The 71,642-nt window shown below is 36.8% G+C and overlaps 5 protein-coding genes across 11 annotated transcripts; 2 read left to right on the top strand and 3 right to left on the bottom strand.

Moving 5' to 3' along the window:
• Window positions 1–14,859: 14,859 nt before the first annotated feature.
• LOC121267649 (protein SCAR3-like) lies at window positions 14,860–27,497 on the top strand. 4 transcript variants are annotated; one of them, XM_041171614.1, is made up of 10 exons: window positions 14,975–15,107; window positions 16,200–16,388; window positions 16,870–17,033; window positions 21,201–21,324; window positions 21,466–21,598; window positions 22,034–22,101; window positions 22,191–25,029; window positions 25,142–25,246; window positions 26,995–27,099; window positions 27,194–27,497. In XM_041171614.1, the coding sequence occupies exons 3-10, from the start codon at window positions 16,910–16,912 to the stop codon at window positions 27,242–27,244; spliced, it is 3,549 nt and encodes a 1,182-aa protein (XP_041027548.1). In that variant the 5' UTR covers window positions 14,975–15,107; window positions 16,200–16,388; window positions 16,870–16,909; the 3' UTR covers window positions 27,245–27,497. The 4 variants fall into 4 exon arrangements, with proteins under 4 accessions (XP_041027546.1, XP_041027547.1, XP_041027548.1 ...); XM_041171612.1 differs by lacking the exon at window positions 16,200–16,388 and having other exon boundaries at window positions 14,860–15,107; XM_041171613.1 differs by lacking the exon at window positions 16,200–16,388 and having other exon boundaries at window positions 14,861–15,107; window positions 25,145–25,246.
• A 20,436-nt stretch (window positions 27,498–47,933) lies between these two features.
• Window positions 47,934–48,794, top strand: LOC121267791 (dof zinc finger protein DOF1.5-like). Its single transcript, XM_041171859.1, has one exon. It carries the CDS (start codon window positions 48,101–48,103, stop codon window positions 48,569–48,571), a length of 471 nt encoding a protein of 156 aa, XP_041027793.1. The 5' UTR covers window positions 47,934–48,100; the 3' UTR covers window positions 48,572–48,794.
• Window positions 48,795–50,193: 1,399 nt separating this feature from the next.
• Window positions 50,194–51,492, bottom strand: LOC121267790 (olee1-like protein). The gene is made up of 2 exons (XM_041171858.1): window positions 50,977–51,492; window positions 50,194–50,821 (listed from the first exon to the last, which is right to left on the bottom strand). The coding sequence occupies exons 1-2, from the start codon at window positions 51,131–51,133 to the stop codon at window positions 50,478–50,480; spliced, it is 501 nt and encodes a 166-aa protein (XP_041027792.1). The 5' UTR covers window positions 51,134–51,492; the 3' UTR covers window positions 50,194–50,477.
• A 926-nt stretch (window positions 51,493–52,418) lies between these two features.
• Window positions 52,419–56,305, bottom strand: LOC121267789 (14-3-3-like protein C). Of its 2 annotated transcripts, none has more exons than XM_041171856.1 (7): window positions 56,099–56,305; window positions 55,444–55,750; window positions 55,265–55,352; window positions 54,519–54,628; window positions 54,255–54,403; window positions 52,809–52,867; window positions 52,419–52,714 (listed from the first exon to the last, which is right to left on the bottom strand). In XM_041171856.1, the coding sequence occupies exons 1-7, from the start codon at window positions 56,169–56,171 to the stop codon at window positions 52,712–52,714; spliced, it is 789 nt and encodes a 262-aa protein (XP_041027790.1). In that variant the 5' UTR covers window positions 56,172–56,305; the 3' UTR covers window positions 52,419–52,711. The 2 variants fall into 2 exon arrangements, with proteins under 2 accessions (XP_041027790.1, XP_041027791.1); XM_041171857.1 differs by having other exon boundaries at window positions 55,444–55,768; window positions 56,099–56,228.
• A 6,362-nt stretch (window positions 56,306–62,667) lies between these two features.
• LOC121267012 (heavy metal-associated isoprenylated plant protein 28-like) lies at window positions 62,668–65,352 on the bottom strand. 3 transcript variants are annotated; one of them, XM_041170896.1, is made up of 3 exons: window positions 65,259–65,352; window positions 64,200–64,275; window positions 62,668–63,342 (listed from the first exon to the last, which is right to left on the bottom strand). In XM_041170896.1, the coding sequence occupies exons 1-3, from the start codon at window positions 65,262–65,264 to the stop codon at window positions 62,900–62,902; spliced, it is 525 nt and encodes a 174-aa protein (XP_041026830.1). In that variant the 5' UTR covers window positions 65,265–65,352; the 3' UTR covers window positions 62,668–62,899. The 3 variants fall into 3 exon arrangements, with proteins under 3 accessions (XP_041026830.1, XP_041026831.1, XP_041026829.1); XM_041170897.1 differs by lacking the exon at window positions 65,259–65,352 and having other exon boundaries at window positions 62,668–63,011; window positions 63,051–63,342; window positions 64,200–64,410; XM_041170895.1 differs by lacking the exon at window positions 65,259–65,352 and having other exon boundaries at window positions 64,200–64,410.
• Between the last annotated feature and the right edge of the window lie 6,290 nt (window positions 65,353–71,642).

The following is a 71,642-nucleotide window of genomic DNA, read 5'->3' as shown; positions in this document are numbered from 1 at the left end:
TTTTTAAATATACATATTTTCAGGATGTAGCTCACTGGATTGATCTTTCGTGGAGATTTCATAAAATGATTTATGCATTAAGGCCTGTCTGTTTGGGAATATAATTGTTATATATTAGATATTCTTAAACTATATTATTATTATATTAATTTTACAAGCAATTTATTATTATTTATAAATTATTTATCACTATTTTATTATTATTTAAAAATTATTTTATTATTATTTACAGATAATCTAAGATACTTTAACATAGAAAGGAGCCTATATCCCCCTCTAGCAAACAAATTAGGAGCGTGCATGGTGGGGCAGCATTAGGGTTGGGTTAGGGCTAGCTAGATTATAATTTTAAAAAGAATTAAGATAGCCAAATCCAATAATTGGCTGCGCGCTCGCCTTATTCTGTAGCTAGCATCGTTCAATTGATCTAATATACGTTATCGATCGATAACTATATACTACGTACGTACATGCATGTTTGAACTTTTGAGACGATTTTATGACCTTTTTGAGTCAAAATGCGTACGTTGCAACTCATTCCTACGCAGCCCATAAAAGCCGTCTATACTGCAGCATTATAGGGTTGGCTAGCTAGCTCTACACCAAAAGTTCACGTAAATGCAATAGCATTTGTTTGGTCAAAGTAATTATATTTTATATCATGTCTCTCATGATGTTTAATTAGTGAGGATAGCCGTTTCTTTTCAGTAAAGTATAGGAGCGTTTGGTTGAAATAGTACTAGTACTGATCATCTCGGCCATATAATATTCATGTGGTGGATGACCAAACAGCATCAACTAATGATTTAAAACTCATTAATATTGTTTTAATAATATTTACTAGTACTACACTTTAATCACGTTTGATCGGCCATTTACATGGCTTATTTATCAACAATATGATACGATTAATAAATAAATAAAGTGAGTAAAAATATACGAAAGAAAAATAAATAAATTTTGAGATTTCATTCAGCTTATAATAATTTTGAAAATTTTAGGTATAAGGTTTTCATATGTTCCAATTAAAAGAAGAGAATATCTTCAAACCGGTCGGTCTGCTATTCCTCTAATAACAGCCTTCCAACGAGTATTAGCCACGTAGCTCTTTTATTTTACATCTCATATGCCTACCTAGAGCTGATAATGTTGTGAAAAAAACTCTCTCGTTTCTCTCTGCTCTGCCCTCCAATGAAAAAATTCCCTTCCCTCTCTCAACTATAATTCCTCGATCAGTTATGAGGAGGGCAAATGAGTTGGTCATTTGAAACTGACGGATCGCTGCAAACATTAACTTTGTGGAGTGAAGTTATAAATCAATAACATAGCTAGCTAGCGTATGCAAGATATCAGGGCTTGACATGGCAGAAAAATGGAAAGTGATGTGATTCATGGCAGTGGTCCTATTCCTTGGGATTGCTCTCACTCGTAGAAGGATAACAATGTTTCCTATTGGGCCATGAAGCATAAATCTTACTCATTCCCAAAAATTCAAAAAAACAAAATCTATTAGCAAAAGACTACGATTAATTTTTTGAACTGTGATCTCTCCGAAGGGAAGAAGGAAGAAAATCTGCTTTAAAATAGATCCTTAATTTGTGCAGTGCTAACTTTCACTTCTTAATATTGGCTATTCGGAGAATTGGGTTAGACCGATCTGCATGATTCTTAATTTGTCTAAAATTTTAGGATTTAAAATGTAATCTAGTGACTCGTCTGAAAAAAGTTGTGGATGGGCGACGGAACAAACTGGGGAGAAAGAGCTTCATGGGGGCGACGAAACTTGGTGGGTGCGAAGACGTTGTCTAGCTGTGGTGGCGACTAATCTGGTTTCGTGCAGCGGTGGTCTGGGTTTCGTGCGGTAGCGATCTGGTTCCTCCCGAAATAAAAGAGATAAAGTTCGAATGAGATTAGATTAATTTCGTTGTTTCTCTCAGAATTTGCTTCCGTTGGTTTTATCAAGTGAGATCAAGTTTATTGAGTCTAGTGTAAAACTTCATATGTGTCTTGTTTTGATTGGGGGCCGTTAAACGACCAACACCAGCCCGACCGTTCCAAATAGGAACTCTTAAAAGAATAAACAAGCTAAACTTTGGAAATAAGTTATATATGAAATTTTATGGTATAAATGCCAAGTCAGCAATTGAAAACTTGACTTTTATATAATTAAATAGATTATTACAACACAGATTATGCTGGCCAAAAGGTTTCATTTAATTGGTTAATTATGCTAGTTTCCGTGTGTATATATACTCAGTCTTGCCTTCATGATCAATACTACTACTCATGAAATCCCAAGATCTGGAAGAGAGTGAATCATTAATTCATTAACTCAGTCGTCCCAATCTGTGGATTTTTTTTTTTTTTTTCCTGAATATATAATTGGCGACCGACGAGACTTGAAAAGGTCTAGATTAGACTAGAAAAGAAAAAAAGAGGGTGACTGAATCAAATTTTGTTTACAAGATTATAGGGAACACTCGATGAATGGTTTAGAGATCTTTTACGTTGTTATTTTGGTCTTCAGCTATTATATTAAATGGGATTAGTTTGAATGACTCTTTTGCTGTTTTTCATAGCATATCATTTGTAATTAGATTTTTCTTTTATATAATTTCTGTGTATTTAGATTTTGCCTAGCTAATTATATGGATTGATAAATTATTCTTAAATTAGGGCTGTAAATTGGTTTGGTCTGGTCCAGTGATGGACCGAACTGATAGTTATCGGATCAGACCAGACCGATAGCTACCGGTCCGATCTGTTCCGGCCTAATTATTTTTATCTTCTTTTTTTTCAAATAAATTAATAAAAAAATTATTTAAATTACTAAATTAAAATTAAGTGAATTATTAATGTGGATTATGTAACTAACTCATTAAAAAAATATTTTACTATAATTATATTTATGATGTTGATAGTTATTATTTACTAACTTAGACTTTACTCTTCAATATGCATAATTATTAGTAATATCATACATTTTATATATGGTTAATGAATATCAAATAATTTCATTGTATATAGATTATTCATGCTTGCTTGCAACTTAGGTATTTAAAAAAAATTACCTAATTATTTTAATTAAGTGTAAATAGTAGGATATGTGTGAATGTATGATGCATTAACTATTTACATATAATGACATAAATTATCACATGATTTATGATTTATTATTAATTGATAGCATATATTATTTTATATTTTATATGGTCAATATTGATACTAATTAGATGAAAATTATATCATTAACTTATATAATTACTATATAAAAATAATATATTAAATTATTAAAAATATTTTAAAAATATATATATAAGGGTTTGGTCTGATTCGGTCTGATCCGGTTCAAAATTTGTAGACCTCCAAACCAGACCAAATGTCATGGGTCCACATATTTTAAAATTAAGACCGACCGGTCCAAAATTTGATCTGATCCGATCCGATCCGATCAATTTTGTCGGTTTGAACCGAATTATTTACGTCCTTAAATATAATATAACATGATTTAATTAAAAAAGTAAATTTTATAAATTAAATATTATTCTTAAAAGTTACGCAGAAACGTCAATATTGTTTCGCAAAATCCGTATTAATAATGAGGGTTAGTACGTACGTGAATATACTGTACATGGATGGACCCATATATGAGTACCTTTGCTTAATGAAGATTGATTAGCAATTTACCAGTACCGGGTCAAATCTTTTCTTGCCTCCAGCCACTTGTAAATCTCCAAATAATTCAATTATATATTCAGACAAATCCTTTTCACGAACCAACAATCCCACGAATCAAACGCACATTTTCTCCAATACATTGAATTCCTCCCGGGTAAGTACATTGAATTCCAAATATTATTTTGTGTGCCAAATAATATAGAAAACCTGCAACCCCACATTCCGTGTATCGCATCAAAGGATTATCTTTTATTGAAAATGTGAAAAGAATCATTTGTTTAGTAAGAGTATAACAAGTATTTATATGATATTAACATTATTGATTTTGGATAAGCATTGTAACAAGTAAAATGAAAGGGAAGTATAGTTAAGGATATATATATATATATATATATATGACATTACGTGCATGAGTAAAATTATCATTTCTTTCTTAATCATAGGTTATCTAATAGTGTGTTATGATCCTGAAGATTAAAGATTTCACTAAATTAGTATCCATTAATAGTTCTAAAATTGTTAGATACTAATTTCAGAGACATGTTTTAGTCACAGAGAGATTCCACAAAAGAAAACTCACAAACTGACGTAATTTGATATGGTATGTTTGATTGTAAAGTAAATCTAACATATCTGTTGAGATAAAATTGACCGGATCCAACCCATCGCTAAAAATTAGGAATAGATAAAGTCAATAATCTAACTCAGAAATAAAGCCAATAAGAGATGAGGTAAGTTGACTTAGACTCCTGCAAAAAAATAGACTCAGACTCCTAAAAGAAAAAGGGTTTCACAAGGAAAGTTGTACTTAATCTGTCCAAGGAAATAGATCTCTATATAAAGAGAAGATCTCCGCAAATCTAAAGAGGCTCCCATCATACATACTCCACTACACACAATGACTCTAAATAATCTTCTCTCAAGGGAGATATCGTCTTCAACTTTCCGAAACCTTAAATTCTTTATTGTATTGTGAGATATGTGAAGTTATGAGAGTTTATAAAATTATCCATTATAGTGAATTTCACCCTCAAACAACTTGTAGATGTAGGCATTACATCGAACCACATAAATATTTATGTTTCTCCTTATTTATTTTTATTTATTTATTTATTATTTACTTTCATGGATCAAAGCGAATAGCACCGCATTGGAGCCTAAAATCACCATCTTGGGCTGGGGATAATTTTTTCCTCATTCTAGTCCGTCGTGTAATTTTTGACATTAATAATATCATATGAAACCATGTCAATTTGTAAATATTTTTTTTTATAGTTTTAACAGTTTTCCTAATTTAATTAGGCTTTTAATTAACGCTCGTATCATAACATAATTACTGTTTAAAACTCATATAAATATAAGAATATGGTAAGAAAAAATCCACCTATAAACAGTTTTTTGTACTTTATGGTGGCAGTTTCTTTTTGTGAATTCCAATGCTTCAACCACCCTACTTGTTTTCTTTTCTTCCTAATGTAAAAATGGTTGCTTCATATTTATGCTACTTTGTGAAGAAAGATGCTTGTTTCTTTGGCCCCAACATTGTTTGCAGAGTATATCTGGTCTTGCCCTATATCATATAAGTAGGTATGAGGAGGAGGTCCTACCAAATGATTCCCTTCAAGTGGACAAAGTTGGTCCGTGATGCCTTCCTCCACGCTCATGTCTATGTTATCCTAAACAATTCTACAAGCATTTGTCCTTGCTTTCAAACCATAATGATTTCTTAAAAAGAATTCCTTACTTTTATGAACCATATTTTCTACCATTCTTACCAACATTAAAAAAAACAAAACAAAAGATGAAAAAGAAGTTATTATATGATCAATTTGATCTCTAGCTCGTATTTTTAGTACAACAAAAAAATCTCATATTTGAGACTTATAAAAAAAACATGGTTTCGAATCATTTGAAATATATTAAAATTAATCTAAATCAACAATCAAGAAAATACTTTAGCTATAAAGTAATTATATAAAAATAAACTCATATAATGACGTGACTTGATGCAAGGTTGTACACCGATGGGTTAAGCGGCGGTTTCGGCACAAAACCGAGACACCACCGACGTTTGCCATGAGTCTATTAAACCTATCGAAACCGTTGGTTTGGGGAGAAAAACGATCATATCGGTCTCGACGTGTGTCAGTGCGGTCTTCGGTCTACCGTTGGCGTCTTCTGTAAAGGAGGAAGAAGAAAGAAGCGTCACGCCGTCGTCTGCCATGGAAGAAGAAGAAAGTTGCAGAGAGAAAGAAGACAACACAGGGAAGAAGAATAGGGGTGGAGGGGTTATTAATTCATTTTGAAATGGTGCCGTTTGGCTTAAATGATGCCATTTCACTCATTTAAGTGAAACATCGCCGTTTTATATACATATATTAAATATATATATATATATAAATAGACCGGATCGACTGGTTCAACGGCTTTTTAGGAGTTCAAATCGGCGTTGAACCATCGATATCAATTTTCCCTCGCCCGCAAATCAGTTCTTTGCTGGTTCCGTGCTTCGAAGGTCGGTCTGATAGGTTCACGGTTGGTTTCGACGATTTCTGTACACTCCTAACTTGATGTAATATATTAAATTATAAAATTATTTTTATTATAAAATAAATCACAAAAGATTACATCAATTTACAATTTTATTTTTATATAATTTCTTTTATACATGTAACACTTCTCTTTTTCAGATCTTTGGTCATAATATCGCTCCCGACCTTATCAGCAATGAAAATGGGGCAGTGTTTATTACAGCATAGTGCAATGAATTTCGGTATTGCTTTCTGGTTTCTAAGGTGCTCCAATCTTTCAAGTGGCACGCTATTCTAGGCAACATCGGCTTGGGTCTAATTTTATGACGGATGGACCCATTAAAGCCTTCCTACTTCTCATTTTTTTATAATCAGATTTGAAAAATGAGATATCAAACAGCCATGGGTGGACCCGAATTGAATCATGAATGCATGCTACGTATCCCATAAAAGAAGCTAGATACACACACCTGTCAAACATCTAACGGAATGGACACTCGACCCAAACTAGACCCATGGTGAATGAAAAGTTTTAGGGTCGTTTAGATATTAAATTTAATTGAGTTGATTTGATAAAATATTATTAAAATATTATTTTTTAATATTAATATTATTTTAAAATTTAAAAAAGTTAAATTGTTTATTATATTTTGTGTTAAAATTTAAAAAATTATAATAATAAATTAAGATGAGTTGATATAAGTTTGGTAATTAAACGTATCTTTACTCATTGTTATTACCACATACGTATTTTTATTTTTTATATATATTATTTTTAGTAAGTGTGTAGTGTAAAGATAATGAATAGAAAAATTTATAAATAATAATTAAAACTATACGTAGTCGTAGCTAACTAACTCAAAAACTGAAGTTGCTCTTTGTAGTACATCATATTTAATTCAAGTAAAAATAATTTTATAATCTAACTTATCATATTTAATTAAATCAATGTATAAAATTATTTTTATAAGATCTTTTTACAGATGAAGCTCTTTTTCTGCAATAATAGAATTCGTAGTTCTACAACATTACAGAAATCATCAATTGATTTGCAAAGCTTTTGTGGATAACACATTTGGGTTTCTTGTCCCTTGAAGCCAGAAAATGGGGTGCAAAACTTTTTTTTGATAAGCAAAGATCATTCATTAAATCAAGTCCTTACAAGAAATTGCCCATCAAGTCAAACAACTTTAGATACAAAAGAATGACAAAAATTTCACCACATAACTATATCATTTACATGACATGCATATCTTGCTAAAAGATGAGCAACCTTGTTACCTTGCCTATTTATATGCAAAACTTTCACCTCCTGAAAATTCTGAGTCAATCTTCTAATATCATTAAGAATGTAAGCAAAATCAGCTAAGACTTCTGAAGAAGAGTTCAAAGCTTTCACAAGAAGAAGACAATCATCTTCCACCATAAGCTTGGAAATTCCCCATTGAGAGCAAATTTGTAATCCTTTTAACATAGTCGTCGCTTCTATAAATTTTGAGGAAGAGACTGCATTTTCCAGCTTACTATAAGCAGCAATAAGATTACCCTCATGGTCCCTTAAAAGTTAAAACAATTCCAATACCTACATTTTCTATTTAACCAAAAGTAGCACCATCCACATTTATTTTCACAACACCATTAGGAGGTGGATTCCAACATAACACTCTTGGTGCATCCCGACTAAAACCATAAAAAACCTGCACTTTTTTAAATTCAGATTGCATAGATAAACTTGTAGTAATCACAGAAGAAACTTGAAGAACAACATCCTCATAAATAAATTTGTTCCTCCTATACCACAACCCCCCAAGTAATAGCAATAAAAGTCATAAAATCTTCTTCTATACCCTTTTCCTTCACTGCCAGTGCTAACTCCCAAAAGGACCTCTCATGTCCTAAATCCCTCATCGAAGGCAAATACTGTAGGCATAAACTATTTACATTTGAACAATAAAATAAAGCATGTGCATCATCCTCATTTTTGTTATGACAGAAAACACATACATCCTCCCTCATCAAATTTTGGTAAGTTGACAGATTTTCTTGACATGCCCTCCAAGCAAATATCTTCATCTTTTTTGAGATTTTCAGTTGCCATGGACACTTCCAAAATGAGGAAAACTGATTTGCTCTTGACCCTTCACCTTCCATCTGAGAAGTAGCAAGCTGAAACATTTTATATCCACTAATACTGCCCATTCTTTTCGGATGCCCAGTACCAAGAATCAACTTGAGTAGTTGACACATTAATCTTCAAAATCTGAGACAACTCTTGGTTTGAAGAGAGCTCTCAAGGTTTCTACATTCCACCAACATGTATCAGTATCAAGTAAATCATTTACTCTCAGGCTTTCTTGATTAGCGATCCGGCTCGCCTCTTGATAATCTTCCTTTTGGATTCCTGGAATCCAAGAGTCTTGAAAAGCCCTTAATAGTTCCCTATTTCCCACTCTCCACAAGCAGCCAGATTTTAATAAATTAAGAGCACTATAAATACCTTTCCAAACAAAGAACACTTTGGAAAGTATCATGCTTTAAACATTTTGTGGAGAAGAGAACCTTCATTAGTAAGTAATCGCCAACCCTGTTTTGCTGGGAGAGCCAAATTAAAATCCTTTAAATTTTTGAAACACATCCCACCTCTAAATTTTGAATTACAAAGCTTCTCTCATCCAACCCAATGAATCTTTTTCCCTTGAGACTGATTCCCCCACCATAATTGAGTCATCATCATTTCCATTTCATGACATAAAACCTTTGGGAACAAAAAATAGCTCATAGCATATGTCGGGATTGACATAGCTATAGTTTTTAGGAGCACTTCCCTACCCCTTTGTGAAAACATATTTCCTTTCCACATTTGAAGTTTTTGCTACAATTGTTGCTTGATTCCAGAAAAGGCTCTCTGTTTTGATCTTCCAACCATTGGAGGAAGAGCCCAAATACTTCTCAAACTGTTGTGTATTACTACCACCCCATATTTGCAAAATATCCGCTTTCAAATCCTCTGTTACATTCCTACTAAAAACCATTGAAGTCTTCTTTTTATTTATACACTGGCCAGAAGCTTTCTCATATGTCTTCAAGAGAGATAGGATTTTTGTATTTGTGGAGACCTCAGCTATACAAAATATGACACCATCATCGGCAAATAACAAGTGATTTACTCATGAAGCTCCTTTACATATTTTAACCCCATCAAGTTAAAACTGGTTTAATTTGAACAAGTTAAAACCGAGCAAAGACAAATTAATTAGGGCATGTTTGGACAATGAGAATTCTTAGAATTCTCAAAATTTTCAAGATTTCTTATAATTTTATTCTCAAATATCATTCAAATACAAAACATTTTCTATTTTCAAATTTTTGATTTAATCATTACCTAATCATTATTCAAACACAAAAATCAGTACAACTTTACAAAATTGTAAATAAAAGTTATATTACTAAATTATATTCAAACGATTTTTTAAATTTATAATATTTTTATTCAAATTTTTATTTTTATTTTTCAAAACTCAATAAAATATTTTCACTCAATCTATTTCCTTACTTTTTACAAAATTCTGAAATATTTCAAGTGTCCAAATATGACATAAATCTGAATAATTACTAAAAATCAAGGTTAAAGCAACAACTTGATGGGATGCAAATGCATGCTTATCATGCAAATTAAGTTGAAGATCCTATATATTCAAATTGGTTTTATTTTTCTTAATTAAGCATACTGTAAGCAACTGGGGCCGCTTTAAAGGCAAATTGGCAGGGATCGGCTCAAATGGAAGTAAAGGTATTCGCTAGTGATTGTGCTGCTGCATTTGTCTCGGTCACAATGTCAAACAAATTTCTACAAAAGGCTTTAGTGACTGAACTCAACCTCTTTTTATCGACAGTGCTTTTAAACCCGCTCTTTTTATTACTCTTTTCATAGTAAATAATCATTTTTATAGTAAAAAAAAATCATAAATATTTATTTTTTTTTGTAGTGACGCTAAGCTTCCATCTTCTCGTCAAAGATTCTGGATATTAATTCATGAGTAATATTACATACATTTTTAAAGTGTGTGAGTATCGTTATTATAAAAAACTATTTATTTATAATTAATTATTTCTAACGAAAATAATTATTTCTTATCAAAATAAGTTAATTTTTAACGTAAATAATCATTATCGTCGTAAATAATCCGACACAATTGAGAGTGTGAAATTTTTTATTAAAAATTTAATTTTTTTATGTAAATTACATATTTACCTACTTTTTAAAAAGAAAATGCACGAAAATTACTGCAAATATAATCTATCTTAATTTTTAAGCATGTCATTCCCTCCTCAATGTCGTGGGGCGCGAGCAGGTCCGGACTGAAAAGTGAAAACTCCGATTTGGATTTATAGGGAAAGTGCACTACTAGTGATTGGGTCTAGCCCACTTTTAGTTATTAACAACTGTTTTATATTTTACAAAGGGCCCAATTTTGTCTCAATGGGACCTTCTCTTCGTTGTTCTCTCTGCAGATTTGGGCTTTCTGAACAAAATACTTGCAGAAATGGGCTTGACACTCGCTATAATATTATTTTAGGTTAAATATAAAATTAAGTTAGTTGGTTTGGTTAAAGCTGTGTTTGGCTGTTGAGATCATTTCAAACTATTTTATTACTATTTATAAACAATTCACTATTATTTATAATCAGTTTCCTATTATTTATAAACATTTCATTATTATTCATAAATTATTTCATTAATATTCACAGATAATTTAAAATATTGATGAGAATTTTTAGTTATAGAAGAAAGTTTAAAATATTATTTTTTAATATTATTATTATTTTGAGATTTCAAAAAATTGAATTGAAATTTAAAAAAATTGAATTATTTATTTTATTTTATGTAAAAATTTCAAGAAGTCGTAATGATAAAATAAAATTAAATTGCAAACATATCATCCAAACCTACCCTAAACTTTTAAAAGATCACATTGACCTCTAGTTAGACTGTCACTTGATAGGTCATAAGTGTTCCAAAAATAATTTAAAAATCAGATTTTTTTTTTGGTTAAATTGAACAAAAACAACTGGTTGCAGTCTCTGCTGAGAGTAGACAAACCATATGGTTTCAGTCTCCATCGTAATTTATATCCAGAAAAATAAAAGAAACAAATAAAGTAACCCAATCCAGAATCTGAAGTAGATATGCAGTTTTGCACCTCATTGGCTGGATATCAAGTCGTCCAACATGTGGAGATCATGTGAATGAATCCCTTTCGTTATTCATTCTGTGTCTTTTATTGTGCTGTGATTTGTGATTAATGTAGGGACGGACTTCCTTTTCCTGAGAAACTGTCCCACATGCAGCAGCTCTTAACTGGACATTGGGATCACATTATTATTCATTGTACTCTGTCCCAATCAGGCAATGCTTGTTTTTGTTGTTCGTGCATTGCCACTCGATCTCGAACCTATCCATGGTCAAAATACAGCATCCACAAAATCTAATAGATGTATGCTCTCCTAATTGAGATGAGTTGAGATAATTTATAAATAATATTGAAATTTATGAGTTAAAATTTATGAATAGTAATGAGATAAGTTGAAATATATGATCTCAACTCACCTTGCAATCCAAACCGACTCTTAAGTATATAATTTAGGCTTTTGAAGGTACAAAGTATGCATCTCGACCTCAAATAAAAAGCCTCATGAGTTCCACACAAAATGTTTGTCTTAATATAAGGGATTATCAATTATGTAACTTGAGAAAATACAACATTCTGCATCTCACGTCAAATTCTCGTTTATTTTCGTAGATGAGATAAGATAGATTGAGATATAAGTTAAAAATTAAATAAAATATTGTTAGAATATATTTTGTTAATATTATTTTTATTTTAAAATTTGAAAAAATTAAATTATTTATTTTATTTTAAAAAATTTTAAAAAATTATAATAATTAAATGAATGTGAAAATAATCGAGTCTAATTCTCACTACAATAATATAGTTTAATCTGAATTTAGATCCTCTAAAGTTTGTACGGTTCCGACAACGTTTATTATAAATTAATATTCTAGAATCTATTTTATGTATTTATCTGATCTCTCATTTTTTAAATCTTCAATTTGTATAAGAAATTATATAATTAAGTTCAACTCTACATCGCAATGCCTAAAAAAAAAAAAAAGTCTACATCGTAAAACGTCCCTTTGTGCAGTAAGTTGCACACCTAACAAAGACACAGATTAACCAACAGAACAAAGTATACAAATCGTTCTCAACCCCATTTTTGAGAGGTGATTCCTTAACCCACACACAAAGAAACAACAATCGAATACTCATTTGTACGTTAACCTTGGACAACAGTGCATTTTTCCTCCCCGTCTAAAGTTGGAGGCTATTGCAAGTAGGGACAGACTCCATATAAAAATAATATTAAGTACAAATTTTAAATAAATAATTTTTACGTAAATTTTTTGTAAAAAAGTGAATCTCACTAAAAAAAATATTTCATTTTTTATTTTTTTAGTATAGTCCAATTTTTTTATAAAGAAATGAGCCGAACTTATCTATTTAAGATTTGTATAAATAATTGTTTATGTATTAACTTAGGAGGGCATCCGCCACAATAAACTTCAAAACAAGAAATAATTTTCCAAAATATGTGATGAACAAATAGTTTCGGCAGAATGCCACACTTATTTTTTGTTTCTTTAGTATGTTTATTAGAATAGTACAACAAAAATAAGCTTTAATAATGCAACTAGATTTCTAAAGATAGAGAATTAGAATATATATGAATTTACACTATAGACACAAAAGAATCTTATAAAGAAATTTCATACATTGTGTCGTGTCTCTACCTTCTTATTCTTATTCTTCTTCTCTCTCTCTCCCTCCCTTTCCTTCTTCCCCATGCCTCTACCCTCATCCCCTTTCCCAACCTCTCCCCACCCACCTCAGTCCGAACAAGAGAAGAAAAATAAGAAAAAAGGCAGACATCGAGGAGAAGGGAAAAAAAGAGAGAAAAAAAGGGTTCGTGACACATTGATAAAATGACACATTAATATGTGAGATTCTTTTGTGGAATTCTTTTGTATTTCTAGCAACTCTCTATTATTTTTGGTATGTCTTTCTTTTTCGGAAATTTTATTAATTAGGTGTTGGTGGTTGCTGGCATATATATTAGGATGCATGAAGCAAATAATAGGATAATGATTTTGATTACTACTAAGTCTATAAATAGGTGGTGTTTGGGTGAAGTAAAAGCCAACAAAACATCCAGGATTTGCTCATCCATCTCAATCATACACTCAAACCTACTCCAAGTCAAATCCCACCCCATGACGTAAGAGTCAACTCTACCAACTGACAAAGATACATTAACCTAAAAAGCACAAAAATAAATAATGTGTAATCCACGTGGATTTTTTTTTTTTTTTGTAAATAATAAAAATTGCAAGGTTCCTAATCTTTAGTAGATCTTTCTTTATTATATACGTGTTTTTTCTTTTAAATAAGATGGATGAAATCTTCAATTTTATTGATAAACAGGATGAATATTTTTTACAAACGCGGAAAACATTTTGGGGACTACATAAATTTTGAAACTAAAACTCTTGTAAAAGCCATATATTATAAGAAATTAATCTATATAATAATTATTTCAAACTATTAATCACAATAGAATAGTATAAAACTAGTGTCTAAAGTGAGAACTCATGCTTTATCCAAAACATATATATTATATAAATGTTTTGGTAAGTGAAAAATTCAATGAAAAAATATGAAAAATGATAGGATTATTACTCTCTTACTATCTATTTACTACTCTTTTTGTATTTTATTTTTTTTAATTTTTTATTTTACTTAATCGTTAAGGAAGTGACTATTAGTAAAATTATATATTTTTTAATTTTTTTTAATGATTAAGGATGCTAAAAAACTATTTAAAAGAAAATAATAAAAAAATAAATACACTATAAATAATAAATAGATAATAAAAAGGTATTAACCCTATTACTACCAAAAAAATATCCATACCATCCGTTCCTAAATTTGCTAAAGCAACAGCCAAGCTATTATCTTCTTTGTAGGTATGAATTAATTCAAAATAAAATAAAAAATAAATACTAAGTATGTCAATCCATATTTTAAAATACTTTCAAGAAAGTTTATTTATTTATTTATTTTATTAAACCAATTCACAGCAAATAAAGAATATATCTTTACTACTAATTCTAGATTCTGCAGCTGATAACATAATAATAAATTATATTTTAAAATAGAAAATTAAACAAATATGTTTATCTCATGACCCAAATGGCAAGAAAAATCATAAATAAAAGAGTTTTGTTATTCATCACCCATACATACTATACATCACATTTTTTTAAAATTTTTTTGGTTTTATTTTTTTTAAATTTATTAAATTCTTCTACTCATTATTTATATATTACATATTTGATAATAAATAAATAAATAAATGTATAATATATGATGTGTGAAGATGTTGAATATAATTATTTTATTTTTATTTTTTATAATTGGACAAAAATAAGAGGATTAGAGAGAATGCTTGATAATTAGTCGTGACTGTGACCAAAGACTCGAAACAATTTCTCTCTCCTCTACAGCTTTCATAATAATTAATAAATAACACCTCCATTTATTTCCCCATATATCTCTGGCATTTATTACAATCATTCCTCCCTTTTATGTACTGAGAATTTACGGAGAAAGAAAGAGAGAAATAAATGCCGCTGGTAAGGTTCGAGTTGAGGAACGAGTATGGATTCGGGCAACCGGACATTTACAGGCAAATCGACCGAGAAGATCCTAAGGCCGTGCTCGATGCTGCCGCCGTCGCTGGCCTCGTCGGGATCTTGCGCCAGCTCGGCGATCTTTCTGAGTATTGCTTCTTTCGCTCCTCTCTATTTTTGCTTTGCTGCATTTATATTAGCGCCCTAGTTGAATACAGAGTTTTTGAGGAGCGGTTTTTTGTATTTAAAAAAGGCTCTAATTTCCTAGAGCTTCCTAGCTTGCTTGCTTTGGGAGTGCAAGGAAACCTTTATTTGAGAGATTTTTTATCAAATTTTGGAAATTTTCTTTGTGATAAATATTAAATTCCTCTCTGTGCGTCTCTACGTTTGGGAGTTTCTGGATGGTTCCTGGAAAGAATGAGGGAAAGGAAACAATACATATGATGAAATTTATGTTATTTCGTTGTTCCTGAGAACCTTTCCGCTTATAGCTATCATGGTGCATTGAGCTTGCAATTAGGTGTTATGAAAAAGGATGCAAGAAAAATAAACTTCGACAAGAACCAATCACACACGACATACAATTTACATGGTTCGACAACGTGCCTATGTCCACAGAGTTGTTGAGGATTATTTCTCTTGAGAGTCGAATACAGTGCGGCAAAATACAATATGCGGGCATATGAAATAGTACAATATATATATATATATGTGTGTGTGTGTGGTGAAAACCCTAATTAGGGCCATTAGCGCGTAAACCCTACTTAGAGGTCGGGTCGGGCCGGTTTAATATCTAAAGCCAGGTAAAAAAAAATTTCCTAGGATCTTCGCCCACGGACCCTCACGAGGTTTGTCCATGTTCGCTTCGGCTTGGGCCAAACTTGCACTCCATGGCCCATGCCTTATTGAAAACCCACCATAAAAACTCAACGAATCATTGTCGTGTTGGGTCATCAAATCGGGGCACCACGGAACAAAACCAGGCTACACACAAAAAACCTAACATTAGGCTATGAACACTGTCTTTTTGAAATTTTTGGTGGTTCTTGTTTGGAGCTTAAGATTTTACCATGATCGTGGAGCCTTCATTACCTGTTGTTGAGGCCAATAGGATTTCAGCTATGTTGGAGACAACTGGATGTTGTGAGATTGAGAATCTTGAAATTATCGAGCTCTGTAGGAAGGCAAATCTGTTGAAGGCATTCTGGATAAGGTTTGACTTTTTGCTGATGAAAATGTAGGACTCCTTAAGTTTATGCTTGGACGTTCAAGGTGGCATTTACTTTCAAGTTTAGTGGACCTAGTAATTGAACATGACCAATGTTTATTTTGGCTGGAGATTGTTGTTTCTGTTGCCATTGCTAAATGGGAGCTCCTTAAGCAGAGTGAAAGGCCAACACCTGTGGGAATGTTTGCTACTTGTATCCATGGTATTTATCTGAAAATATTAGCCATGAGATGTTAACTTGTTTACCTTGGCACACAGACCAGTCTTTTACTGAAACCTTTTTGTGTCTACACCACTCTTTTCCTCCTGCAACTTGGTTCTGGAATTTTTTATGGTTTTCTAAATGTGCATCATCCAGATTGTGAAATATGGAAAAGTATACAATTTTGGACCCTTTGAAATACTCCTACTTTTCACCCCCTCCTTCCTTTTTGTTGAGCGTGTGGTAGGGGAATCAATGTTCTTTATCCCTAGTTTTTCATACCATGTAAAATGTTTCTCTAGAGTAGGTTTAACATAAGTACAATATATTCTCTAGAACAGCTTGAAATGGATCAAACAATCAGTAAAGTATATTATATTATTTGGCACAACTGTTCTTTTAAAGTGTACCGGGTTTGTATCTGGCTTTAACTACCACACAACAACAATTACACCTGATATTGATCTGTGAAATGGTGTAGGTTTGCAGCAGAGGTATTTCATGGCTTGCAGGAGCAAGTGATGACTACAGTGTCTAGAAGCCATAAACTGAAGGCCCGTGTAGAGCGCATTGAAGCTGCACTTCCTCCCATTGAGAAGGCTGTTCTTAGCCAGACAAGCCACATACATTTTGCTTATACTGCCGGTATGGCTCTTTACCTTTGCCTTAACCTGATGTCTTATATCTTTTTTTTTCATATGCCATAAATTCTAGGAGTGCTTGGGTGGTACCCCTTTGTGATTTTTTAAAAACTATTGTCTTACTTGCTAACAAATATGTAATAAATTCTAGAGAATATGGTATCATGTGTGAAGTGCTGTTGGCCCATGAAATTACATTCACAGAAGACCATTTCAGCAGAATTAAATCACTTCTTTTATACCTTGTTGAGCCTTGAAAAAGGATTGACATTTCATTGATCCAAAACCTAGAAGGAATCTTGTAAATAAAGTACTTTATGTATGTATAAATTTACTATTAGAAGAAAATTCTAGAAGATTTCACCAAATTTATCTTAACCGATTACAGGTTTCATCTTATGGACATACAGTATCATAGACACAGTGTGCACCTAATAGTTTTAGACTTCTAGCATACAAAATTACGTAAAGTTGAGTCAGTGTGGCACTATTGCAGGTAATAAGGGCTTGCATGGTGCTCATAGATTTCTATTTTTTTTTTATTGGCACCGGGTGTCCAGGAACAACATCCTGATTAATCCTGGGGGTGTACAGGCCCTCGACAAGGAGTTTCCAGTGCACCTCGGGATAGATAGTTTGGTTCAGCCTTAATTTTCGTCTTACCTTTATATTTTGGGGCCCAATGTAGATAGAGATAGAAGCTTTTTGTGGGAGGAATTGGCTGGTCTTCATTCCTTATGGGATTTACCCTGGATTTTTTGTGGAGATTTTAATATTGTTCGGTTCCCTAGTGAGAGGGCAGGGACTTCTACGTCATCAAGTGCAATGGAAGCCTTTTCAGAGTTGATTTTTGACCTGAATCTTGTGCATCTTCCGCTGGTTGGGGGGGCCTACACTTGGTCCAATAGTCGAGGGGGGTCCCGGCTGGACAGATTTCTAGTGTCCTCTTCTTGGGAGATGCAATTTCCAGACCTATGTCAGAAAAGGCTGCCACGTGTTTGCTCCGATCATTTCCCAATTTTGCTTGATTGTGGTGGTATTCGTAGGGGTAGACGTTTCTTCAAATTTGAGAATATGTGGTTGGAAGTTGAAGGATTTGCGGAGAAGGTAAGGGCTTGGTGGGACAATTATTCTTTTGATGGTACCCCTAGTTTCATAGTGATAGGTAAACTTAAAGCCCTTAAGTATGATTTAAAGAAGTGGAATGAAGAAGAATTTAGACATACGGAAGTGCAGAAAAATATCCCTTAGGATGAGTTGCAGGCTTTGGAGGAAGGGGTAGTTAATGTGGATTCTTTATTAAGGAAGAAAGTGGTGGTGACCGAAATTGAGAAAGTTTTGTTGTTGGAAGAAATATCTTGGAGGCAAAAATCAAGGGCACTTTGGTTGAAGGAGGGGGATAAATGTACTAAGTTCTTTCACAAGGTGGCTAATTCACATAGGCGCAACAATGCTATTGAAATCCTCCATTCTGGTTCAAATGTGTTACATTCTTTCGAAGGAATCCAAGACCACATAGTGCAGTACTATGAGGATCTCCTTGCTGAAAAAGATGAATGCCGTCCCAAACTAGATGGTTTACTCTTTGATCAGCCGGATTCGGATGTAGCAGGTTGGTTGGAGAGGCCGTTTGATGAAGAGGAGGTGCATCTCGTGGTGAGAAGCATGTGCAGAGACAAAGCCCTAGGTCCGGATGGTTTTTCTATGGCTTTCTTTCAAGAGAGTTGGGACATAGTGAAGGAGTGATGCAGATTTTTCATGCTTTTCATTCTAGTCAAAAGTTTGAGAAGTCACTAAATGCCACCTTCATTGCTCTCATTCCGAAAATAATTGGTGCATATGAATTGAAAGTCTTCCGGCCTATTAGTTTGGTAGGTGGGATATATAAAATCATATCAAAGGTGTTAGCTAATTGTATGAGTTTGGTGATGGATAAACTCATTTCCAAATCTCAAAATGCATTTGTAAAGGGTCGGCAAATCCTGGATTCAGTTTTGATAGCAAATGAGTACTTGGCTAGTTGGTTGAGAGAAGGCACCCTGGGGGTTCGTTGCAAGCTCGACATGGAAAAAGCCTATGACCATGTGTGTTGGGATTTTCTCCTCTATGTGCTTTAGAAGATGTGGTTTCGGGGATAGGTGGTGTGAATGGATTAAACATTGCGTCTCGACCGCTCGGTTCTCGGTCCTAGTCAATGGAAGACCATGTGGTTTTTTTCAATCTTCAAGGGGTTTGAGATAAGGGGACACTCTATCTCCTTTCCTTTTTGTTATTATAATGGAGGCATTGAGTCGTATGGTGGAGGCCGCCGTAAGGGGGGGATTTCTTGCTGGTTTTTCAGTGGGCAGCAATAGTAATACCAGCTCCATTTCTCACTTACTATTTGCAGATGATACGCTCATTTTTTGTGATGCTATTAGTGGTCAGATTCAAGCTTTAAGGGCAGTTTTGTTGTGTTTGAAGCTGTTTCGGGACTCAAGGTGAACTTGGGGAAGTCGGAGTTGGTTCCGGTGGGGGAGGTGAATAATATAGCCTCTTTAGCGGAGTTACTAGGTTGTAAAATTGCCTCTCTCCCTATGAAATATCTTGGACTCCCCCTGGGGGCGTCTTTCAAAGCAAAGAGTATTTGGGATAGAGTGGTAGAGAAGGTTGAGCAACGACTATCGAGCTGGAAGCGGCTATATCTATCAAAAGGGGGGAGATTAAGTCTTATCAAAAGTACTCTTTCCAACCTTCTCACTTACTATCTTTCTCTATTTCCATTACCGGTGGTTGTGGCAAACCGGATAGAAAAGTTGTTTAGAGCTTTCTTGTGGGGTGGCATGGGGGAGAAATCCAAACTTCACCTTGTGAGTTGGTAAAGGGTGAGCTGTCCATTTGCGAATTGGGGGTTTAGGGGTGCGAAATTTGTGTGTATTTAACAAGACACTATTAGGGAAGTGGTTGTGGAGGTACCAAATGGAAGGAAACTAGCTGTGGAGAGAGGTTATTGATCATAAGTATGGTTGTGTGTGGGGGGAATGGTGCTCTAAAGAGGGTAGGGGGTCTTATGGAGTAAGCCTGTGGAAATTCATAAGGAAGGGGTGGAACACCTTTGAAAAACATCTCAAGTTTGAGATGGGTGATGGAACACGTACCCGCTTTTGGTTCGATGTATGGAGTGGGGAGAGTCCTCTTTGCATGGCTTTCCCAGTTGTTTTTAACTTGGCTGGAAATCAGCAAGCTCCAGTTTTAGAAGTTCTATGTCATGCCAATGAGATGGTCACTTGGAATGTCACTTTTACAAGAAATGCTCAGGACTGGGAACTAGAAGAGCTAGCAGATTTTACAGTTACTTGTAGTCAGCAAAGCTAGGGGCCAATGGGGGTGACCGTATGTTGTGGACTCACACGAGGAAAGAAAAGTTTATTGTTAAATCCTTCTACAAGGTCTTAACAGTCCTACAACCCACTTTCTTCCCATGGAAGAGTATATGGAAGGTATTAGTTCCATCTAAAGTTACTTTTTTTACTTGGACAACTGCTCATGGGAAGATTTTGACCGGTTGATAATTTAAGAAAGCGAGGTATGATGATCACGGAGTGGTGCTACATGTGTAAAAAGAGTGGGGAATCGGTAGATCACTTGCTCTTACATTGTGAGGTGTCTGGGGAGCTATGGGCTGGTATTCTTAGTAGAGCTGGGCTGAGTTGGGCTATGCCCAAGAGTGTGGTGGATCTATTAGCATGCTGGAATAGATCTCATAGTAGTGTCCAATTAGCAGCCGTGTGGCGGATGATTCCTTTGTACTTAATGTGGTGTTTATGATCGGAAAGGAATGACAGGTGCTTTAATAACAAGGAGCGTGTAGCGGGGGAAATCTGGAACCTTTTTGTATTCTCTCTTTTCCAGTGGTTTTCTGCTATTGTATTGAAGGGAGGGAATGTTCATGAGTTTTTATCTTCTTTCTAGCCTACTAGAATGTAATTAGGTGTCTCACTTTATATACTTCCTGTGTACTTGGGTATCGCCTAATTTCATTCACATCAATAAAGATTATTACTTATAAAAAAAAAACTTTATATTTTTGGGAGTTCTTATGTAGCAATTTTTGCTACGTACTCGAGATTCTGTTAGTAGTGCATGACACTTTCCAATATTCAAATCCTTTATGAAAGCAGTTTCTTTGCAGGTTCTGAATGGCATCCTCGTATTCGGAATGGAAAAAATCACTTCATCTACAATGACTTGCCACAATTTATTATGGACTCCTATGAAGAATGCCGCAATCCTCCATGTTTGCACTTGCTTGACAAGTATAATTAACGTTTTCTTAGAATAGTCAAAAATTTGTTCCCAGTATTTGTTTATTATATGGATGACAAATATGTCACATGTTGAAGTTTACTGTTGATCCTAATTATTAGATATTGGAACCTTTCTGCTTTGCCATTCAGGTTTGATACTGGTGGTCCGGGATCTTGTTTCAAAAGATATTCAGATCCAACTTTCTTTAAGAAAGCATCAGCTACCTCTGATGAAGCGACCACTGAAAGAATCCGAATCAATAAGAATGCTCATAGAAGCAAGGTATGCACTTGCATAATGAAGAAGCTCAACAGCAGCATTAAATAATTATAAGAACCATTTATCTTAATAAAAAGAATGATGTACCATCCTCTGTCTTTAAAAAGACGAACCATTTATCTAATAATGATGCACTTTAAATTTGTCAGTTCGTGATTTGTCTCCCTACTCCATAGTCAGATTGTAAATATAAGATTATCTTTAATTTATATAAATTTCCCGCGTAGAAGATTAATTTTCTTTTGAAATCGCCAATGGATATATTTACATAGTTGTGCTGATTGACTTAGTCACGGAATACTATGGCCTCTGAAACTTATTTCATTTAGGCTGAGATATTACTTCCATACGACATATTCTAAAAGTTGCACAAACTCGTGTAATTGAATGCTGGCATTATTTGGATTTGTATATTGATTAAAATGCTAAAATGGACAGAAGAAAAGGTCATCACAGTGGAATCGAAAAGGATTGCGTGGTGCATCAAGATCCAATTCCCGTAGCAGGTAGCATATCTTTATGCATACAATTGACTTAGGCATATCACCCTTTCATTTTGTGGGATTTAAAAGTTATGGGGCATTTGACTATGCAGATTGCAGTTTACTTCTCTTCCTGTTAATGGTCAAACTTCTATGCAAACTGCCTCAGCTGTGGATGTGGCTTCAAATTCTGAACTAGGAGACCATTCAAATTCTTTTGATTCAAGAAATGGTCCGCAGTTTACTTCTCGTATTGTTGATGACCAGGCCTCTCCTCAAACAGCATCTGCAGTTGACATGACACTGAAACCTGACACTGGAGACCATTCAAATTCTTTTGATTCAAGAACAGGCTTAGGAGATATAGAATGTGTTTTCCATCTGAGTTCCATGCAACCTGAACAGCAGGAATCGCTCTCTTCTGGGTTGATGCAGCGTAATGATACTCTTGATTCAGTTTTTCCTGATGAGCAGACCAAGGCTATCGATGATAACTTTCCAGGCAGTTCATTACTAGAGAAAATTGCCTCCAGTTCTTCTTGTGTTACCTGGGATGAAAAGGCAGAGATAGTGGAGCCCAACGGTCAGCAAAGTGATAGAGAGGAAGCTCCAGAGATGCTCTCGACAAAGTCTGATGTAGATACAAATAGGGAGAGAGCTGTTAACTTTACAAATATTGATCAAATACATAGCCTACTTGATTGTAAAAACAGTCTTGAGTTTATCTCCAACGGTAATCAGATCAACAGCATTGAAAGTGAGCCAGTTTTTCCTGATGAGCAAACCAAGGCTATGGATGATAACTTTCCGGGCAGTTCATTACTAGAGAAAATTGCCTACAGTTCTTATTGTGTTACCTGGGATGAAAAGGCAGAGATAGTGGTGCCTAATGGTCAGCAAAGTGATAGAGAGGAAGCTCCAGAGATGCTCTCGACAAAGTCTGATTTAGATACACATGGAGAGAGAGCTGTTAACCTTGCAAATGTTGGTCAAATAGATAGTCTGCTTGATTGTGAAAACAGTCTTGAGTTGATCTTCAACAGTAATCAGATCAATGACATTGAAAGTGAACCAGACAATTACATGGATGCACTCAACGCCATTGGATCGGAATCTGAGAATGATCTTGACTATCAAACAAAAAGAAAAGTGGAGCAGTATGCCTCCAACACCAATGATGAAGGAATAAATGAAATCCATGAGCTTCCTGAAAATAGCTCAGACCTTAATCATCCAGAGTTGGAATCTGATATTACATCCTGCAGTTTCTCAAATGAAGGAGTGCCATCATATATACCAAACTCACTTTCCCCAGAGAGAGTTGTACACGAACAGATGCCTCAGATCACTAAGATGTCTTCTAGTTTAGACTTTTCAGCAGATGATTTCAGTGGAGGTGCTGATGCTCACAATGGTTCCCAATTGGAATCTGTTGTTCCTGGTCCATTATCCTCTGCCCCCAAAACTTCTGATTTCGGGGATGTATCGATGGATAAGATGTTTAGTAGTTTTTACAAGTCTGATGAAACTCCTGCTGACTTTTCTGGTGTTCGTTCAATTTCATTCTGGACTAATGGTGGTCTTCTAGGACTTGAGCCATCAAAACCTCCTGCTTATGCCATGTCAAATGCTGTGGGTCAGGATTTAGTAAACAGAAGTAAAGACGACACAGTTTGCCCTTCAAAACATGGGTTTATGCTAAAAGGTGATGAGCTTGAAGGTAAACTAGATATGTTGGACAAGAAAGATGGAGGCATTGAAAAGGATCCAAGTTGTGTTTGCTCTACATCATGCCAAGATGACCAGGAAGATAGTATCTCAAAAACGAAGACATTTGGGCGATTTTCACCGGCTGATTCAGATGCCAAATGTGAAAATTTCAGTGTAATGGCACCTAAAACTGCAGTGCCAGTCTCACCACTTGTCAAATCCATATCTGCCGAATCCAATCAAGAGAATGATGAAAACTCATCTCTAGCGTTTGGACTCAGCCAAAGGTTACTAGCAACTGGTTTGTACAAAAAAGTTTCAGATGTCCATGATGACAATCTTGAACCTGCTAGTTCTATGAATGCTAGTGGTTTGGAGCAATTTAGTGGGCAACATGGAGTTGTGAATCAAACAATTCCTGAGAAAAAACTTGAAGAGTGGCTTGGACATGGCTCTCCTGTAGATTCACTTACTTCTTCACCACCACTAGAACATATGAAAATATCTTTCCATCCTCTAAATGGCTCTGAGACTTCCAAACTGAAACTGAATTTTCCTGATACAAATCAATGTTTTGAAGGCATAAGAGACATGTTTCCATCATTTCAGTTGGTCCCTGAGCATGGTATTCCTATGAATGACTTTGGTTTTGAGTCTGATGATGACACATTTTGTAGATCATCTCCTTATATGTCCGATGATTGCCACAGCCATCACTCTGCATCAAATTCTGAGCAATGGGAATCTGGTGAAACTCCTAAAAGCAAGGATCCCGAACCCCATGATGCCTTATGTGGAATCTCGTCAGCGGAATCTATATCAACCTATCAGGAGTTTGGGAGAATAATCAACAATGGTATCCAGATTGATTGTGGAATTAGAATTGCAGATACTGGGAATGGTGTGGAACCTTCTTTGTCTGGTTCTCTGCTTGATCTTCCCAATTTTGATACCGTGAACCCTGTACTTCAGCAAGTGACAAATGAAGATTCTAATCTCCTCAAGTTGGAATGTTCTGGACAGCTTATACCACAACCGCCACCTCTCCCTCCAGTACAGTGGAGGGTATCAAAACCCAATTTTTATGTGATAGAATACAAACAAGATGATGTCTCTGACGCCCTAATGCATGCATCTGATCTGAAACATTTTGGATCCACAATGTCTCAGCAACCAAAGCCAACCCCAGAGAAGCAACAACGAACTAATGAGGAGGCTGCTGCAATAGGACAGATGGGCAAGGTACCTTGGTAGTGTTGTCAATTTTTCATTTTGATAAGCGATAATGCTGTTCGTTGTTGTTTTACGATTCGTAATATTATATCTTCAATTAAACAGAGTTTTATTTGTATAGCAGCAGGACCAGCAGAAGTTGAATGAGCAGAAAGAAGCAAATCGAGCTATGAATGGCAAGGAGATGGATGAAAGGGAAAATTTCCTACAACAAATCAGATCAAAAGTGAGTAGCCATTTCCTTGTGTTTTGGGTGCTTTTAAAATTCTTGGTGAATATGAAAGCTATCCCTATATCAGACTTATTTGGATTAGACCAGGGAGTGTCCAAATATATATTAAAACAATTTGGGATTCTTGAGATTTGAGAATTTGTGCTTGCGAGAGTTAGTTGGCCTTTAATCTGCCCTAACTCCCTTAGAGCACTCTCACTGGCATAGCCATATGCGAGTGAAATCTATAAAATGGCTAAAATGAAGTAAAAGTGGCTGGCATCGGCTTAGGCATCCTTGGGCCATCCAGGTTTTTAGCTACAGTGGTTCAACATATATGTTGAACTACAGTAGCGTAGTCATTTAATATTTTATTGTTTTTTCTCTCACCACATACAATTTCATTTCCCTCGATTTCATTTCTCACATTTTCTCTTAACATATTTTTTTCCTTTCCCACAACCTATGCAGCTTTCCAGGGAAAGCGTAAAGCATTAAACTTAGGATCTTGATCATCTTTTATCAGTTTACTGCTTCATGGGAAATAAAATAAAATGAAAATGAAATTTATAATTTATGAAAGAGTATTAAATTATAAAAATAAAAATAAAAGAGTATTAAAAAAATTGTCTTTTACCCATTATCATCTTTTACGCACTTTATGAAAGAGTATTAAAAACTCTTTTCATAAAATGATCTTTTACTACTTTTATGAGAACAAGAAAATAATCTTGTTGGAGATTATGAAAATGAAAATAAAATAGTATTAAAAAAGTAGATAAAAAATAATAATATTTTATCATTATAGAGAGTGAGATGGCTAATCTAATGTGGAGTTCAAGTTTTGAGTGATTAGCCAAAAGTTAAAAAGTAGTATATTAGCCAAACTTTGCCTAATCCAATGAGGATGCTTATTTGAGGATGACGACTTCTACTGTGTTAGTTCTGCAGGATTATAAAGAAAGTTCATAAATCTTTCTTGATAAGTTTTGTTTTTTATCCATGAAAGGAAAAGTAGGGAAATACATGTTTCACCTTATTTTGCCAGTGCAAAAGCATTTACACCTTTATGTTCTCTCTTTCTATCAACTTCCAGTACACCAGATGAAGTACATTTAGCTTTGAATTTTCATCATCATGATTGATATCCACTCTCTCCCGAATTCTTTAGTGCTAATTTCTCAATTTTACCTCCTGTTGTCCCAAGATTGCGGTGTTGGTTGTTTCAGTCTTTATTTATTTATTTTTATTTTTAATGATGGGGGAACCACCCCACGGCAAAGCCCTTAGGACTCACCCATGGAACTTAAACTCCCGGAGAGACTAGCACTGCAACCCACCGCGCCATGGCCGCCTCCACCTAAATTCAGTTTGATCCCAGGGGGAATCGAACCTGTGACATGGGGCTCATGCACACAAGTTCGCCCTTACCACTTGGGCTACCCATGGATTGGTTGTTTCAGTCTTCCCTCTCTTTTTCTCCTTTTTTTTCTATTTGTCAGCACAATGAATTCATGAGATTTAAATATCAAAGAACAACACTCATTTTGCAATATCATAATTATCTACATTCTGTAGTTTACATGCTAACTTCCAGCGGGACTAACTGTGGGGTCCATGAGGTTGAAGTTAACGTGCGTTTTGAGCATGTTTATTTCTGACTGACTGTATATATCTAAACTCATGATTTTAGTTTACATACTAAATCCAATCAAGAGAGTTTAGTTTGCTCACAAACTTGTGATCTTTCCATATGATCCCAGTCATTTAGCCTGAGATGCACAATGACAACCACAACTAGTACACCAGGACCTGCTACAGATTTCAAAGTCACTGCCATTTTGGAGAAAGCTAATGCTATTCGCCAGGTTCGCTATCCGTACTGCTTCCCTTTGTTTCCTTCATTGTCATTCTCCTGCCATGCGTAACGCCGTGAAACTCAACAGTTGAGAAACTTTTCAGGTTATTGGGAGTGATCATGGGGATGATGATGATACGTGGAGTGATGCTTGATTTAATCCTTTCGGTTGGGTCCATGATAAACAACTCTCCTATAGCTTTGAGTAGAGTTGTGAGGGGTAGCATTACTTTACATGTGAATAATCCTAGTTTTTTATTTTTTTTGTAACTAATCGTAGGGGTTCCTTGTATCATATTGTGATCAATTTTTTGATTCCTTGGTAAATGTATGTTGTAAGCAATTAGATAAACACTTGAGGTTGAGTACAATGTAATCTGCATATTTGAGGCAGCAATTTATGCGTAATGCCCGAAAAATGTGATGGTTTTGTTTAGGAGTGTACAATAAAGTCACATGGCTGACCTAGCCCGACTTCAAAATAACCGACCTGGTAAGAAGGGGTCGGATGCCGGAAAGTTCCGATTATATTTTGACAGTTGTCGGGTCGGGTTGGTTAATAACCGGATACCTAATTATCTACCCACATTACCCGAATTACCCGAAATATATGTTAAACAATGTCGTTCAATTTTGATTAAAAAGAATAAACAATAAATAAAATGGAAGCAGGTCAGGTTGGAAAGGTCGATTTTTTCAGAATATTTCTTGGGTCAGAAACTTGGCTGGACCTTTTTGTTTCGGAAATATTTATTCCGACTCGAAACATTTTTGGATCGGGTCATAGATTTGACTTCTGACTGTTTCGTTGTGCATTAGCATTGTCGAACGGTTGAAGCCTGAAAAAAAAAACGTGGGGCGTTATGGAGTGCCACTGGCCAACAGGCCTTTAGCTTTGATGACTGAGATTCTATGACTAATATTAGGCATGCTGGTTGTATTACGTTTCAATAATTACTCTATTATTATCAGTTTCTCTTATCTTTTGGGTGTGGGTACTAACATTTTTATAGAATTGTCTGCCTTAAGACTTGATTTAACTTTGTGCATTGAATTAAGCATAATTGATTTGGTTGTTTAGATTGACTCCCTTATTATGGTTAATTGGCTTGATAAAGACTCTTTTACCCTTAGATTTATTCAGATATTTCAGATGATATTTTATATGTCAAAAATTATTTTCCTTTTAGTATTAATCATGTTTACAAAGAAGGTCATGTGTTAGCGGACAGTCTAGCAAATTATGGTGCTATGAGACATACGGTAAGTTTTTTGTCTCTTTCAACTCTCTAAGTATATGATTGCTTTATTCTCGCTAGATCATGCAGTTCTTCCTACTATTAGGCACCAAGTTTTTTAGGTTATTTTTTAGTCTTCTTGGAAGCTTTATATAAGGTTTTTATTTTTTTTAGGAACTTGATTTTGGACTTTTACTTTATATCTTTATAACCCTCAATTTTCTTTATTTGTACAAGGTATTCTCTCGCTATAAGTGAGGGTAATTGATAAAATTAGAGTAATGTTGGATTTATATATATATATATATATATATATATATATATATACCAAGACAGCGAGAAGAAGGAAAGGGCGGAGCCTGACTGAAGAAGAAGAGAAGGAAGGGGATAGAAACAAAATATTTTGCACAGTAATTAAAATATGCAAGCACAAAATAAACAGGCGGTTAAACCGACCATATGCATGTATGCGTATGCAAAGATAATTGTAATAAACATATAAGCTTTATTAAAATTAACAAGTTTAAAGTAATTACAGGCAATTGATAGTGCAGATTTGCACTTACAGAAATCAGGGTTGATAAGGAGAGTCAAGAACAGGGTAGAGAGGATTAGAGGTTTTCTCTCGAGTGAGTTCTGGAATGAGCTCTGCCTTAGCTTAGAACGAGGTTCTCCTTTTATAGAATAAGGAGTTCCTGTTTACAATCATTAAAGTAAGACAGTAAATCAATCCGTGAGTGAACAGTAGGGTAACTGTTTAAGCACGGGGCACAGGGTGTCATCATTATTGTCTTTTTAGCTGTCCTTGGACGGCTACTTTGGCATAAGACGACAAATTAGGATTCGGTCGACTCTGTGTCTTCCAGCTGTCTCTGTGGGCGGCTGCTTTAGACTCAGAGTGTCAATTAACTCAAAGAGGACTATGGTTGGTCTTCTTTGAACTCAAGCAGTAGTCAATCATCTTCCAGCTTTGGAATGCCTTCTGAATCATGACCAAAAATATTGCTGTATGAAGCCTCAGAGGATGCTTCCAAATTTTCTTCAGAATTATCACTCGTAGACTTAGACAGTTGTTGTTCCAACAATTTTATCAGATCTTTTTTTCCCAAGTTTGCGGAGGATGTTATCTTTGGCAGACTTGGAAGATTTCTTCGAGGATGAGCTAGTGGCTTTTCCTCTGGATGAAACTGTTGGAGAATCAGGGGCCTGAATTACCAAAGGGTATTCAGGTATTGCTGAACCAGATTTAATTGCAGGGAATTCCTTCTTGTCTTCTAAATCAGGGGCGACTTGAGGGAAATCCTTAATCATCTGGCTGATTACTTTTTCAGTATAACCAAACCTATCCCACCATTTTGTGAAATAAGCCCGGTCCATTATATTAGCATTTTTCTCATAAGTCCATTTGAAGATCCACGGTAGTTTGTAGGTCTTGCAGAAATGGAGCTCATAAGGAAACATCTGGGAATGCCGGTTCAATTTTGTACCAGCAAATTGTTGATAAAATGTAAAAGCTCTGGCGAGCTGCTCAGGGAGATTCTGGGGAATTAAACCAAATAGGTCCCACCATTGGAGAAACCAGTAAGGGAAAGTTCCTTTGAATCTTTTATCAAAATTGATGAACCATGAGTGGCTCATATCAGGTACCTGAAAGAACATGAAACGTCTCCAGGCAGTTATGTAATCAAAATAATTATAACTTAGTGCAGAGTCTTGGAGCCTCTTAAGAGTGGATGGGTTGGTGCCCCATTCATCTTCTGTGATGACTCGGAGGATATAAGTACTATGATAAATTAATTTGGTGGAATCATTCTTATCATAAATGGGTTTTATGACAAGAGAGTTGGTGAGAATTAAGATACTGGAGTAATACTGGAGATTTTTGGAGGAATCTTCAGGTATCCAGTGGAAATTAGGGGGGAAATAGGAAGAGGCTATTTTAAACGGATCTGTAAAATTAGAACGGCAAGGTTCTATATGGAACAGATGGGTAAGAAATGGCTTCTTCATATACATAGAATTTCCTTTTGGGAGGAAAAACTGAGGAGTAATCAAAGTAGGTCCTTTTGATGCAATTGCTTTCGCATATGGATCAAAAGGGGTAGAAACCGTAGACGCGAAGGTCGACGGTTGCGCAATTTTACCAAGAGGTGTGAACCTATTGTCAATATCCAGTGCTGTGGAGGGAGCACTGGGCACAATGGAGGATCCAGACTCATTCTTGATGAGTTTTATACTTGGTATTGGGGGTGGGGGGTTCGCTCTCTGTTTCTCTTTTCCTTTCTTTTTGCTGACGCTCATGGTTGGGTATCTGCAAGAATTCTCTGGTAAGAAAATCAGGGATAGAATTATCAGTGCCTTTGATGTATTCAATATCAAAATCAAAAACACTTAATATTCCTTGCCATCGTGCAAAAATATGTTTTGATGCAATGTTTTGAACATCTTGTTCTAAAACAAATTTAGCACTCATGCAATCAATGCGAAGTAAAAATTTCTTGTTTAACAAATCAGATTGAAATTTAGAAATACATAGTACTATAGATAATATTTCTTGTTTAATAGTACTATATTTTTCTTGTGCAGGGTTCCAGATTCCGGAATGAAATCGAACAATTTGTTCAGAAGAACCTGGTGAAACAGATTGTTTCAGAATGCCACCATAACCAATTTTGGAGGCATCTGTTTCAACTATTTTGAATGAATCAGAAGTGGGGATACCAAGGCACGGAAGAGTTTTAACATGTGCTTTGATTTTCCTCACTATTTTAGTATGGATTTCTGTCCAAGGAGGAGGATTGGAAAGAAGTCTTTTGAACAAAGGACGACATTGTTTCCTCATATCCTTGTAGAAATCAGCAACGTAGTTAAGAGATCCTAGAAATCTCTGTAACTGGTTTTTGTCAAGAATGACGTCAGGGAATTTGTCGGCAAAATCAATGGCTCTTTGGATGAGCCTGATTTTTCCTTCAGAAATATCATAACCAAGGAATCTGATCTTGGTTTGGAACAGTTTGATCTTTCTCGCAGAAACGACAAGACCGTTGAGTCTAATGATGTCTAGAAACGAATTTAAGTGTTTCCAATGTTCATCAATAGATTTTGAAAAAACAAGAACATCATCTATGTAGACGATGGTAAAAGTAGTGAACGAATTGAAAATGTCGTTCATGATATGTTGGAACTCACTAGGGGCATTTTTGAGACCGAATGGCATCACATTCCATTCGTAATGACCAAAGAGAGTAACAAAGGCTGTCTTATACCTATCTGACTCAACTATCTGGATTTGCCAAAACCCAGATTTAAGGTCAAATTTGGAAAAGACTACAGCATCACTCAACCTATGAATTAAGTCATTTTTGTTGGGAATATGGTACCTAATCCACTGCAAGACTTTGTTCAAGGGTTTATAATTAATGACTATACGAGGGGTACCTCTCTCTAGTTCGGCCTTTTTTCGGACATAAAAAGCTGGGCAAGACCAAGGGGACTTACTCTCTCTAATTATGCCTTTTTTCTTTAAATCAATAATCTCCTTTTTGCAAAATTCTAAAGTCTGACTATTTATTTGAATTGGTCTGGCTTTAGTGGAGATTGTGCGTTCATCAAAATTTTTGATATAGGGTAGAGAAACGATGTGTTTCTTCCTATGCCAAAAAGCATTTGGTAAATCAGAACAAACATAAAAAACAAGACGCTTGTTAAAATCATCAATTTTTGAAATCAGAATGGGCGAAGATAATTGTTCAGAAATCTTTTTGTATTTTATTTCCTGTTTAAGGAAATTGAGATGTTTTTGTTTTGCAAAAAGTAAAGATTTCAAACCTTTATCTTGATCAATCTCTTGACGAGATGCAAATTTGAATTTGACTTTTTGACCAAAAGGGTCTGTAGTAATACCATCTTTTTCAGTCAAAAAAGGATATAAAGCAGAAATAAAAGGAATGCCTAAAATCACTTTGTCAGACATGTTTTTGACTAAAACAGAAGGGATTTTAAAGCAAACATTATTTTGGCAAACATGAGTGTTATTTAGCTCATAAGTAATTTTCATCTGAGATCCATTTGCAGAAAATAATCTCTCAGAAGATTTTTCAAAATACTTGCTAGGAATGAGTCCTTCCTGAATACAATTCAGGTCTGATCCGGAATCAATCATAGCAACAACAGAAAATTGAAAATCATGGGCAACCACAATGGTAACCCTTGAAAACCATTTTGGAGGAATGGTATGATGGATTAAACAAATCTGGTTATCAGCAGCTAACTCATGTTGGCTAGAACCAGAGTCGTTTGTTTGTTCATTATCGGAAGGGATGTCCTGATCAAGTTGTTTATCAATTTTGAACACTAAAAATTCTTGTTTTAAAATCTCATTTTCAGACTTAAGGTTATCAACCTCAGATCTGAGTTCAACGATTTCTTTTTTAACAAGGTTTATTTCGTGTTGCAAATCATTAGTAGAAATTTTCTTGGGTTTTTTCTTTTGAAATCTTTCCAAGGTTTCTTGAAAACTAATCCTGTGTTTTGAAGGTTCTGGTTCTTGACGACCCAGAAGCTTCTTTAGCTTAAGAAGATATTCTTCTTTGAGCTCAGGATTTGTAATTTGAGAAATCAAGGTTAGCAATAAATTCTCCTGTTCTTCAGACTTGGTTAGAGTATGAATTGTCTTCCCTTTAGTCTGACAACAAGTATCATTACAATTGCAACCTAGCTTAGGACCAGTAGAATCTAGAAATTCAGTTTCGAAGTGATATTCTGAATCACTTGAACTGAACTCGAGGATATCAGATGATGAAGACGAAGCTATTTCTAGGAGTCGAAATAGTTCTTCTTTATCATTGTTATCAATATTCAACTGATTAAGCTTTTTTTTAAACTTTTTATCTTTTTTGGCTTTCTGGGGACATTTATTAGCGAAATGCCCTGGATTGCCACAGATATAACATTTTCCTTGAGAAGAATCTTTAGATTTCTTTTTCTTAGAAAATGGCTTAGAAAATGGTTTTTTATAAGTTTTTTTGTAAAATTCATCATGGGGTTTTCTCCTGATACCACCATGAGGTTTAGAAAACTTGTGTCTCCTTTTAGAGGGAGCTATAGCAGGAAGTCCAAATTGTTCACAAAATGTTCTCATCTCGTATTTGGCTTTCTTGCTATTTCTCATCTGCTCTCGGAGCATCCTTTGATCATTACACATACTAATACCAAGTTTCTTTATTACAACACATATATCACCATAAATGTATGTATCATAATTAAGAGACCCAGCAACAGTAAGTTCATCCTTCACTTTATAGGCAAACAAGCGAGGTAAACCATCAATAAATTTCTCCTTCCAGTAAGGCTTCTGGCTATCATCACGAAGCATTACTTTGGAAATAAAAACATCTTGATACCATCTATAGTCAGACATCTGATGACATCTAAGATTATTTAACTGGTCGCTGATACGACTGGTTATATCAGATGGTGTGCCAATAAAATGTTTTAAAATTGTATAAATCAAAGTATTAACTCCATCAGATTGAGCAAATCCAATGGTTTCATCAAAAATAGGGAACCCTTCATCATTACGCTTGACAGCGTTCTGAATGGTTTCCTTGGCTTCTCTGGTCAGGTGTTTATCCCACCAGTTTCTTAAAACACAGGAAAAACCTTGTGTTAAAATCTTAACAATATCAGGCTGTCTGATATTATTATTTACATAAGCATTTGCTACAAGGGACATTTTACTCATGGTATTCATGATCTCTTGTTCTGAGAAACCATCAATATTCCATTCGTAAACCTTGTCAGCAGAGTAAGAAGATTGGCTTTGAAAAACTTTTTCTTCAAACTGTAAATCAGGAGGAGTAGGCCTGGAATACCAATTCTTCGTCAGACTCATTGGTTTGGGTCCTTTTGAAGAAAATATGGCGATTTCAGGTTTTAAAACAATATCTTAAAAATTGTTTTCAAGTAAATCAAGATCATTTTCTTCAGAGGAGTGATCGTTAGAAGACTCGTCTGTGGTTTCAATGAGAACTTCTTCTTCTATTTCTTTGTTAGACAAAGCACTAGTAGAAGGCTGTTCTTTTTTCAGATCTTTAAGCATTTGATCAATCTTATCTAAAGTCTGTGCCTGAGGGATTTTAAAATCAATTTTGGCTCGACTTTCAGGTAAGATAATCAAAGGTTTTTCAATTATTTTCTTTGGTTGATCTGTATTTAAAACCAAAGGAATAGGATCAGGTTTTTCAACCTTTTCTTCAATCCGATCTAACTGTTGTCCGATCGTATGAAGAGCAAGATTTACAAAGTTATTTTGAGAAATAACATTTTTTGTTTATTTGAGAATCTTGTCCTTCTCAGGATCTCTGGAAACAGTTTCCGAGATTTTGAAAGGTGAAGCAGATATCTCAACTCCCTTGTGGGTGATGAGAACAGTCTCTAAAGGTGGATGGCTTGACTGAACTACCATTTTACCTTCTTCCTGGACAAAATCGGTTTTAACAACATTTAAAGTGTTGTTTGAAACATAAATATTTTCAACAAAATCAAAGAAAAGAATATGCTGTTGCTGCTTATTCATTTCTTCTTTCCATTTCCGTTTAACACGTTGCTTTTCTTTTTCAGAATACTTTGCATGGTAGGCTTTTCGCCTAGCACTATTTTTTGAAAGTTTGTATTCTTCAAAAAGATAAACAAGATCAAACGCAAATGGCTTATTCAACACAGTTAGACTGTGATGAATCTGGGGAGCAACAGGAGCTACCATCTCTGAAGCTGTGGGTGATTCAGAAGATTCCTCTTCTTTATCGGCTTCATTATGAATAGGCTGGTCTTTAGAGGAACTAGCACCCTGTGCTGAGTAAAAAGCAGAAGTAACTTGAGAGGATGTAGAAAGTCCTTTCAGTTTTAAAGCAGGATTAACAGGTTGGGTAGTTTTAACAGAATCTTCCAGAAATTGTTTGAGATTTTGGTCTCTTCTTACTGGAATTTCCGACCCTTCAAAAGAAGAACTAGATCCAGCATAAGAATTTCTTCTTAGCCCTGGAGATCTATTCTGATCAAAACTAATTTTAATGGTTCCATCCAAATACTGTTGAATGTTACTTGGATAACTATCAACAGGGTTTCGAGGGATAGCGATTGGAGGAACTTCATCTTCCAAGATCCATTCTTTGGGAAGAGTTATATCTTTCCAAAAAATCATTCTTGGGGTTGAAACTTCCGCATCTGGGGTGGAACTCTGGATCAGTAGAGTTTTTCCCTGGATGGGTTTTGCAATTGCTCTAGGATTTAAATTCGTTTTTAAAAGACGATAATAAATCCTGTAAATCAAAGTGAGAGGTTTACTCCCTTCAAGCATATCATAACCAGAGGTCAAAATATTTAAAGTTAAACATTTTGAAATATGATTATCATCAATAGCAAGAGTTAAATCAGGATAACAATTAAAATGGACTGGTCCGTTCGTTAAAGACGATTGGATCATTCCGAGAATACTTGTTTCAAAATGATTGAATCTGGCATCCCTTAGACAGAAAAGAACGGATGCATCGATGCCTCTCCTTGTTAAAGGTTTGGCAGCAATTTGGACAGATCCAATATGTATATATCTAAATCCTTCCTGTTAAAACTTAGCCATCTGTTCTTTTGGGAACAGGTAACATTTTTCTTGGGATTTAGATATAGCATAAGTTTGTTCAACAGTACGCACGCAATTACGTGTGTGCAAAGTTCTTTCAAACCAGTTGGTTCGATAGAGCTTATTAACATCTAGATTTGGAATCTTCCATGATCCCAAAGCAGAAGACTCAACTGCTTCAAAAGTACAGTCTTCCTCATTCACTATGTCAGGCAGCATAGCCGACCTGAAACTAATTGTTGAATTGGATCTATTTATCCAACTCATTTTGTCCTAGGACAACACCGACCGTCGCATCTCAGGGGTCTGCGAACTTACCACTCTCGACCCTCGGGTTTGCACCTATATATATAGGAAGTGAGAAATAGAAGGCCTAAACAGAAGGCCCATAACCCTGGGGCTGATGGCCCACCCTTCCCCTCTACGAGGGCCCATTGACCGGAAAGGGAGATCCCTTGAATTTAATGAGACAGTCAGGGACGCGTGCAAGGGGGGCCCTGGGAAAGGACAGGCCACTGATAGACCACATTTTGAGAAGCACGGGCATACAGAAATCTAGGAAGACGGGTCACAACGGAGGGAAAGAGGGATGGTTTTTAAGTGTGTAAGATAACTTCATTTGGGCTCTCAGAAGATTTGAGACTCCATGCGTCATCTGACTTTGGCATCGGAGGCTTCTCGGCCACAGTCACCCTTTTTCCTTTCCCCCCTAAAGGTACCTGTTAGTGGCCCTGATGGACAGTTACAAAATACGTCTCAATAGTTGGCATTTTCTGTGGGATTCAAGTTATCTTGGCCTAACAACGTCAACGTGCCTTTTGTAACACCCACCGCGACCCGCGATCTTATGGTTGAAGTGCCGTCAACCTCGGCCTACGACGGGCCCTTGCCTCAAATGAAGGAACATGCGACAAAGCTTCTCCCTGAAGTGGAGAAGCCTGAACAAGGCGAGAGGGCGGGATGGAGGCAGCTTGTCCCACCTCGCCGGCTCTCTTTCCACCCCCTGCTCGTCGACTAGGAAATAGAGGTCCGAGACGAACAAAACCTGAAACAATGAGAGACCGACGAACCTTTGGAGCTGATACCCCTAGATGTCACCTGCCTCAAGAGGAGGGTGAGGACCAAGACAAGAATGGGCACGGAAACGAGATCCCGGCTGATAGAGCTCCTCGCAAACCATCAGGATGTGTTCGCCTGGCAACACTCCGACATGAGCGGCAGCGACAAAGGAATAATTGAGCACTGCCTGCGCATTCGCCCAGACACCAGAAAGGTTTGACATAAAAGGCGAAGTTTTAGCACCGAGAAGTATTTTGCGAACACAGGGGATGTCGATTGACTACTGGCGGCAGGGTTCATCTGAAAGGCCCACTACCCGAAATGGCCTTCCAACGTGACCCTGGTCTGAAAATCAAGCGGCAAATGGAGGATGTGTGTAGACTTCACCAATTAGAACAAGGCTTGTCCTAAGGATAGCTTCCCCCTACCACGCATCGACCTGATCGCCGATTCGACAGCAGGCCACAAGATGTTGAGTTTCATCGACGCCTACTTTGGATATAACCAAATATAGATGAGCTCGAAAGACGAAGAGAAGACATCTTTCATAACAAACTGCGGCCTCTATTGCTACTGCGTGATGCCCTTCAGTCTCAAAAACGTCGGGGCCACTTATAAACATGATGTTCAAAAAGCAGATAGGGCGCAATGTGGAGGTGTATGTTGATGACCTCTTGGTCAAAAGCCAAGACCTTGAAAGGCATCTGGATGACTTGCAGGAAGCTTTCGCAGCCCTCCAAAAATACGGGATGAAGCCTAACCCCGTGAAGTGCACCTTTGGGGTTGGGTCAGGGAAGTTCTTAGGGTTCATGGTTTTAGAGAGGGGATTGAGGCAAATTCGGAGAAGATCTAGGTCGTGCTCAACATGAAGCCCCCCGAACCTTGAATGAAGTCTACAGGCTCGCCGGGAGAGTGGTGATGCTTAACCAGTTAGTATCTTGATCCACCGACAAGTGCGCATTGTTCCTCCAAGTGTTATGGAAAACTCGCGAGTGAGATAACAATTGCGAGGAGGCGCTCACCCGACTCAAGATGTATCTTGCCAACCTGCCTATTGAATCAAATGATTCCGGGAGAGGAGTTATACCTCTACCTCTCCGTCACCACCATCGACATCTTGGCAGCGTTGGTGGGGAAGGAGGGTAAGGTGCAGCGCCCCGTCTACTACATCAATCGCGCGTTGAGGGGAGCAGAATCCATGTACCCGCCTATGGAATTGTTGGCGTTTGAGCTGGTGATAGCTGCCCGTCGACTTAAGCCGTACTTCCCAGCACACTCGATCAAAGTCCTCACCAAGGTGCTGCTGAAGAAGATCCTGCAACACCCGGACATGTCCGGACGCCTAGTGAGCTAGTCAATTGAGTTGAGCAAGTTCAACATATACTATGTTCCCTAGATGGCCATTAAGGGACAAGCCCTAGCGGACATTATCTCCGAAATGATGAGACCATGCGAGGAGGGCCCCCTTCCTACACTCGAGGGCCGCCCATGGCACATTTTATGCGTGGGAGTGTATGTAGTCTCAAACAAAGGGGAAGAGGCATACCACACAATGAGGCTCGCCTTCAAGACCACTAACAATGAGGTGAAATATGAGGCCTTTCTGGTGAGCCTCACTATCACTAAGGCAATGGACGCGATGGATGTGAAAGTAAAAGCGGACTCGAAAGTGGTGGTGAATTAGGTCAAGAGAGATTACGTGGCGAAGGGCAAGAAACTCCAGCTTTACCGATAGCAAGTATAGGAAGAACGTGACCAATTCCGCGACTTTGACATCGAGCAAATTCCCTGAAGGGAAAATTGGAAAGCAGATCGGCTAGCCAGAGCCTCATCGGGTATGGAAGACGTCGAGTTTCCATGGGAAGCTACCATGCGGGTGGTGGAAATTCGGGATAGGGGCCACAGTTGTCGAACTAGGAGACACCACGTCGAAGTGGGCTTGAGAGATAAGCGAGTTCTTGGCTACTAGAGAATTGCCCGTGCAGAAGCACGAGGCAAAGAGGGTGAGAAACCGGGTTGCACAGTTCACCTTGCTACATGAAAAGTTGTACAAGCGAGACTTCTCTTCCCCCCTCCTCAAGTGCATATTCCCGGAAGAAGCCAATACGTCATGGCAAAGATATATGAGGGAGTTTATGACAATCACTCGGGTGGGAGAACTCTAGTGGGACAGATGCTAAAAGCAGGCTACTATTGGCCCGGGCCCTCCGAGACTTGGAGGAATTCGTTCGGAGGTGCAAGGCATGCCATGTACACGCATCAGTGTCTCATTGCCTCCCAGTGGAGATGCCGTCCATTGTCTCCCCTTAGCCCTTCACACAATGGGGATTGGACATCGTCAGATTGATGCCGAAGGGAAAAGGCGGAGCCAAGTTCATCCTAGTGGCAATGGACTATTTCACCAAATGGGTCGAGGCAGAGCCTTACACCACCATCACCTGGCTCAGCGTGACCCAATTCTTGTGGAAAACCGTGGTATGCCGGTATGGCATTCCCCAAGTCATTATAACCAACAACAGCAGGCAATTTGACTTAGACCATTAAAAAAACTGGTGCACCAAGTTAGGAATAAAGGCTAAGTACTCATCCCTGGGGCACCCGTAAGCTAATGGCCAAGTAAAGGCCATGAACAAGACCCTTGTGGAAATTTTTAAGAAAAGACTGGCGGCCAAGAAGGGGGTGTGGGCAGAAGAGTTACCGGGCGTCCTATGGGCATACAGAACCTCGGTACGAACCCCCACCGGGCAAACTCCCTTCACCTTGGTATACAGAAACGAGGTGCTCGTGCCCGCTGAAGTGGGCGTGCCAACCTTTCGAGTCCAACATTTTGAGGAGGAAGCGAACGTAGAAGGCTTGCATACAAGCCTGGACCTAGCAGACGAGAGGAGCGATGTAGCCGAGGGGAAAGCAGCCTCTTACAAAAGGAAGACCGAGCAATACTTCAACTAAAGGGTCAGACCTCGGTCATTCAAGGAAGGGGACTTGGTATTGAGGGAAACAAGAGTGACAACCCAAGGCGAGGGAAAACTTAGGCTGAGATGGGAGGGGTCTTACGTGGTGACGACCTTCCACAGACCAAGAACGTACTGGCTCAAAGACGCAGAGAGGCGAGCACTACCACGGCCGTGGAACCTTAAGCACCTAAAAAAATACTATGTATGAAAGTGGATGAGTCGAGAAAGAGAATGTACCCAATAATCAATGATATACAAGAACAATTTCATCAAGTCTACCCCAGTGATGCCTCCTCAACCCAATGCAGTTGATTCCAGATCCTGCATGGTCCCCTAGGCCGATACTTCCCACTTGGACCTCCCAAGGTGAGGAGGAGAATACCTCTCCAAAGTGACCCAGTCTCCCCTTTGTCTCCCACCGTAGTCGATTCCAAATTTCGTATGGTCCTCGAGGCCGATCATTCCCACTTGGACCTCCCAAGGTGAGGAGGGGAATACCTCTTCAAAGTGTCCCAGTCCCCCCCCCCTCGTTGCCCACCACGATCGATTCCAGATCCAGCCTGATCCCCTAGCCAATGCTCCGTGCTCAGATCTCCCAAGGCGAAGAGGGGAACACATCTCCAAAGTGTCCCAGTCCTCCGCTCGTCCCCTAGTGCGGTCGATTCCAAATTCTGCCTGGTCCTCGAGGTCGATGCTCCACACTCAGACCTCTCATGGCGAGGAGGGGAACACATCTCCAAAGTGTCTTAGTCCTCCCTTAACGCCCAGCACGGCCAATTCTAGATCCTGCCTGGTCCTCGAGGCCAATGCTCCTCACTCGAACCTCCCAAGGCGAGGAGGGGAACACCTTTTCAAAGTGTCCCAGTCTCCCCTCCCCTCGCCACCCAGCCCAGTCGATTCCAGATCCTATTTGGTTCTCGAAGTTGATGCTCCACACTCGAACCTCTTCAAGCGAGAAAGGAAACACCTCTCCAAAATGTCTCAGTCCACTCTCTTCGCCCAGTGCGGTCGATTCTAGATCCTGCCGCCTATCAGGTAACTCATGACGCTGTAAAAAAAGTTAGGAGAAACTGTGTTCCTTGCCAAAATTTCGCATTACAAAGTGCTATAGTTAGAGAGACAGACAAAAAATAATAAGAATAAGCACACAACAGAAGGGGCTAAACATATACACATATACATGAACAAAAGAAAATGCGAGGGGAGGGGGAAGACATTAGGCATCAGGTCTCGGCCCAAGGAGTCAAGAAAATGGAGTGAAGAGCTGCTCAAATGCAAGGATCTCAAGTCAAGCTGCAGAAAGGGGACCTCGGGATTCTCCACGACAAAATGGCACATCCTCTCCAAACCCTGTTTTGCACCGCCCTCGTCGCGAATAACTGAGGGGAGACCCTCTTCAAATCCCATTGCGAAGAAGCCAATTTGGATTCAAGTAGAGCCAATTGAGAATCGCGATCGTCATTCTCGGCATGGGCAAGTGCCAACTTAGCCAGGAGCGATTCCAGCTCCTCCACCCGCGATCCAATCTCCTCTCGACTTCACAAAAGGGAGTCACTGAGCCCCACAATTAGTCGGTCTCTCGACTCGACCTCCCCCTCAAGGCGTCGGGGCTCTAGCCTCAACTCACCCAGCTCCCCCTCGAGTCTCTTGACCTCACTCAGGTAGTGGTCGAGTTCCTCATCCTGCCTAGCAACGTTTGTCCGGGAACAGGCGACTTGATCACGGAGACAGGTGCACTCCTCTTTCAAGCGCAACCTTGTGCGAATGGCTGTGAGGGCTTCGATCGTGCCATTCAGCTCCAACCAAGTTTTGACCGCCCTCCCGTAGGTTCCGACTGCGAACTTTCGCAGCTCCTTGACTTCCCTCTTTATCTTTGCCCGACTGTTAACAATCTACGCAACTAGGTGGTCAATCCCCTCCTATACCCAAGCCATGAAACTATGAGGATCGAAAAAGGTGGAAGACCAAATCAGAAAAGAAAATGGGAGGGGCATACTGGAGACAAGATCCCTCTGAGCTGGCACACCATGTCTCTGATTGCCTCAACCCGGGTGGCATGCGGGCCTGGGCTAGTCCCAAACCCTCCTGTTGCGCACTATCTCCCATCTAAAAGGACCACTTCGACAAAGTTAGGGGGAGGTAATTGGCAGAGCGACATGGACTCCCTAGTCGTCTCTTTCTGAGGTCAGAAGGTGTCGGCTAGCCAAGAAGGCTCATCATTCGCGGGGGCCCATCGGCCACGGGAGGCTCACCATCTGACAACAACCCAGCTTCTTCACCACTATGGCGTAGGGTGAGGGTCACTGTGTCCCCACCGAAAGGCCCCGCACCCAGAACTACCCCAGTTGGAGCGACCGAGGAAACCTCACCCCCTTCCAAAGCGACCCCTAGCTCGACGCACGCCCGACTCTTGACAGTGGATTGAAAGGACGGTGTGTCTCCCCCATAAATGATCGACATAGGTGTTCAAGGAAAGATAACGTCTTCTTCGGCATCCCCATGAGAGACTCCCATTGTGGGAAGGCCATTGAAGCACTCGAAAGGCTCGCCCATGCCTACTGGGACTGGCGGGGATGGGTCCAAAAAAGTTACAAAGAAGGCCCTATCGAGCTCTTGATCCTCGTCGTCTAGTCCATCTGACGCCGGCCGCTCATGCCGGGTAGATCAATCTACACCCATGGCGGCTAGATAGTCTGCCTCGATATGCTTCATCAGGACTTGAACATCATCATGGAGAGGGGGTCATAAGGCTCGGTCGAGCGCCCATGACTTCTCAACTAATGCGGAATGGCGAGTGGCATGCAATGAGCTGTCATTGGAGATCTAGGCAGGTGGGAACCCCCCCCCCCAAGCCATAGGGAGCCCACGGGGACCGGAAAAATGATGCACACCCCTTCTTGTCAGACCCCTTTGGCCGTGGGGGCAGCTCCCTAAAAAATTAGCAGCCTGAAACACTAAACCAGTCCCGCATAACCACGAACAGCTCGATGTTTGTGCAAGTCACCAAGGTCTCACTCCACATATCCTCCTGGTGTGCCTCGGCTTAGACCCACTCAACGCGTGTCAGTTTCTGGGCAAACAGGCTTACCCCAAAGTCTCGATCGTCTGGTACAATCCCCAAACAGCCCTGACAAGAAACTCCTAACGAATCGTCTCCCAAGGGATAAATTCCCAACCTCGCCCCGACATGAACAAGAATTTCTTCGTCCAATCGCTCACTCGGTTGTATTGAGGTTCTGGGCGAGATCTAAAGCTACACACATTGCCCTCCCAACAATGGATCTAATGGAGGTAGAAGAATTCTCTTGCGATCAGATCTAGGTAGTCCTCACCTGTGTCTCGCAACACCCGACGCCAAAGCACGCAACAGGACATGAGGATCCTCCAAGCTTTGGGATGGAGTTGTACTGGGGCCAGTCCGACTAAATCTAAGATATCTCAAACCGGGCGGCAGAAGTGGAGATGCAACCCATTAGTAAGCATCATAGAGTAGAGGGCTTAGCAGCCTTCAAGTCCACAGCCCCCTGTCGGGGCCCAGGCCTTTTCAAATTAATGTACTCTGATATCTCGTATGAGTTATGTACGGCGTCGAGGTCAGCTCTAGAGGTGGATACAGACCAATGGTGCCCCTCGAAGTACAACGAGGCCTCGCGGGGTACCTCGTCTTGCCGCCGGGGAGGGGCCTTAGGACGTGCCGCTTTGCCCGAGAAACTAAAAGAGGGTATGGGGGCCATTCACATCTATCGGGGTTCAGATACACTGGAAAGGAGAACGAAAGAAGGAAGAAATAGTTCAGAGTTTAGAAAAGGGGAACCTAACCAGGAACTCTATAGGAAATGTGTCTCGACATCCATTTGGGTTAGGAGCATGGGTCGTCTGTATCTCTGGATGGCTGACGAGAGCACATGGGGTGAGTGCAGGGAAAATAGCACAAACAATTCATGCCGCTCGCGCTACAGGAATTGGTGGTATAACTAGAAGGAAGAATTGAGGGCCCAGATAAAAGGTCCAGAACCCCGAGGCTAATAGCCTACCCTCCCCCCTTCTATGAGGGCCCGCTGACGAGAAAGGGAGATCCCCCACATTTAATGAGACAGTCAGGGATGTATGCGAGGGGGGCCCTTGGAAATGACAGGTCGCCGACAAACCAGCAGTTCAGGAAACACGGGCATACGAAAATTTGGGAAGACGGGTCACAACGGAGGGAAAGAGGAATGATATTTAAGCGGGTAAGATAACTTCACTTGGGCTCTCGAAAGATTTGAGACTCCCTGCGTCATCTAACAGGGCCTCGGTAGACGGTTACAAAACATCCATCAACTATATATATATTATGCCATTTTATTTGTCAAAACTAATTTAAATGCCTTACACTTTACATTAAATGGATATGTCCATTTCACTTAAAATGAAGAAGATCCTATTCAGTGTTTTACTTTTCTCCAGTGACTTCAAACCTTTATTAAAAGGGATGTTGTGGCATAAGTAATGTCACTTTTACAAAGTCATCCATAAAGATTGCAAAATTGACTTGTTTTCATTGTTTTCTCTATAATTCTCAAAACCCCAATCATATTACAATTATTTTATTTTTACTTGATTTATTTTAGTATTAAATATAAAAATCCAATTTTATGAAATGTTATAGAACTCTCTTGGCATGAGAGAGTTGTGGTGGGGGTACTGACGTGACAAATCTCCTTTATCCATTTTTTGATTGAGAAACAATATTTGTAATTGGTGTGCAAGTCTCACACACTTCCTTTTAGGGGTGAGCAGCAATGTCCCTCACTCCACTACATATACCCACCCCTACATGGGTTGGCGGGGTTGTTCCTATGGGAGGGTGGGGGCCCTACCATTAGGCTACATTAACTTTCACATAATATACACTAACAAATTTAAAAATTAATAATAAAAACTATATTATTAGTTTTAAAATTATGATCATATTTACAAATTTATATTTATAATTTGAGTTCAAAAAAGTATTTTTATCACTTTTGAACCTAGAAATAGTGGGCTATGGGCACTATTGGAGCAGGCCACCCCCCTCCCATGCGGACTCGACTCTACCCCCACATGGGCCGGAAGCACCCCCACTCCATTTGATAAAAATTGATAAGTATGAGATCTACGTAAAGAAATTATTTTTTAATAATAAATTTATTTAAAAAAAAAAAGCACAAAAATTACTCACTCTAAAATTGTATTTAAGATTATTCTTTATAATTACGAGTGCTTTAAAGACAAATAGGATAAATAAAAGAATGGCTAGTCGGGCCACTATTTTGTTGCTTAACTGGACTTTCATACGTCAAAAAGTACTTAACTAGATTTTTTGGCCTTTTTTACACTTTTCAATCGGCTTTTTGTTCAGCATTTATCAGTCTTTGCGTGCCTTTTTTCCTATTCCTTTTTCTCTTTTTCTTTTGCATTGTGGAAAAGCTTGTTGATCGGAAACATTTCACAAAATGGAAAGTGATGCGTGAAACTAATCAACCTGCTTTTGGGCATTTGGCAAGCCTTCCTTTCCATCGAAACATTTCACAAACTTTAGCTTTTGATTTTCCATGTCCCGGGACGACCTATATGGGAGAAATGTCATTTGAAGAGAGTAGTGTAAAATACATAAGGCTATCTATTTTTATTTTTTTTAATAAAATTACAACACAATTATTTATTTAAATATAAGGATGATTGCGTCATATAAGGAACTTGAAATCAATAAACTGCCCACCAATCTTTTTTTTATCAAAACCCTATTTGATTTGGTCGATGACCTTGTAACATGCAGTTGGAATTTGTCCCCTCTCTCACGAGGGATGTCCCAGATCATTGAGTTCCTTTACTCCTAACCCTCTTTACAAAAAATTCAAAGAAAAAAAGTTAAAAGAAAAGAAGACTTTGATGTGACCGTAAAATAGATCGAACGTATCAGAACAAGTCATATCAAGTTATGATCAGCTTTATCGGGATTCTTTTGGGAGCCAAACATTTCTCTTATCAATTTGATTGTTTGGTCTTTATTAGGCAAATAATAATGGACTTCTATGCACATTTACACAACGTGTTGATTATTCTAAACGGGTCAGACTCTATCTTTCTAGCCCATAGAATAAATGAAACCATGAAATGCAGTATGCGTGTGTTTCCGACTAAGTGCATTTTACAATAGCAATTTGCAGCTTAAAAGAAAGACGATACAATTTATAAATTGGATCCAGAGGGTACCAAGAAGGCAGTTTATTGATTAATTAGCTAGGTGCCCTATATATATATATATATATATATATATATATATATTTATAAAAATGGAGGCACCCCCATATGATTATATGTGTTGAAGTTACTCTTCCATTTTTTAATTATAAAGAGACACTTCCAAAGCATCCTAAAAATTAAAAAGTGCATCTCTTTCCAAGCAAAAGAAACGAAAATGCTTCTGATCCTTCTCTGTCTGCAATATTATATATGAGTGGGAAAGAGGATGGAAATAAGGTGCTTTTGCATTAATTTAAATAAATATCTTTGGTCATAAAAAAAAAAAAAAGGCTGATTGTATGTGTTATTCGCTCTTTCAGAAGCAATGTCCCAAATTGACTCTCTCTCTCTCTCTCTCTCATATATTTATATATATATATTATAAGAAAAATAAGTATTTATGACGAATTATTTGTAACAAAAATGATTATATGTGATGAGAATATACTCATTTTGATACAAAATAACCATTTTAACAGGAAATAACTGGCTAAGCAATTTTTTTGTAATAGACACACATATATGTGTGTATATGTGTATATATATATATATATATATATATATATATATAAAATATCCCAACACACAACACCTCTTATAAATTATTTAAATAAAAAAATAAAGATCCTTTCATTAAAGAATTCCCATATCAACCTACTTTCCATATCACTTCCAATATATCAACCTGCTTTCCAGGACCAGAAATTATCAAACTATGAAAAGGGATCGAAAAAGTTAATCATCAAAATCCATTGAAACCTGAAAATATGGCTTTGAAGAAAAAGGGAATAGCAATATTCCCATTAAAGCATCCGACTCTAGAGATAACTCTTTTTGAGAACTTTCACATTGTAAATCTGACTAGTGATCGTGACCCACTTCATAATTTATATATATATAGATATACATATCTTAAAGTTCCTGAAAATGTATGATGTGATGCTGCACTTGTGAGGAGACGAAATACTTACTGATGGAATCTGATCTACATGCATGCTTTGCACAATTTTATCTTTCTACTTAGGAATCGAAGTGAGTTCTATATAATTTATTTCGAGTAGGAGTTATATATCCCGAAAAATTAATATAGTTATCAATTGTTAACAAAACAACTTGATCTCTGCAGTTTCCATTAAATTTGAACCTTGAAGATGAAGATGATGGATAGTGATTACATATGACTCTATTTTATGACCTAAAAGACATTAATACCACATATTATTGGTTCATGATGAGATGAGTTAAAATGATTTGTAAATAATAATGAGATTATTAATTAAAATAAGATAAAATAAGATAAGATAGTTTTATATTCAAACTTGCCCCAAGTAAATATCCATCAAAAGTAATAGACATATAGCATGGGGATTTTTTCAAAGCAAAATCAAATCAAATCAAAAGCCCTTTCAACTTTTTTTTCTCTTTTTTCCGCTTTTGGTTATAGAATATAGATAACTTCATTAGCACAAGCTTTGTCCCTCTTTATTCTCGCGTCCACCCTCTATCGCCTTTGACACGTTGTACGCAACCTACCTGGATTGGGACCCACAACTTAGACTTTTCAACACAGTGCAATGATGACGGGAAGCAATGATGTGTACAAAAAGCTCACCCTCAGCTTTTCTACTCCACCCCACCTGTAACCTCTGCCTTTTTGGCGGCTGTCACATTTATATTTTGCAATGGTTTGGAGCACTTTTGAGCCCTCAACTCTCTGTATATAAACACACCCGTAACCTCTCTCCCTAAACCACGAAAAACTTCTCTCTCACCCCTTAAATCATTCTCTGTCGGCCATCTCTTTCACTAATTTAGACTAACCCATCTCTGCGCAATCTCTCTTTAAACCCGGCCACCTTCATGGCTAACGTCCAAGGAGGCCAAGAAGTGCCCGGAATCAAGCTTTTTGGGACGACAATTACGTTGCAGAATAGACAAGTAAAGGAGGAACAGAAAGGACTAGATCAAACGATGGAGAAGAGGCCAGATAAGATCATACCATGCCCAAGATGTAAGAGCATGGAGACCAAGTTTTGTTACTTCAACAACTACAACGTTAATCAGCCCAGACACTTCTGTAGAGGATGCCAGAGGTACTGGACTGCCGGTGGGGCCCTCCGAAACGTGCCGATAGGGGCCGGCAGGCGGAAGATCAAGCCACCGTCCGGCGAGCTAGGCGGGTTCTCTGAGGGTTCCTTGTATGATGCTGCTGGGGTACTGCACAAGTTTGACCTGGATGAGGTGCTGGAGGAGTGGCATGTCGTGGCGGCAGAGGGCGGTTTCGGGCATTTTTTCCCTGTTAAGCGGCGGAGGAGTTGCTCAGATGGTTAAACATTGATGCAGTAGTTGATCATCCAGCTTTTTGATCTGCTTTTAAATTTCAGTAAGATCATCATGAAGATATATCCACAACACCATGCTTTTTGATAGACGAATGGTGTATATGCAGTACAGACTGTTCGGCTCCACTAGATTATGTACTTAACTACATCAATAATATTATTAGAATAAATTATGTACATCGAGAAAAGACCTATCATGTTTGGTGGTGGTATTTTTCGTATTGGAATGCAGCATGAAGATCAACAATTTTTCATATAAATTTGTAGTGTACAACATATATATATATAAGCTTAATTGCCGAAATCATTCTCATGATCAGAGGGCTATATATTGTCAGAATTTATCAAATTTAAGCCACGGGAAGTCGAGTATATATGCAATTGAGTTAGATTTGATGTGCCCCTATCCACACACACACCTTTTTTTTTTCGTCCTACTAAAATTATATCAGTAAAAGCTCGATCGCTAGTTATGGATATCATCAGTGGAAACGTTTATTTAATTCAATCGAGCAGTACTAATGGTTTTCTTTGAAGAATGGTGCTGTCTTTTGAGAATGCTAGAACATTTTGAGTGGGTTGTGAGATAAAGTTGAATCTTGATATTATTCTAATTCCTTAATTTGCATAAAGTCTAGCTACCCCCCTATAATTAACTGGTTAAGGCACTACTTTTTTGTTAATTCCGATCCTTTCTGAACCACGTTTAAGATGACTAAAACCAGGCTTATCATGTTGTCTTTTCCTCTGGCAAAATCTGCCCTGGGGAAAAGTAAAAAGTCATGTGATTATTGCATATATTAGAGAGGCTAATCTCGACGGTTTAAGCTAATCTAATTAATGACCTTTTGCTTTTGTAGATAGATTCCCTTACAAAGTTATAACTAGCCGGGCTCTTTGTCAACAAAAATCAAGAAAACGATTAACTTATTAATTAATCTACTGCATGCTGCAATCCCTACGTCCCGAGGGAGGGTACATAATTATATCCAAGCGATAAGGGTATCATGATATCAAAGCAGCACGATCGAACATGATCGGATTCTGTGGCAAGAATCATGCATTAACATATGAGTAATGCTACATATAGAACTGCCTCATACTGGCAACTTTATTCCACACATGCCTTTTGGCCAAATAATTGCGTATCTACATTTATTGATGAACGAAGAAATCACCGATTTATGGGACAAAAATGCCAATAACAAGGGGGATTGGAGAACAGGATGATGCCACCCTTAAAAATAGATAATTTGGAATTTGGGAATTACTTTTTGTGAAAGCAGGTACCCTCTGATATGGATTCTCCACCCACCCACCCATGCACCCAACCTCATAGATCTTCGTTTTGATCTATATATATATTCAGATAATCTTCAACGACTTTGCTGGTATATATAGGGCCAGTCATTTAGGCAGAGAGATCATCAAGCATTATTTTCTTTTTATATATACTTCAACAGGCCGCAAATATCTGATCTAGAGAAAAATTATTGAAATGGTGGAACATGCAGGCCGAACTAACGTTAGATTCCGGTCTCTCCTATCAAGACGGGGTAAAATCCATAAACAAATTAAAGAGAAAGCAATTAACTAAAAATAAATGAAAGAAAGAATAGATCATCTGAACAAATGAATTGCATGAGAGATCAAAGGGTTTGAAGACCATTGATATATAATATATCCTTCTGCACTAGCAATAATGGATAAAGGCCTTTATCCATTAGTACTTGTAGATATTCAGGCAGTATAAGCACATTAATACACATGTTGGAGACACAAAATGATTAGAAATGAATCATCCAAACCCCAACATTTTCATAGTAGGTGAAAGGAAAAAAAGAAAGGACTCGGTTTATTCGGTAACAAATTAAAGTGATGTGAAATTATGGTCTTTATTGTTCGTCTTCTGCTGTCAACCCGAGCTCTCTGAGGACCTCACCGCAACCATCAACACGTTCCTTCCTCAGGAAGCCAAGAGGATTGGCAAGGCGTACTGGGGATGTAATGCCATTGTTCTTTGTGAGGCTGATCCTAGCACTCTTGTCTAGGAAAGGATCCTTGCTGACCTCGCTGCAGTCGGGATCGCTGCTCTTTACCAGAACAATTTCGCAAACGTCCTCTTCGTGCTCGCCGTCTACCCCAAGGTGGTACGTTCCCGACTCGTCCGTCTCCGACTCTAGGCTGTATGTTATGACACCGCCTTCACGTTCCCTGCACTGCAACCGCACCTTTGCACCTGCACCCAACGTCACGTATAGACTCTAGTTTCAGACTTGACAATACCGTATATAACACTGCTTCAGACTGAATTTGCAGGTCTTTTTATGTCAAAATGAATAGTTAAATAATACTGTTGCACCAAATTGCAGAACTTGGAATTGTAATCTGTACCTTTCATGTACGTGCTGAGCCTTGTTACAAATTGGGTACGGCAGGTGTCACAGTAAACTCTGCCCTCCACGGAGAAGTGGCTGTCGCAGTAAGCGAAACAAAGGAGGGACAAGAAGCAAAGGGCAGAAGCCGCCAGGAAGATAACAGACTTTGCCATTGTTCCTGCTAGCTTTTCTTATTCCAGAGGACTATGCGTAAATCGACGGGGCTGTCTTTTATAAGGGAAAAGCACGCAGTGGCTTTTGGGGGGAATTTGTTAAGGCCTCCTTGCTGGCTGTTATTTTTTTGAGGTTGCCATTTTCCCCTTGTTTTCTGGGTTCTGGAAGACAATGTGAACCGCTCTTCTGTTCCTTAAATCTCTCTGTGTCTTCAATATTAATAAAAAAATAAAAGACAACTGAATATTGAGTATCCACAATATTACTAAGTTTAGGTAGTTCTAGCTGTTTTGACATCCAAGTCATACCAAACGCAAATCCAACAGTCAAAATCCAAGTTTCCGAAAAACAAAATCAAAACACAACCTTCAGAATTAAAAAAAAAAAAAAAAATGGTCCGTGATCGTCCTCCTGGTTTCAAAGATATGTCTAATGGCCGGTAGATGTTTGTAGTGCAAATTGTTTGCTTAATACATGTGATGTTTCCAAGGTTTCTAATGTGCTAGTAATTAATATACTCTCGCTTTTCATTAGTAGTTAGTTGTGTATATGAGAATGGAACATGACAAGAGGTAGCCTAAATGACCTGTCTAGCCATGTAATATAGCTTGAGAATTTCTTGCCAAAAAATATTGGGCTGCCAGTGGCCGAAAGGCCACCCGTGAACTCATTAGATTTGTTTCTTTCGAGGTAACATTCATTGGACTTGTTATTGACAATCTGACAAGGGAAAATTCAGTTCCAACTCAACCCTGTTATAATGCCAGCCACTAAGCCCTTGCATTTGCCTGCTCTACTATTGCGGCCACAGCACAAAATACTCCCTTCGTCATTCTTGCATTCTTCGGAGAGGGGACATAATATCTCTCCGAGTTAGTATCATCGTCCCCAAACGGAGACCGGCACATGTAAATTCATACAATTATATTTAAAAAAATATTAAAATTACAATAATATTTTTTTTTAAATGATATATTTTTTTTTTCTCTTTTACTCCTATTCATCAATGAAACTACATACATAGTCTTTCACTCAAAACTGCAAATAGAATTTCTCCATCTCCAAGTGTAAAAAGAGATTTATGGTAAAGTTGCCTTTATAATCTCTATGGTGGCACAGAAGGGTGAGAACTGAAAATAGGGAGGGTGCATTAGCCATCAACATTTGCCAATTCTTTTCACCACACAGCCTACCTACCAAAATCTCCGTGCCCCAATCCCATCTGCTGTATGTTATGGCAACATAAAGAGCGCAAGCAACTCACAGATTTGAAAGAAATAATAATAATAACAAAGAAGAGGATTATTAAATCGTAGTATAGCTCAGTCTAAATGGTGTCACAGTTCCAATATAAGAATATGAAGAAAAGGCCTCCAAAAGAAACCTTTGAAAAACCTTGACAATCTGAGACAAACTACAATCCCAAAGGTAGGATACACACAATGATAATATGATAGAACTTGAAATCCTCTCCAGAGAGAAAGAGACAGAGAGAGGAATAGCACCCTATAGTTCAGCAGTCATTAACTTTCTCCATGTCTACACATTTTTAACCCCAAGCAATGGACTGCTTCACTTCACTGCCAAATAATTAATTAATATAAGAAAAAAGATCAATAAGCACAATAAGAAATAATAATAACACCATGGTTGTTAAATAAGCAAATAATCTACCTCTGCATCTTCACCTCCACTTGCTTTAGCAGAGCTTTCTGGCTTCTGGGCTTCTTCAGCTGCAATACAAAAAAGAAACAGAATACCGACTCACCCGAAATAAAGATTATGGATTATTGGAATAATGAAAGAAAAGTGACAGGGAGATTATAGGGCCAACAATATAGGAATTACAGGAGATTGGTTTGAAACAATAACGAGAGGGAAAAACCAAGTTCAATCACAGTTCCACAAGATCTTGACAAGACATTGGATTAATCACCCAGTGCCCAAAACATTCCTCTATTTCATGCAACAGTAACAATCTAAACTATAGGTGAATGGTTCTGAAATCCAATTTTAACAAGAAAATCCGTCGCATCATTTTGAGATACTAATAGAATAAACAAATACTATTTTATCAAGCATCTACTACTTTTGGCACTCTAAATTCTCAATCTGAACATGATGTGGATAACAGGAAGAGCAAGAGAAGAATGCTTATAATAAGCAAAGTTTCTCTCCCAACTTATAAATAGGCTAATGTATTATGACATACAATTATGTCATATATCCTGTAAAACCGACAGTAAACCCCCACCCATCCACCATAATCAAATCATTGCTTTCTCTGAAACACCTCTTTGATTAACTTCCATTTAGATCTTAAAATGATCGTACAGATATAAATAACTTAAGTTTACAAATTCTATTCATGACCCAGTACAAGCATATGCAACAACGACCAAGGAAATCCAAGTCGTGTCTGAGTTTATACTCCAACATGACTATTCAAGAATACAATTAGAAATTTCTTAGAATTATTATAAATGCTAAGAACTTTTCCCTCTTAGGAAATGTGGGATCTCCTTCACTACACTTCTTATTCCCAATCCAGAATATTACAAACTCTCTCAAATTCTTGACATCCTCATCAGACCATTCCTGATATAGCACAGCTAAGTCCCACAATTCTGGCAGGAGATTGATTCTGATACCATTTGTGATGACTCAAGGATAGCTCAAGTATCATCTGAACTTATATTCCAAAAAAATCTAGTTAAGATTACAATTAGAACTACCTTGGAATCATTACAAGCGTCAAGAATTTTTTCATCCCAGGCAATGTGAGGTCTCATTTATCGCCTTTCATATATGATATATCCAATCTGAGGTACCACAACACGTTTTTGTATATGAATCTAAAACGTTCCTATGTTTTCTTTTGTTTTCTAAGTATTATGTAGCTTAGTTCCTCTAGATAACGCCCCGACTGACTTAATGTTGCCACACTTAAACTAATTTACCCCTAGGTGTGATTGCAAATTTGAAAAGAATGTGAATGCCCTCTCCCTCCAACATAATGAAACAATAAAAAAAAATAGATGTTTGACTGTGCAACAAATTGGACGAGTCATGAATTTACAAAAAGTCTAGTTGACACTAATTTTCCTATTTGTGAGTTACCTTCATTTTCTGGAATGTCAGAAGTCCACAATGTGAGGTTGTCCCTCAAGAGCTGCATAATAAGTGTGCTGTCCTTGTAAGATTCTTCACTCAAACTATCCAACTCTGAGATAGCTTCATCAAAAGCTTGCTTTGCCAAGTAACATGCCCTGGGACACAAATTACCATGTAAGAGGTAAAAAACAAGTAAATTTTTCTCGCAGCACAAAACAAACTTCGTAGTAATAAACGAATAGCAAAGAAAAAATGTTGTGATATCTACACCTTTCAGGAGAGTTCATAATCTCATAATAAAATACGGAGAAGTTCAAGGCCAAGCCCAGTCTGATGGGATGAGTAGGAGGTAAATCAGCCTCTGCTGTGGTAGAAGCTGTCTGAAAATAGAATTATACCACGGGTGAAGAAATTGCAGCAACCAAAAAAGGACAAAAGATCCGGAAAACAATTTTGGAGTTCTATAGCAGAAAGCCAAGAGCTTACATCCCCTAAGTATAACCATTTGAACATCTCTCTACTGTTTTCATCATCCACACGGTAGATATATAAATGGTAAGGGTCAAAAGCAACCGATAATTCAAAAACTGGATGAAAGGTGACGAGAGGGAAATTTTTCATGAAAGATGAACGATTCAGTCAAAACGTATAACTTCAAAAATGGCCACCATGCACAAGTAATGTCCTTGCACAGTCAATGATCAAGTACAAAGTATACAAAATTTATTCAAGTCATAAATACAAAGCGTCAGTGGACATTCGAATTTCACCAAAACTTAAACAATAGGTAAGATAGTAATACATGCTTGCATTTTGCATATCCACTACCAACATCAAAAACCTTAACCCATCAATTTGATTGCTGCCAGAACACAAAAATATATTCTTTTTCCTTTTACAAAAGGCATATACATCTAGGATTCATAACTATTTTTCGAGTAAGCTGGGATTCGCAATTTGTATTCCCTTTCTTACCAAACAAACAGAGTAAAAATCCAAACCAAGAGCATCATTACCTGATACGCTTTCATAGACTGATCTGCATCCTCTTTCCTGTCATCACCAGTCTTGAACTCCGCCAGATACCGGTAATAATCCCCTTTCCTGCAGCCACAATAAAAAAATTCCAAATCCCTTAAAACCCTATTCCTCACGATATCAAATAACCAATTATCACAAAATAGAGATCGTTCACATTTTGTAAAAAAACACGGCGGACTCTCCGGCCGAGCACGCGGGGATGAGATGCTCGTCGATGACGCTCATGATGTCGCTGCAAATGCTCGAGAGCTCAGACTCAACCTTGTGTCTGTACTCCTTGATCCGCTTCACGTTCTGATCGTGCCCTTTGGCTTCCTCCTTCTGCTCGATTGAGGATAGGATCCTCCATGAGGCTCTACGAGCTCCTACCACGTTCTTGTACCCAACGGAGAGTAGGTTACGCTCTTCCACGCTCAGCTCCACGTCAAGATGTGCCACTTTCTTCATCGCATCCACCATTTCTGCCAAATTTTAAAGGACTAAAGCAAAACCGCAGCCGATAAAATGCAGGAAAATAATTAAACCAAATGCCAGAGTCCTGATATTCACCAAGATTTTTTTAACTAAAACAAATGCATTTTGACATAAGTATTCTACTTGGCAGAGTAGAGATCTTTTTCATCTCCAAGGAATCAAAGATAAAATCAATTCTTTACAGGAATCACGTTTAGTTTTTCAGATTTTCATTGAATTGACGAGCGTCCAAACAGAGAAGCATGGCTTATCGAAGAAGAAAAGGAACAGTCGAACAGAACAAAACAAAACAAAACAAAGTAAAGAGAGCAGACTTTAGACAACAGAGAGAGTACCATCATAGCGCTCGGCTTGTTCAGCAAGCTTAGCGACGTAGACATAGTTTTCTCTTTCTTTGGCGAAAGCCATGCTCGCTCTCGCCCTCGCTCTCGCTCTCTATGTCTCCGTGGGTCTTGAAGTCTGTAGGGAGAAAGGCAGGGTGGGGGTGGTTTGGTTGGGTGAGCCGGTTGGAGGGGCCGACCGGGGTTGGAAAAACCGGTTTTTAGAGAGGGACACTGACAGAACATTATCATTAGATGTTAGTTGTACCACGTGCGGTTGGGAGTGGTTGAGGACCACTATCGTTTAATTGGACCGTGTTTCTTACCACCATTAACTCGCGACTGAGATTAGATTACGGGGTTAATGATGATGGACCAGATGGTGGGACAAATGTTGTACCTTTTCTCACTTTTTTGTTTTTGTTTTGTTATACAAAGTATAAAGAGTTTTGCTATTCATCTTTCTACGCAGTATATATTATATTTATTTTTTATTAATTTATTTTTTTTTAATTTAATTTATTTATTCTATTTATCATTCATATATTATATATTTAATAAAAAAATAAAAAAAAATTATATATAATGTATAGTGTGAAAACTATGAATAGAATTTTTTAAATATAAATGACTGTAAAAATTATATTACTTTTAAAATAAAAATAAAAAAACCGAACAAAACTGTCAAATTTAAGTTGTTCTAATTTCCGGGTTCTAAAAATGTGTTTTTTCAATTAAGAAATGCTTTTTCGGATTAATGTTATTTGTTTAAAATTTTATCATCTGTGTATTGTATCATATGATTTGGACTGTAAATAATATTGATGAAAAAACAGGGTAGAGATCAAGGAGAAGGAAAACTTAAGGGATTATTTATTTATTTATTTATTTGTTGGGTGATTTTTGTGTTCAGAATACTTCTAGGGAGACTGGAGTCATCATTCAGCAACAAGAAAAAGGGCTGTTAATAGGCGGATAATTATAGATATAATAAATACGTTATATGGTAAAGTTATCTTGTAATAGAGTCACGTTTCCAGGCCTTTAAAAGTCATCCCCATTCCACTCCTATAAAATTAACATCATCAATATTGACCAATGATTATTCCATGTCAACGTAAATTAAGGATAAAAAAATAATTTATAGACAAACATTTAAAAGATAACATATTTTATCTAAACAGAGACTCAACATCACCTTTCATAGAAAGAGATAACTCAATCTCTATAGACAAACGTTCGAGAGACGAACTTTTTTTTTTTAATTTACATTAAGGAAATTAATTACAGTTTAGACCAATTCTGATACATGGTGATGGCGAGTTTGATGATCCAGCACGTGTGTCGAGAAGAGTTGTCCAAATGGGTGGCGTGTAAGGACCATGTATAGATGTGGGTGGTGCGTGAGAACCACGCGCGGTAATTTTCACAAAACCACCACTTTTGTCATAATGATTTTCGACCTATGAATCTGCTTGTGCTACGCATATCTTTCGGGAGTTGCCGGAAAGCTATAGATCTGTCTTTTCGACCTTGAAGAAAGCAAAAGAAATCTCGCCCCCTCCGTTAAAAGTCAAGAGCCCTTGATTTTTTAAGAGAGATATAAAGAGGGGGAAGGAGGCGCCTAGCATACTCTTCAATTGCTCATACTTAACGACAACTTAAAATAAAAATAATTGTGATAAATATTGGTTATAAAAAGGTTTCTACAATCAAACTACGTTAGAGCATTCTTATCCGTTCTCTAAATTTTTTTTCTAAATTTTAACTAAAAATGACACTTCTATAATTTTATCTTAAATTTTACTCATCTTTAAAAAACCTCATACCTCTTATTCACTATCATTTCTCTATTCTATTAAAATAATATTTTTCTATTCTTTTTTTATTAATTTTTTCTCTCACTTCCATTTCTATTCTTAACCACTATCTCTTATGTCTTATTTTATTCTTTTCAAATATGGGTCACATTCTAATAATTTTATAAATACATATATGATTTTTTTTTCCTAGGATACAGTATTATTTTTCAATCCAGCATCGGTATTAAAAATAATAATTTTTTTAATATATGCATTTTCCAACGCGATGGTATTTTTTAATATGATTTTGTCCGCATATACTTGAGTAATATTTGATGTGCATTTGTCAAACGCTAACATTTTTTTTCATATAATGGTAATATTTTATTCAGTTTCTCTAATGATAATACTTATCCGTGTATTGATGATAAATTTTTTTGCAAAATAGTACAACAGTAACATTTTGAATTCCTGCCTCCAACGGTAACATGCTTTGTCCTTTCTCCAACTGTAACTTTTTTGTTTTTTCTCCAACGGTAATATTTTTTATCTTATATGTAACGGTTACTTTTTCTCTATAAATACGTCTTCTGCTGACATTCACATTCTCAGAAACCTAAGACTTATTTGATCTAAGAACCGAAATTCAACATTCCCCCTCATCTCCAACTCCCTTAATTAAATGGCTCGTTCATTTTTTCACAAATTACTCACATATTTGTCCTTTGAATATGAGTTAAATGATGTTCTTAATGTTGAGGCCAATACAGAGTCATCAAGGTATCGTGTCAATCGCCAAAATCGTAGGTTTTTCGGCATGATCATATTCAAGGGCATGAGCACCTTTTTTGCGACTATTTTACAGAAAATCCAGTATATCACTCGAATCTATTTCGAAAGAGATTTCGGATGAGTCATCCTATATTTCTCTGTATTCTAAATGAGATAGAAGCTTACGAGCTTTACTTCGTCCAGAGAAAAGATAATACTGGAAGATTCGGTTTATCTTCTATACAAAAGATAACTGCAGCACTTAGAATGCTGGCGTATGGGGTTACTGGTGTTTTTATGGATGAATACATACATATTGGAGAAAGCACTGCAATGGAGAACCTAAAATAATTCTGCAAGACAATCGTAACTATTTTTTCAGATGAATATTTGCGGTCTCCAAATGCCAATGATATTACTCGATTGCTTGCAATTGGTGAACAACGGAGATTCCCACAAATGCTGGGAAGTATTGATTGCATGCATTGGAAGTGAAAAAATTGTTCCGCTCCCTGAAAATGTATGTACTCCGGCCACATCCGTGAACCAACTATTATTTTAGAAGCAGTTGCTTCATATGATCTTTGGATATGACATGTATTTTTTAGTATTCCTGGTTCACATAACGACATTAATATGCTTGAGAGATCTTTTATTATCACGAAACTTGTCCAAGGGTATACTCCTCCAGTCAATTACACAATCATTGGCAACTACTACACTATGGGGTGCTACCTTGCGGATGGTATTTTTCTCAAGTGGTCAACGTTTGTGAAAATGATTTTATCACCCCAAGGAAATAAGAAGAAAAATTTTACCGCAACACAAGAATTTGCAAGAAAAGATATCGAACGTGCATTTGGGATAGTTTAACAATGATTTACAACCATTCATGGACCTTCCTGAGTTTTCAAAGTCAATGAGTTAACAAATATAATGAAAGCATATGTTATTCTATATAACATGATCATTGAGGATGAGCGTGATGGTAGTCAAGGTCTCAATAAGGAGTATGATCAAGTTGATGATGATATTCCAAAATTGTCACGCAATCCAACAAGCGAATTTATCAACTTCATTTAGCATTATCATAAAATTAGAGATAACTCGGCACATCATCAACTATAACCAGATTTTATTGAACATCAATAGAAGATTTATTCCCAACAATTGATAAGAATTTTCTTTTGGATTCTCTATCTTCTCATTAGTAGTGACTATGTATTCCTGTTTCTACAATTTTCATTTTAAAAAACATGTTTTTTTTTTTTAAAAACATGCTGATTGTTATTATAATCTTTTCAATTTTTGTAATAGTTTAAACATTTTTAATGTCGAAAGTAATGAAGCAACATCTATCTATGTTAGACTCAAATTCAACGACCACATTTTTAAGATGCCCCAATAAATACTTGCTAACGTATAAATTATAAAATACAACAAACGTGCCAAATATTTAACAATAACGCCGTCAACATCAGTCTCAACACTCAAGCAAGTTATACAAATGTCCGAATACTGAATAAAAATTGTTACAAAAAAAAAAAAAAAATCAAAATCAATTTTCTGATGTATTGCATCTCGCCAAGATCTCCATTTGAAGTTGCTAGAAATATACTTGTTGAACTCCAGGCAACGTACTCACATCGATGGTCATTATTCACTCATCTCTCTCCCACTGGGCGATTTCCAGTTTCTCCGCCTCCAATCTCAGTCTCTTGTCCTCTTGTCTAATTTTATTTCTATGCCTTTCTCGATCATATGCCATCTTCTCTACCTTGAGTCGAAAAAGTTCTTTCTCTTGAGCACATGACTTCTCCAAGAGAGTATACTTACGCTTGCTCAACTCCACAAGCTCATTTGATGGCCTGCCCTGGGCCTTACGTTTTTCTTTATCAACTTTTCTTCCCATTGGCCTATCCAATTCAATGACATCATTATTCACAACATTTTCGACCTTTGTACCACTAACTGAATCCATAGGTGAATCAGGTGCAACTGTTGAGATACGCGAATATGTTGGGGATAACGTCAACCTTCGCTTCATCTCGTTCTTTGTGCAACGTTGAATCCCTTTCGGTTGGTCCTTCAACAGCTGTCAATAATGCTTGCACTGAAAATACTTTTTCTCAAACGATTGGTACATAACTTTGCTTTGTCAAATTTTCAATTCAAGCATAAAATCAAATAATTAACCACCTATTTGAGATAAAGAAAACATAAAGTATAAATATCATAAATAAGTGCAACAATAATATAAAGTGGATGTTTATACCTTGTCTTGATTAGTTATGTCACTTTGATTCAACCCTTCAACTTGGGCGAGTTTAGCACAAAATTTGTTTGTCGCCTTCTTTATACTCGTTGAAGTATTTACTTATTTTTTCTCAAAATTGGGCATTTTTTGTTCCATTCTGTGGATGACATCAATGCTACTATTCAGCCATGCGAAGATAAGTAACTTGTCTTCTTCAGGGATGAAGTTTGCACCCTTGACTGATTTTCCTTGGGAGGGAAGCTCTACTTGGGGTAGGGGTGGAGAGTCATCCAAAGTCACGAGAGATTTTTCACCTTGACCACCATAAATGTGGTCAATTTCAAGCTTCTGAGTTAAGAGGTTGGTGAAGAACATATTTCTATACTCTTGTGAATCCATCTCTAAAAAGTTGTAGACATAGAAATGCAGTACACATGTTAGACAATTAATAATAATATTTGCAAGTGATTTTAGTAGCTGGCTCAGGAATCCTATGGTAACATATGACCACACTTGGTAGCCTTCTTCGCATGGCTGCAACAATCGGTTACCATTATTTATTGGCCATCCGGGTTACCATATCATGGAGGTGTGTGCCAAAGTGCCGTACCAAATGTCCCTACGAGGATTTTCTCATCATCACAACCAAGGGGTTAGAGAACTCCAATCCAATAACAAAATCAGTTTACAAAATAGTAAATAAGAGTATTTACATCTGCTTCCCTAAACACTTATGTGTTTTAAATGTGGTTCAGAATGGTTTACGGAATTTACATCATGTGTGAGACAGGAGCCCAACATCAAATGGCTGTAAAACCTTACCCAAACCCCAGTTGCCTTTTAAATATTACAAACTGCAATATGGTCATTCTGGTGAAGATTATCCCGCCATATTGATGGGGTCCCACTAATACTTATGAATTAACCCCCACTGACACTATCATCACAGCCATTGAGTGTGCTGTGAATGATACACAGATCCATTCAAACCCTAGAGCACCAAATAAAATGCAGGGTTCTTGAATTTCAGTGGCCAAGCAGATAGAGATACATACAACCAAGAAGCCAAAAAGGTAACACATATGAAAATCATGGCAAATACATGCATGAAAGTTGCCTTGAATATGGGTCACAGATCCATGAATATTCAAACCCTAGAGCACTAATTTAAATCTAGGGTTCTTGAATTTCAGTGGCCAAAGTTATAAATATAATAATGCTTAAACTCGAAAATGTATCAAATTCAGCTATAAGAGAGAGGCTCAGTGTCTCCGATTTGTGCGAGAGAGGACAGAGTCCAGCCATGGAGAGAAGAATAGGGAATATGCGAGAGAGAATAGATAACTTACATATATTCGGGCCAATGAAGAGAAGCCACGGTCAATGGTGACAAACGGTGTGAGAGAGGGCCTCCACGAACGAGGACAATTAAGAGTAGAGAGAGAAGAACACGCGGGACCAACAATAGGATATAAAAGGGCTGGGCGATTGGGTATGTACTATGATTCCCTAAATATGGAAAACCACTGTAACTCCCCTAAATAAAATCTCTAATTTAAGAAATGGAATGCGTGGAGCTTTTTCGGATATTTTCAAATCTTTTCTCTAAATTTTAGAAATAACAGTAATTTAGGAGAACGAATGGAAATGTTATCAATTAATAAGTGCTGATATTTTCATTCCTTTTATCTCCATACTTAATTTTATTTTCTCATCACACTTTATCTGACATATACAGTTAGAGATACACTAGAGAGCAAGAACGTACACCAGTCATCACTGTTTTACATTGAACTCTTTTTACATGCATGCTATTTACTTTTAAGTACTACCAATTCCCAAAGGAAAAAAAGTAATTAAAACATTGCAAGCAATAAAACCCATGCATCCCAATTACATACGCAAGACAGGATTGAACATTGGCCTACTCTTTCTTAATTCCCTCAAAAGCATTGAAAACCCATGAAAATATATGCCATGCATGCATCACATTATAGAACAAGCATGAGGGTTTTCATCATTGAATATGGCGGTGGCCTGCCAATCATTCTGATCACGATACATAGTTGAATACGGTGGCTGCTGATCATCGTAAGAACTGGACAGCGACTCATGATGATGCTGATCATCGTAAGAACCATAGCCTAATTGAGCGGTAGTACTACTATGGCCTTGTATATAGTCATTGTAGGAAGAGTCAGGCAAAGATACATAATAGGTCAGTGATTGATTCTGGTCATGAAGATCATGATGCTGATGATGGTAATTATACTGGCGCATAATGTTGTAGTATTCTGGGTCTTGAGGATATGGCCATTGATCGGCTCTCCGCCCCATCTTTCTCACTGTCTTTAAGACTTTCTCTTGCTCTACCCATCCCATTACCGTCACTTTTTGCATGGTCAAGTCTATATCAACTTCATTTACTCCTGCAATATATGCACGTGATCATTTATTAATTTGTTAAGATTAGAAATGATGATAAATAAGGAAGATTGTACTGTTACTCATGGCATTGAAAGTTCGAATTGGCAATAGCTTGCCCTACTTCATGGAGTCATAGTCGATGTTATATAAACCCTGATTAGGGGGATATTCGAGGATTTTAAGAAGTTCATCGAGGATTGAGAATGTCATTTTCTACCCCAAAATTAACTAGGTACAATACCAGGATAAGGAGTGGAATCAGGGACGAGGGGCCCAAATAAGATTGAATATACATACATACATACATACATACATACATACATACATATATATATATACACACTTCTAGCTTCGTTCTTGAATAAAGATCTTCATCTTCATCCATTGGTTTTGTATTAGTTTAATGTCAATTTCATAACACATATATCCCTTATATTTGGACTAAATGTTACACTTAACTAGTATCATGATCATATGTAAAAATTGTAGTAGACATATATGATATTAATTATTTTTCTACCAAGAAAAAGGTGCTATATATATATATATGCCTGGTATATTCTTCTCGCATGCATGATATGTAAGCTGCGAACAATTAATATTAAATAGACCGGCGTGTAATTAGCTTTCTTACTTTTCCACAAAGAAATTAGTATATATCAGAAAAGTTTACTGCTTGCTACGAGAACTCTTTTGAAAAGAAAAAATAAATTTAAAATCTACATAAAAATATTATTTTTTAATAATGGATTCTATTTTTTTTTTAAAGAAGTATGCGAAACTTGTTCGAATTGTATCTAATATCAAGAGAAAGAGAGATCAATTGAAAAAAGAGGGGGTCGGATAATATGGCAAGTACCATCAAGTTTCCGGAGAGCTTTCTTTATCTTGCTTTCGCAACCGGCACAATCCATGTGAACTATCATCTCCACTATCTGAGAAAGAGAAAACCATGTCATTTAGCTAAAGAACTTAACAGCAAATGTGTGGGCCTTGTATAAACGCAGGAGGCATGCAGCATGCAGAACCCAACCATCATAACCAGAAGCTTAACGAAGCTTATAAGTTAATTAGATCGAGGGACCAATTCATGATGAGGGATGCTAACCAAAATTGAGTTTTGGCTACCACGGAAGGAAGTCAATATATATATTTGTTATATGTTGTTATGGACGTATATATATATATATATATATATATATATATATATATATTATACTTGCCCTTGCTTTTTGTATATACTTGTGAATATTCCATGGGAGATTCAACGATTTGGGTAAAAAAACTAGTTTTATCCAATTCATGAAAGGCTTTTCTTGGCGGAACATTCCCCATAACATAGTGGGGAGGACGAGATCGGTTTCTTCCCTTGTGTGCAGGGTCGACGCACAAGAACTGCGAAAAGTCTCCCCATCGGTACTCTAGCCGACCCTCACCCAGCGGCCAACATATATACAAACTTGCATGCGGTTATATATCTTTAATTTCTGCCGGGATGAATATGGGAAAATCCCCACTGATCATCATCCTGCAGGCTGCAGCAAGAATATAACAATGGACGATCGAGAAAGGGATGGTTTCCCTAATAATTGACAATGACAGGGAACAACATATGGAATCTCGGCTCATGACTTAGATTAATATTAATGTAAGGATCTTTAAAACAATTGACATGATGCATGCAGCTGCATATGTAGGTTTAATATATACTTAGCGAAACCAAGTGTTACCATGCTGCATCATGATGATCTGATGAAGACGTACAGTACTGAGATTTTTACGTGCATGAAAAGTTTAGATATAATATCACGTGTGATGGACAAAAATATACATAAAGACATCGCATTATACACACAGAAAAAGTGCTAGACCAACAACTGAAAAGAAAAGATCAGACTAATTAAGAGAAAATTCTCACCGACATGTTGAGATCAGTTCAGAATGCGCGCGCTAGGACTAGCAAATTAGTTCCTCTGAACTATATGAGACTCTGAAGATGAAGAGAAATACATGAGATTGCAGTCAATATATAGATTGCAGAAGAACGCATCTTTCCCTAATCCTTGTGAGGAAAGAGGGATAAGAAGGAATATTTTACTGGGCGGGCAGTGCCCACATGATTTCTTTTATCTTTTTTATTCCTTTCTCCAACTTGGCTTCGAGGCCACAAAACTTTCGTGAAGACTCTTTGGAAAGTGCGTAGCAAGTGCACTGCTTATAATACGCTAGAATAAAGGCCAGCTAGCTAGAAAGATACTTTCACAAAAAAAATAAAATAAAATAAAATAAAAAAACATTTATCGAATACTCGATTCTAATGGTCAAATTTAAATGGAATAAAAAATTGCATATATTTTTAAATACGAGCCTTCATCGTCATCTTTGGTATCATCATCATTTTCGTTCATGTCCATCGTCATCACTGACAAGTTTAATTCATCGTGGTCACAGACTCACAGCCCATCCGGTTGGTCATCATAGCATTATTAATTCATAAATGTTTATAAGGTCATTGTTTTATTTTTTATTTTTGGTCTTGACAGAGTTTCAATCTCATCACCTCCCCTAGGCCGTTATGTTTGGATATTGATGAGTTATCTAAGGTGATATGTGAATAATAAAAATAAATTGTGAATATTAATAAATTATTTATAAATAATAACGAATAGTAATAACCAAATACAGCCTAAATGATCCACACATTAATATAGGTCAAAAGTACGTACATAAGATAATTAGGTCTACAAGTAAGCATCGAACCTACTACGTACAGGTTTTTCAAAAAAAAAAAAAAAAAAAGAATCAACGATTGACTTTGCTAATTAATTAAAAGTGCTCATGCATGAATAGTCTGCAGCCAAGCTGGCCGGTATGATCTAACGACGCGCTCTATTAATCTTATTAATCATTGATAATACGTACAGAGCGAGGGAATTTTTATGGTAGTTGACAAAGTACGGTAACTTGAACATAGATTCTCTGTAATTTTCTACCCAAAAAATTATTTTTTAATAATTTTAAAAAACTAGACAATATATGAATAAAAAAAATGTAGAGCATCGATCTTTATATCTCGAGATCATCAGCTTATATTTGGTGGGTGTGTTAATGTGTTTTCAAGATCGATGATCTCCAAGTTCAAGCTTACACGATGAGTTAAAGCACCATTAATTGCAATTAATGTATTGACAAGCATTAGTGAAAAAAAAAAACATTTATCATTTTAAAAGCCAACTCAGTGTACGTACACAAAGTACATTACAGATAATAACGAAGGAAGCAAGTAATTCTATTTGTCTGTCGTTATCAACGTGCCTCCTTCCTAGAAATTCAGAGGCAGAGGGTCATGTCAACTCTCCCCGACCCAATATCTGTTGGGCGGAAAACAAAGAGCAGATGGAGTTGGTTGCAAGACAGATTCAAATAACCATCTTAACATAAACAAAAATGACGAGCAATTAGAATCGAAAAACCTATTTCAAGTAGTCTTATTGACTGACATAATACAAACATTTAGGGGTAAACTACGTAGAGTATGCTAGATACAAATTTATGGGATACAAGCCCCCGCGCCCAAGCAATTTGAAAGAAAGAAATCCATCGTAAAAAAGAAAAAAAAAAAAAAAAGAAGATCAATCCCCCTTGCATGTTCTAGACTTGTACAAATAATTACTCGGTTGCATATTTCAATGCGAAGTAGATTGTGTCGAAGTACGTACACTTGCAATGACTTGACTCAATACAAAGATCTTGTGCAAAAGTGATAGAAATACTAGATCAGAATAACAATAAAAGTAATATTACCTCATCAAAAATATCTTGGATCTAGCGCAGTTGTTTCACGAATTTTCCATCATTCTTGTTCATCCGAAATTATCCTATCAATAGTGAAGTTTGTTATGTGGTAGAAAGTCAGAACATCACTGATCACATGTTTCACAGCCTAAATGCCGGGAGGCTAAATAGAACTCTTTTTATTAAGAGGTTTATGTTTGTGCTATAAGTGCCTCATCCAAATGGAAAAGAGACCATATAAATAACCCTTCGTGTAACCCCCGGTTGGCCATTAAGGGCTAGTCATCAAGGCTCATAAAATGGCTTGATAGCCATTTCATAACCCCAAGAGAAAGAGAATGGGTGCCACTATAGGTGCCCATTTGTTACATCTCTCACTCACATATAGTGAGCAAAGCCTCAGGTCTGCATCACTCAATATGTTCTCAATTTTGTTCATACTGGAAAATAGGCTATACAACCATTGAGCACAGTTGTAAAAGAAAAAATGGGAGCACTATACCAAAAGTTTCTCGTTATGCCCCGACTCATTTGGTCACATCAAACTAAGCATCATTAATCCCTCTTGAGTCTAAATGACTCAAAACAATGCTTAATCTCCAAAAACATTATCTACTCACAACTATGTGACAACTCTATCGATGTGTTACCAAATAGTCGTCCATTCGCCCTCATGTCATTCAGTTTCAGTTCAGTCATTTTATTAGTAATGTCTCTTTAGACCGTATCATTTATGGCTATAGATAACATGTCAAAGTAGCAAAAACTAAACATCAATCTCGTGACATAGTCAAATATCTTCTGACGGAATAAATAAATTAAGGTCATCAATTATTACCTATATAACTCACACAATGAGGAAGTAGGGATCCATTTACTAATCTCTACTGTTTGTCTCAGAAACACATATAGTATAAAATACACGCTACAGTGAAGTTCTCTTTCTAAAGAAAGAGTGTATATGTAATCTCAATATATCGTACAAATCTTAGTCTAGTCACTATCTCGACGCCTAACCCTAGTCCCTCCATTTGCTCGTTATCTAAAGCGCTAAAGAGAATCTCGAATCTAGCTAAACCATAGGCTACATGGATTGTGGGTAACCATGCACGATCTTTTTAAATATAATGGATCTCATTTTAGCTCCCACTAAGGTAACATATCTTTTGTGTCTTACAATTTATCCATGACAAGTATTGAGTGATGCATTGTCTCATCTTTGCTTGCTACCCCTTTGTAGAGCCAAAGGCGATCGCTCGTGTGAATAAGTAGATCTATGCCTGACGATATACCTTTTTCATTATAACTCCCAAATTTATAATGAATATGTGTGTTTACTAAAAATGTTTTCAGTCTGCTACATGATCATAGAATACATCAGTATCATATGCACGACAAGCAATATTATAAGAGAGTGAAATCACATCGTTAACTAAAAATAATCAAATCAAAACTCTCAAGTGATATTTTAGGACCATTTTTCCTTATGCGCATTTCCATGTGTAGTAACTTTCTAAAACATACGCTTATCAAGAGACTCTACTTTTATATATAAAAGTCTTTTGCACAACCATAAAATCAGCTATGACTCATTGTGAATCTCATTTAAAGTCAAACTCATAATATAAACCTTAAATTTTAGTCAAAAAGTCCAACTACAACTTTTAAAAATCTACAAGATGACCATAAATGTCATTCAGCAAACTCAATTTACTACTTCAGGGTTTCATATGAATCTCTTGTACTAAACAATAGCATGTGAGATACCAACCTTTATTTTTTTCATTAAAGGTAAAGCGATTAGAGTTTTTGCCTCCAAAGACAATCACAACAATCTAGCCATTACTTTTAATGACTTATCTAAATCACATCACAAACTCACTTTATCAAGTAAGACATATTTACCCTTTAACAAAATCTTAACCTATAACAACCATGAGCAAACTATAATGAAAACATCAAATATTCTAAGCAAAACTAGATTCTTTGGTATTTTCCATATAATTAATTGTTTATCGATTTTGAACAAGAGCTCCTAAATACTGTTTTTCTTATAAATTGTCTCACAAGATATGAAGGCTAAGTTACTTGTCATAAACCCATGTCCACTATCTCGTAGTATGGAAAATCACTCATTAGGCGACAATTAATAATCTAAAACAGCCAGATCATCATCAGCATTAATTCTCTTAAAAAATACTTTTCTAGGACTGTAAATAGTGTTCAAAGAACCCATTTAATTCAATAGGTCGTTAATAAAAACGACGAGTTATATTGAATATCTTTGAATAGATGGTTGGTTTAGGCTGCACGAAAATAGTACTAGCAACATTTATTCACTTTTTGTACCAAAATAGTATAAGCAGCAATCATGCACTCAAAGTACTTCACGCCTAAACATCACAAAAGGCAACTCAATGTTTCCTTTGTCAATCTACGATCATTGGTTATTTAAAGGCAACTCAGAAAAGGTTCTAATAAATGTACGATTATTGGTTATCTAAAGGCAACTCAACTAGTGTCAAGAGATAGATTTATACCTCTATCAACTCCACTTTTTCTTTGCAATCAGATCAACAACCCCAAATTGAATCATATAAGTGAAGTGAATCTAAGATTCTATATTGAGATTCCTACTATATGAATTCAGTACCTTTAGAGGAGCCATATTACAAATATTATCTTTTATATCTCTAAACAATAAAATAATACTGATATATAGCTTCCACGCTATTTATGATGATCTTATTATTCTATGAATTTTGAGAGTCGCTTTCACCAATAGTACAAATCACTCAAAGGTATACTCATACTAGTTATTACTCCCATTATTTTCGGCGACATTTTATAGAAGTTTTTGAAAATATTAAGGATAATTAAGGCTAAGGTAATGTGGAATGAAACGTTCTTTTAAAAAAAAAAGTGTTACAAAAATCTACAATACCCCAGCCACGCCGAAAATACGAGTAATCTTGACTCAACAAAAAAATAATCAAGCTTAGATCCTCTAGATTTTAATAGAATTTATGTCTACACAAAATAATCACTCAGCCTTTCTTAATGGCGAAAGAACTTGATCTAATGGCGATAAGTCATAATTAAGATCGTAATCCCATATTATATCAACCCAAGTGTGATGTAACAACTATTTTGCACCATAATTCATTTATAACTCTATTCTCAGCAAGTCATTAAACTGTGAGGTAATTCTTCTCGTCATATAATTCATATGATTGCGATTTTGAAAAAATATTTTAACTGAAAAGGATAGCTTCTTTAGAAAAAATCTGGAATCACATTTATATGATAAAACAATATTTTTATTATTTCATGTCCCTTAGTGTGCATGTATAGAAATTTTAATATAGAAAATATTCATATTGCCTTTTGTCTTTGACTCTTCTAAATAAACGAGAGAGATCTCATTAGCAAGAAAACATTCAGTTTCTCAAGCTTCAGACCCACCATCTTATGCCTCTATGACATATTTTAGTATACCATCTCTCTACCTGAAAAATAATATCACTGGGTTAAATAAGTGATCATTCAACTCCTAAAGCTCTAGGAATTCCCACTAACACCACTATCTGCAATGAATTTTAAATCAAATTAGGTATGGACTGTACCAATATCACATTAAAAGTGCCAAAAAATCTCCTTGTGCAATAAATGTAATATATGACGTTTTAATAGTTAACTAGCGATATTCTTATTTCTCACTTTCTCAATATTTTTCATATTCTCAATTCCACTATAGGAGAGAAAAGAAAAACTTGCGAGAAATTATCTTAGCCTAAAATCTATCTTGCACCAGTGCAACCACCAGCAAGATTTTCAAACTTAATTAGCATCGTTTGTTTTTACAACCATTCTCATCTCATCTCATCTAATTATTACAATTTTTTTAAATTTTCATACAAAATAAAATACACAATTCAATTTTTTCAAATCTCAAAATAAAAATAATATTAAAAATATATTCCAATAATATTTTATTTAGGGTTGCTTTGGATACACAAAACATCTCATCTCATTATTACAACTTTCCTAAATTCTCATATAAAAATATAATAAACAATTCAACTTTTTCAAATTTCAAAATAAAAATAATAGTAAAAAATTATATTCTAATAATATTTTATTCAACTTTAACAAAACATCTTGTCTCATCACATGTCATCTGAACTGTCTATCTAAACCCACCATTAACTTTTAATTTTTATTTCAACGCATCTCATCTCATCTGAGAAAACAAACGAGGTTGTACCTAATAATTTAGACTTTTGTCGCAGTTACCATGCAAACCTCAAAAGTGCTTGGTATTACATTACTCTCAGGGAGTGCTCCTAAGTTCATACATCTGCAAGAATCTATTTATTCTCGTTAGAGAGAAAGAAAACTTGAGCAAGATTATCAGTGCTAATACCACAGAAATGTGTACTGATAAACCTTTAAAATAAATGTGGCAATCAAGAATGTCCTCAACACTCTTGCACATTCAGATTTT

This window comes from Juglans microcarpa x Juglans regia, chromosome 5S (genome assembly GCF_004785595.1).
Source record: "Juglans microcarpa x Juglans regia isolate MS1-56 chromosome 5S, Jm3101_v1.0, whole genome shotgun sequence".
Classification (NCBI taxonomy): domain Eukaryota; kingdom Viridiplantae; phylum Streptophyta; class Magnoliopsida; order Fagales; family Juglandaceae; genus Juglans; species Juglans microcarpa x Juglans regia.
The sequence above is the reverse complement of the archived record's forward strand: the minus strand, read 5'-3'. Positions and strand labels throughout refer to the sequence as shown.

What these genes read in the sequence shown, in the direction of transcription:
- LOC121267791 (XM_041171859.1), top strand. Translation starts at nt 48,101, where the DNA reads ATGGCTAACGTCCAAGGAGGCCAAGAAGTGCCCGGAATCAAGCTTTTT.
- LOC121267012 (XM_041170895.1), bottom strand. Translation starts at nt 64,299, where the DNA reads ATGACATGGTTTTCTCTTTCTCAGATAGTGGAGATGATAGTTCACATG. An exon ending in AGCTCTCCGGAAACTTGATG is followed by an intron (nt 63,343 to 64,199) that starts GTACTTGCCATA and finishes CATATATTGCAG; the next exon opens with GAGTAAATGAAGTTGATATA.
- LOC121267789 (XM_041171856.1), bottom strand. Translation starts at nt 56,171, where the DNA reads ATGGCTTTCGCCAAAGAAAGAGAAAACTATGTCTACGTCGCTAAGCTT. An exon ending in GCCGTGTTTTTTTACAAAAT is followed by an intron (nt 55,353 to 55,443) that starts GTGAACGATCTC and finishes TTGTGGCTGCAG; the next exon opens with GAAAGGGGATTATTACCGGT. An exon ending in ATTATGAACTCTCCTGAAAG is followed by an intron (nt 54,404 to 54,518) that starts GTGTAGATATCA and finishes TTTGTGTCCCAG; the next exon opens with GGCATGTTACTTGGCAAAGC.
- LOC121267649 (XM_041171612.1), top strand. Translation starts at nt 14,953, where the DNA reads ATGCCGCTGGTAAGGTTCGAGTTGAGGAACGAGTATGGATTCGGGCAA. An exon ending in AGAATGCTCATAGAAGCAAG is followed by an intron (nt 21,599 to 22,033) that starts GTATGCACTTGC and finishes TAAAATGGACAG; the next exon opens with AAGAAAAGGTCATCACAGTG. An exon ending in AGATCCAATTCCCGTAGCAG is followed by an intron (nt 22,102 to 22,190) that starts GTAGCATATCTT and finishes TTGACTATGCAG; the next exon opens with ATTGCAGTTTACTTCTCTTC.
- LOC121267790 (XM_041171858.1), bottom strand. Translation starts at nt 51,133, where the DNA reads ATGGCAAAGTCTGTTATCTTCCTGGCGGCTTCTGCCCTTTGCTTCTTG. An exon ending in GCTCAGCACGTACATGAAAG is followed by an intron (nt 50,822 to 50,976) that starts GTACAGATTACA and finishes CGTTGGGTGCAG; the next exon opens with GTGCAAAGGTGCGGTTGCAG.